Source organism: Passer domesticus, chromosome 3 (assembly GCF_036417665.1).
Source record: "Passer domesticus isolate bPasDom1 chromosome 3, bPasDom1.hap1, whole genome shotgun sequence".
Classification (NCBI taxonomy): Eukaryota; Metazoa; Chordata; class Aves; order Passeriformes; family Passeridae; genus Passer; species Passer domesticus.
This window is the reverse complement of record NC_087476.1, coordinates 14,399,028-14,471,116: the sequence shown is the minus strand read 5'-3', so window position 1 is coordinate 14,471,116 and position 72,089 is coordinate 14,399,028. Positions and strand designations below refer to the sequence as shown.

Genomic DNA, 72,089 nt, shown 5'->3' with positions numbered 1-72,089 from the left:
AAACTCTTTCTAATTTTTAACCTATGAGAGAAAATGTTATAAAATGATTTACATTGAGCAATTTTCCAACACAGGAATGATCAAAGGAGTTCATGACTGGAGATTGGGAAGTAAACAAATGCACAAAGAGGCGCTTGCAGAGCCTTTGAGATTTCTGGTATAGGTCCAGGCTCAAATTAGTCATTTAGAGACCCCAAATTAATTTGTCCAAATTTGGATTAATATAAAAGTTTGCAAAAGACTAAACACCAAAGCTGGTTATATAGGAAGAGCCCTGTTCTCTGAAAGATGATGAAAAGTACATTTGGCCCCAGCTTTCTATTACCATCTTCATTATCTGCAACCTTTGTGCAAACATCTCTGACCTTTTTATCAAATATCATGTTTCTAAGCTACCACCCAGAGAAAGAAATACATTTACTCAGGTGTTCATTTGTCTAGAGGTCCCAGACTTCAGAAAAGGAAGCTATTCATAAACTTGTTATGTTAATCACACCAGTAGGAAGGTGAAAAGAAAATGGGGAAATAGGAAGAAGGAACTACTCTTTTTTTCCCACATCTCTAGCTCCTCTTTGAGCCACTCCAAGAAACAAAGCACTTGGAGTGGGTGGCCTCTTTTTATTTTAAACAGTAGATTTCATTGTCCAGCTTTTAAGCATCAGCTTTTAAGAATAAGATAGAGGTTGTTCAGCAGGGAGGAACACTGAACCTGTGTATAGCCGTGCCTTGGGAGGCTGCCCACTGCCCCATTTTGGGTATCAAGGACAGTCATCCTCTCTATGACTATACAGGGAAGAGGTTTTTCAGAAAAAATATCCTTGTAAAGATAAAATTACCTTGTAAGGAAGAACTTGGTGTTACTTAAAGCATTTGAAAACCCAAATCCTTTGCTAAAATAAGAGGCATATTGATGTGTACCAATTTCAAAGTGTGCAAGGAGATCCTTGGATTGCCTAATGCAAGAAGTTTCACTTTGTGGATGTCTCTTGCAACAGCTTTTCTTCAAAAGTCATCTTTCTGAAATTTGTGTCAGATCAAAAGAACTATTCATTCATGTAGCCAGATTCAAGGATAGGGTTTTTGAGCTGGCTCTTACAAAAATATCCAAATGTCTAAAATTTTGTGACTCCACTGTTCCTGCTCAGTACTGTTCACCTAGTGAATTTAGTGGGTCATCCCACTAAAACTAAGGGAATACTTTCAAATTAAGTGTGAATAAGATTCTAATAGGTTGCCAAGAACACAGAAGGAGTCTGTGACCCAGCCCAGGTTTCTCAGAGGATAACAGGGTAAACTGGCTGAGCAGTGAACGTCTTGCAAGAAGACAAGCCATGGAGAAAGACTGCAGGGAGAGCCACTGTTACAACATACCAAGCTTGCAAGTCTGCAAACACAATTTTTAGAAAAGCTGGCTGTACCAATTAAAATAACCCTGGGACAGGTCTGTGTTTCAAGACCAGCACTGGTGCAATTGGTAGCGTGAGCCAACACTGATTTTGGTGACCAGGATAATACTTGGGTAAGAATGGATGATTCATGAATGGTCCCTCTACTCTGTCATGGATGTGCATGCTTCTTTCTAACATCAGCCACAACAACTCCTCTCTTTTTTAAAATAAACATATTTATTCTGACCAATAAAAGGAAATTTACATCCCCTTTCAGGAGCTATTTCAAATCTCTGAAAAGATAAATGGTGAGCAGCAAAGGCAAGACTTTTTCCAGAAAAAGAATAAATGAATGGTGCTAATCCTTGGATTTTATCTGTGTAATGAAAAGAATTGGAATTTGAGCAATGTCCCATATTTTTATGGGACTGGTATATGCAGTCCATGAAAATACCTTAAATTGCTCCCTTTTCTGCTGCTGTAGCTCATTCTAGGTATAAATCACAATCAAGTTGGGATGGGAGATTTCTTTGCAGCCTCTCTGAGAGGTGACAAACAACATCAAAATTCTCAAGGCTCTGAAGAGTGCATCCCTATAGTCTGAACTTCCTCTGGACACATGGTGACCTGAACTATGTATTCACATAAAATGTGAAAGAGTTCTGGACTGTGAATTGGGATGTGTGAAGATGATCAGCTCAAAGGGAAAATAGAAATCTTGCAATTCACTGCTCATAACAGCCTGATGCACAATGGCAGTCCCAATAAGAACCATGTCAGAAAAAGCAATTCTGTTTTGTGAAAGAATTAATGACAGAAATGAGGAATGTTTCTTCTAATGTAAACATAGGTTTTTACAAGGGCAATCCTTTTAATAAGCTGACCCAGGGTCACCAGCCATGGTGACTTGTGCAATAAGCTGAAGCTATGAGTGCTGGTAGCCTGGGATTTCAGGTGCCGAGGAGCAATGAGCTTGAAAGTTATATTCTTGTCCCCTTGTAACTGGGAACCTCTAAGGTGTAGGAGCCTACAAAATGTCTGAAAGGCTATCTCTGCAGCACTTGGGACCTGATGAGGTGAAATCCAGGATTCCCACAATCTCACTTGTCTACCAGTCCCTCATGTGCATTGTTGAGGGAGTAGGCGTGGTGGCCAGAAGCTGCATGGGTTTCAAGCCCATCTGGCAGGCTTGATCCTGAGGGAACCTTTGCTCCTTGCTGTTTTGAAAGATCTCTTTTTCAAAAGGAGATTGAACATTTTTATTTCTGTGAAAGGATATTCCTTGGCATAAAAGTATTCTGCTGGAGATTTTCTGACAAGTTCAAATGCCTTTCAGCTGATGCAATTCATACATCTTTCATTTTTGAAGGAGCTTTAAAAGTAAAAACTTTATTTTAATGCTTCTGTAAATGAAGGGTAATTCCAATGAAGTCAGCAGACTTGCACTAATGGGAACCTGTTACAGTAAGAATCACATTCTGTGATTTCAAAACTGCTGCAACCCTCAGAGTGACTTTCAGTGGGACAGCTGTCACTATGTAGAAGACAAAGAGGGCTATCAGGTTATGGGACTGCCATTGAATGGTCCAATCCCCACTGAAAGTTACAGGCTGTAACATCTTTCCAGGTAATATATGGTGACATACTCATGTATGTCATGATGAAAATCTATTGTTTAAATGAAGGAGAAGATATTGCTGTGAAACATTGGAAGACTTATTTCTGACACTTTATCAAAGCTAAATGACATAAGGAATAAGAGAAGTAAAGGACATGGTGATAATTAGAAATTAAGAAATGATTTATTGCTGAAAACTGAAAATATGTTAACTACAGTTTGTAATAATTAGCCAAATTACTGGGTTTGATAGTAATAAATGCAAATAATTATAATTATTTATAGATGGACAGAAATATAATCATTAAACATGCCATAGATATTGGACACTGAGGAGTAATTTAACTGGATACATCCTGCTTTATACTTGCTCTTCATTATATTTATTAGTCATTTGAACAGTGTTTAAAATTATTTATGAAAGCATTTTAGTCCTATAATTAGGATTAATATTGAAAGTTACAATAATTGCTCAAGCAAAGTTAGAATGAGAGTGCTGTGTAACCGTATATGCAGGACTCAACCAAACAACCACTTAAGATATTGCTCTGCCAAATTAAAATATGAAAATTATGGCTTTAGGCATGACTGATTTTTTGTTATTTTCTTTGTTTCTCTGGTCAAAGTGGAGGTGAGGATGGTCAATTTGGGCTGGAGGTTCCAAAAAGTAAATCTACTTTGGATTTTCACCTAAGATTCCTCAATAAATTGCTTTTGCCTTGCCACAAAGTACTACATGCAAATGAAAAATAAGAGTTTTGATGGCTTGCAAGAAATGCAGAGGAAATAATGGAAACACTTGTAAAGCTGCTAGAACCTGCTGATGCTTTCCCCTGTTCCTGCATATTTAGTTCTTGGGTAGCTGGGGTAGACGAGGTCCAGTGGCAAGTTTGCAGGCAACACCAAGTTGTAGGTATGAAAGGAAAGGCTCAGCTGAATTTTGCTGGTAGCTGTTCATTTATTCAATAGGAATAAAGACCTTCTAAAGCAGGATGGAGGGAATTGTTCCTCAAGGTACATCCAGGCTGCTGGCTGTATAAATCATTTGAGAATCATGCTTGCTGGTAACTTATCTGTCTGATTTTGGGTAAGGAACTGAAATCAAGTGAGTGGTGTAATGATCAGGCAACAGCATCTTCTGCTTGACTGTGGCATAACCTGGCTCTAAGGAAAGACAAAAATATCTCTAACCTAATGATGAGGACACTTGCCAAGCAGTTGCATAATCTGGGAACCTGTTCCCATCCCGAGGAAAGTTTAGCAATGTATAATGTAAAGTAACCTCGACCAGTAATATCGGGAGTGTCCCCTCTTTTCTCACCCTCTGCATGAGGGAGATGCAGGTGGTTTGTGAATACAAGAGCAGGGAAAGCCACATTCCCAGCTACCTCCATTAGGCTTTGGCTATAAGGTAATGGGGACACTGACTTGAATGTCACTACAGCCTTGTGAGTAAACTGTTTTGAAGTTGCAACTGTTAATGCTTATTCAGTTCAAATATAAAATAATTTTGAGTTTACCTGATCTTTATTTATGGTGAAGGTGCCATTTCTCAAAGGTAAATACAGTGTCCAGATGCAGATGAAATATTTTAGCAATTATGTATTTATATGCATAATAATTTTTAGTTTAATATCACTAAGTAAAACTATTTCAGCAGGCAATGTCTTCCTGATATTTAAAAACCTTCCATCCATTTTTTAACCTTTCTATTTGTATTACATTTATTATGTGAGATGCATAATAATTTGAGCATTCCTGATTTCTTTGCCCTGGACACAGATTAATTTTTGTACCTGCTTGTAAAATCCCGCAGAAGTTAACAGCATCCCACTTGCACTGTATTGTTTGCAAAACCTTTAGTTCCAAATTCCATTGTGTTTTACTTGATCATAAACAGCTTTGGGGGTTTTTTGGAACGGACCAGCATTTTTTCATAGACTGTATGTTTTCTATTGTGGCTTGACTGTTCTTTATGTAGTTTTTCTATTTCTTTCCCCATGTGAAGTATATTTATTTTTAAACTGAAATTTTAGCTACCACAGTGAATTTGAGTTAGAAAAAGTAGATGAAGTAAAAATGATAAAGCTACCACAACAGAAATTGAAACATATTTTTTGTTTTAACAGTTAATTCCTCTTTTTCTTGTACTCTTATGTGTTTATATCATTTAAGCAATAAAGGCAGTGTGATAGAGATGGCTGAGTTCTCATAAAGAAAAACAGGCACAATTATTGACTTTGATTCTTGGGCAGGTGGTTGTTGGCACCTTGCCTTGAAGAGGCATTTCTGTGTGCATGGTTCCCATTGAACCTGGTGAATATGTTAGCCATGCTCTAATCACCAGCTTGTGCAAGTACATCCTTTTATGTAGCCGTACCCTGCCACTGGCCATATACCCTGGTGATCAGTTTTTGATTTTATTTTGTGCAGCGTGGGGGTGATTTGCAACATTCACAGTTTTAGACGCTTCAGCTTCAGCTGAGGTGAGCCAGCTATCAGTAAATCCCTTCCTCAGGAAAGCGTCTAACATAAGGCCTGGTGCCTTTTGTGAAGTTATAATAGGCAGCAGCTGGCGGCCTGGATCTCAGCATCTAGACCTTGCCATGGTGTAACTGCTGGTGTAAGCACCACTGGTTGTGTCCAGATGTGAACACCAGCTCACAGCAGCCTGGCTCTACCAGGCCATTCCTGGAGAGCAGAAGGAAAGAGCCAGTGGTACGATGTCACCACAGGTAGCCCTCATCCTCCCACAGAAGCTGTCCTTTGCCACACTTCTCTCCTCAGCTTTACATTGGTGGCATGTTAAATAGACACATCTTTTGCACAGGCACATTCAATCTATTGGGGGCAGCTATTTATTCTAATAGCATTTTGCTCTTCAGTTACTCTTGGTTTGGCTCAGACTTTTTTTCCCCTTTCCTATTTAACTTGGGTGTCAGTCATTAAGACTTATGTTGTTGATGTGGTTTACATTCAGCCATTAATTTTTCAAAGAACTTGAATCCATTTTCACTTCCCATCCTCATCGTGGAAAGATCAACGTACCCCCACAGGGGATTTTCTGCTCCTCACCATGTGTACAATCTTTTTTTTTCTTTTTGGAAAAACCACCACACAAAACAGGATGTGGAAATGGTTCTGTAAAAAGAAACCAACAAAATAAGTAGTTCCTTCTACTTTATTGCTGTAATTATAGACTGTGCATGCAGTCTTTCCTACATTTGCAGATTATTTTTCAAGACAGATCTCAAATCACACATACTATATTGGAAGTAGAAGTGAATATAAAATGTAAAGCTAGACTTTTTCAAGTCCAACGTTATTTTTCAATCAGTGTTCTTAGCAGCAATGATTCTGAAGAGCTGATCTCAACCTCTGGCTTCAAAAATTTCTAAGTGAAATACTTTGAATCAGAATCTTTTATATATTCCACATGTTATATAGGCTATGAATGTTTGGAGGGCTGGAGTTTCTGAGTGTATCTGATAACCACAGATTATATCAAATTCAGGACAGTTGTATCAGCTCTATGTGCTACCCAAAAGTACATTTGATTTGTAGGAGACCTCTCCACCAAAACATGCTGAGGCCTGATATAAGCTGAGTCTTAAATACTCAATAAGGCATCATCTAAAAATGTTGCAGACTCAGATATTTATATAGAGAGAATATTTCTTTAAGGCTGGGCTTAAGAGCAAGGAAGAAAAAGCAGAATGTCTCAGATCAGAGGCCAGGGCATTCCAGAGAGCAGCAAAAACAATGGCAACACCTGTTGTGTGGAACCCCCTCCAGCACAGCCTTCCCCTTGGCTGTGGGATCAGAGTCCCTGGGAGATCTGTGGGCTCTAAGCCATGAAGTTCAGAGATATAGCACAAGAAGTTGTCAATAAACTAACTTGTCAGCCATTCTGATTGCAATAACTTTCCAAAAGCTTTTCCTGGCTTCCTTAGACTTGTTTTTATTTGCTTAGTAGATATACAGTGCTAACCCAAGTAAAGTAAATATTGATTCCAATCACTGAAATATTAATCAGAGCTTCCTATGTAGACTCTTTCCTCCACACATCATTCTTTCTCATTATTCCAACTTAATATTGACATTTCTTAGTTGTATTTGAATGAGTGTCTTTGAAAATTGACATTTCATCTAAGTCTCTAAGACACTATAATTTCTTTTATTTTAGTCTGGTACTATAAGCTTGAAAAGGATTCTTTCTGGCATGAGATAAAAAACAAAATTACTCAAACAGGATATCACATCTCATAAAGAAACTATGCATATTACACAAGGTTTCGTATGTAGAAACAGATACTTACCACTTGTGTCTCAAAATGTAACAGAAGCATTTCAAAACAGCAGCAGCTACATGCACCCAATTTCTGTTTCCTCACTATCATCCAGAGGCAGATTTTTACAGAACAGGCTATAGTGTGCAACAAATATGGCATTTGCTCCTGGTCAGGACACATTGCTGTTATGTACTAGAAAGCTATGTAATTGCTTCCTACTCAAAAGACGAGACCTTCACACAACCTTCAGGTGCTATAGTCATAATTTTTTACATGCCCAGTTCATTTAAGCAAAATCTGCTACAGTGCTGGAAATCACAAGATGGTGCTGTTAAAGATAGGCATGCAAGTTCTGCTCAAAGGAATATGTAGTCAATTACATCTTGGAAGAAATACTGCAGGAGGAACGGAGAGGGGTTTTAAATAATTTTACTTCTCCATCAATTCACCTCTTTCCTGATTTCTATCTGATTTCTTTGATCTCTAGCTGAGTGCATGACAACAGCAAACATGTCCTAGTTCTGTGCTGTGAAATGCTCTGCAGAACACATTTGCAGGAGTGTTTATAGAGTGGGAGTATTCAGTGGCCTGTGCCACTGCTGAGAAGGCCATTGAGGACATTGGTCAGCTGGTCCCGATGCTTATGGACCAGATCCACAGGAAGGAAGCTGACAATGTTTGCTCTATCATGTGCTATCTCTAGCACTGCAAACAAAGGGGTTCCGTTTGTTCTAGTAGCACTGGTGTTAATTTTTTTGTGATGTGAAATTACCTAATCCTACAAGACCTTTTTATTTAGACCACTGTACTGCCTCCAGTGGTGAAGACTTTTAGACCACAGGACTGGATCATATTTAAACCATTGCCCTATGGCAGAAATTCTTCCCAGTTCATGACTGGCTCTTTGAGCTACTCTTCCTTTAAACCTCTTAAAAAAATTGTTAAAGGGAGTTCACAGTTTATTACTGCTGTGGAACACTTATATCAACTTCTGAACTTCCGTTTTTCTGGACTGAGAAAAATGGGTGCACTGTTTCTTCTCATAAACAAGTTGTTCCCATGATCTGTGGGAATGTTTATATCTCAGAATGCTCCATGTGCAGGTGGTGACCTGCAGGAGTGAAGTACTTCCCACTGCACCGAAACTGACCCTTCACATGCTGGCCACATACATCGTCAAACTGGGAGTTTTGTGTCTTTAATTGAACGATATTTCTATTGGCCCAAAGACCGAATCCTTAGCATCTGAAACCAGGCTATCTTGTCCTTGGTCTACTTCAACACTGGCAATATTAAATACTCAGAAACTCCATTTACAGACCTTTTGTGTTCTGTGTTCTTTTGTGTTTGTGCTCTGACTTGGCTTATTTTAGCAGATATGTCTTGAAGTCCTGTGGTCTTCTAGGAAAAACATGATGTACCTAATTAAGTTCTCTAATTTAAGAAATTCAGAGTGTTTAATAAAGAAATCAGCAAACTGAAAAGTTGTCATATGTTATGAAATAAAGTTTTGTTGCAGTCTTCAGTTGAGCAATGTGTAAACTGAGGACAAACCATGTTAAGCATCATGAAGAGACATGAGAATTCTCAGTAACTTACACAGTTTTGATTTTCAAGTATTTTCTCTAACTAATACATTTACTGGAATCAGACTCCCTGTAGAATTCTGATTTTTGCAGGAAAACAATTTATTTTTAGCAGAAAACAAACTATTAAACATTTTCTTTATCCTGTTCATTGCAAGAAGCAGTGAACAGACTTTATATCTTTGTTAATGAATTTTCCTAAGTGCTTTGCAAATGAATGTTCACAAAGAGGGATGTGGAACACACAGAACCAATAATAACTCTTGTATTCCCAGAAGTGAAATGCTGAAGAAATTAAGCCTTGTTCCCCATGTGTGTCAGGTAAAAATGAGTCAAGTCCCAGCTCAACACAGCAGAAATTCTAGATGATCTTTAAAGATCTGGTGTTTTCCCAGAAAAGAGGATTGATATTTTGCTATAAAATTGAATTTTGTAGTCTGTGTCAAAAGGAAGGAAACTGAGCACCAGTTATTGATGATGGGGAGGATAGCTGATTGAATATGCTTATTCCAGGATACAAATGCTGTGCTATAAGTAGATTTTATCTAGAGTGGATAAAACTCATTTGCAAAAGAAAGGTAGCTTTATCCTTGAATATGAGCAGGCATGTAGAATATTTGCTATAAATAGTTAAAGAGCTATTAAAGAGCCATAGTTAAAAAGTGTGCAAACTATCCCCGTAGGTAACAAATAATAATCAACTATCTTTTGAAAATTTACAAGATTTCTTCTGGATATTTAATTTTCCCCCAGAAGAAAAGATGGGTAACCATTTTTTGAATGTTTTTTGTCTTCTCCAAATCAGGGTCTAAGAAGGATGGAATTAACCTTCACCTGTCTCATTCCACTGAGTATTGAAGCAGCCAAAGAGACAGCCATGATGAGACAAATCCCACTCTAGATGAAGTCCCAATGTTATTCTGTTGATCATTGTGCTCAAAAATCTTACATTAGGACTTGTTTATCTTATTTGATACTTGAATTTATATATACAAGTGAGGAAGTCAAATTCTGTAATTTCAAGAACACTTAATTTCTGTGTGATATCAAGGTGAAGTAAAGAATTGTCACACATTACCACAGATCTGGGGGGCAGCCCAGGGTCTATGTATCCATTCCTTTTTCCTAGATGTATGAATGTCACAAACGTACTAATACAGTTGTTCCTTTATTTTTAGCTACTGTTCCCTATTCATGTGAACTTCTTCTCTCAAAACCTTGCTTAGACAAATATCTGTAGGAGATTCATCTTGATTTCACAATATGATATTTTCCTTCTAAGAAAAATGCATTTTAGTCCAAAGCAAGTGAGACATTCATATGGAAACTCAACTTCATTTCAGAGTCCAAGCAACAGCACCAGAAAAGAGAAATAGTATTCCAGAAAAGAGACATAATATTCTGATTATTTTCTGCTTAAGTTAAACAAATAATTTATCCTAAACAATGTACATTTTGGGATTGGGTCTTAAAGAAAACATAGCTATTGGGGGATCAAGAGAGTTATTTGTTAGCAGGGGACTTCTTCAGTCTAGGCTAGGACAGGACAGTTTGAATCATGAGCCTTCTAGGTTCTGTCTATAATTCCGTAGTGACTTAAGGATTATCATAAATGGTGGAAGACAAGTAGCATGGCAAGACTTTCATTAGTTTAAGCCATCTTTCTAAATGAAATCAGAATCATCCATACTGGGGATAGTCCCTGGCTTGTGCTGAACCCTCAGTCTGGGTGTTGTGTGCAATTTGGAGGAAATTGCACTGGGAGTGCAGCAGGGGAGCAGCAGGATCAGGCACGAGTGCTCAATTCGAGTCCCAGCCAGGTTTGGTTTACTAATACAGACACAGCCAAACTTGCCAGGTCCATAATGAGAGGAGGCTCACTTATTGAGTGATGAGGGGTTATGAGCAACTTCTCAGTTTGTAGGCTCAGACTCAGGTGGACTAACAAGGAAGAAAAATAGAGACATTAAGAATTTGAATAGAGTAGAATAGTTGACTTACAAGGGATCTATGATGATCATTTAGTCTGACTGCCTGCTTGTAACACAGGAAGTCTTAAAAATTTCTTTCCTCATCAGATGAAAATAATCTTCCCAGAGTTTGTTTTTTCCACAATGTCTTCCCTTGATTCCCAAGCTGTGAAGAAGTATTTAATATGTCACCTGGGGATTGTTTCCTTGTTTGCACAGTTGGTTAAGGACTTTACAGTGGAGTTTGAAATTTATATTTTTGCCATTTTCTGTGCCAGAAATAGTACAAGTAAAACTAGCTGCATTCAAGGCTGTATACTGAATTACTACTACACATTTTCTTTTTCACTAGAAAACAGAAGTGTAAGATCTGTAGCATCGAGTATCACTTGAGGGCTGGATAGTGCTGATATTGAAGGAAACAGTGGTATTGGAAGGCAGGAGATGATTCATCATCATCTGCTTGAAATAGTAGTGATATAATTTTATAACATTTGTGGGGACTCAATACACAGGATATTGTGAGAACAGGGCCCCTGGAGCTGTGCAGAGCAAAGAGAGAATATACAATTCCTCCATGCTGACAGAGATATTCTATCTGGCTTCTTAACATTCAAAAAGTTAAGGACATTTTTCAGAGTCAAGATTTACAGTTAAAGATGTCCTGAAGGAAAAATAAGAATGCAATGGTGAATTAGCCACCACATTGACCATTACTAAAATCACTGCAAGGAAGTTTACAAACTGGAGGGCAAATTCACATTTACACCAACAGATTTGGAACGGCTCTGACAGTATAGTGTCAAGCTCATTTTGGGATCACCGTAATCAGTTCCAGTGATTTAAGCCAAGAATTGACATCCATGATTGTGGATGTCAATTCTTGGCTTAAAAACTTACATAGAAATAGCAATGTCAATGGATGTTTTCATCAAACCCCAAATTAAAGTTCCAGGTTATCTAGTAGATCTGTCATAGCCTCTGCAAACTGAAGGTAAGGTACAGCACACAAAGGAATGTCTATTTCTGCTCTTACACTTCTTTAATGACATGGTGAGGGAAGGTGCCTTCCATGGGGCTGTATGAACATGTAATAGACAATGTTCAATAGGAAGTATGACTTTATTCATGTGCAATAAGAGAGGGTGAGCCAGAACATTGTATAGGTGATCTGCTGTGCCCAAACTTTCTACAAACACTGAATACACATTTTGAAATGTGCATCCACCCAGTTGAATGCTTTTGATCTGCACACAGAGGATGTTCAGACCATAATATTTTTTTTTTGTTTTAAACGTTTTTGCACAAGTGTAATTCTTGAAGACCTGGTGGATTCATGCATACAAAGTCAGGCATGGGCATGATTTATGAGGTTTCTTGAAATTACTGACACAGGTTCTTTTATTGCTTCTGTATCAACCATGCCATTTAAATTATTGCCTTGCGGGGGTAAGTACTTTGTATTTAAATGAATATATATAAACCTCTAATACTAAGGAGAACGAAGCTCACTCTCATCTAAATTCTTTGGACAAGACCAGGATGCATATTAAAAAACAAAGAAGCCATCCCAAGCTCATCACTCCTGAGAATGTTATAATGCAATGTGGCCAAACCGTTGCAGCTGTAGAGAAGGAACTCTAGTACTGGGTGCTGCATAGCATAACAAAAAAAAGTGGGTGTTGCCTCAAAAAGCAAAGGAACATCTTTGACAGTTTCTTCTCAATTCTGCCTTATGCAAATAAATTGGATCTTTCATACAAAGACTGATCATTGACTGATCTATAGTGAGGGAAGAGATTGCCCATCTTGTGTGAATGTGAGAGTATGCAATGATCCAACTTTATTTTCTGTCCTGTATAACAGAAAGCTCAGCCTTAACTAGGTCAAGTACAGTCATCCCTGCATATTGGTTCACAATCTTGGTTTAGAGGGACAACATCCTATGACAAGGGATTATTTGAAGCATAAAATTTAAAGGTACATTAAATCAATAATAAATCACTGGAAGAGATTTGAAGTTCAGAGCCCTAAAAACAAAATAAAAAGAAAAGTAAAAAATAAAGAATGAAAGAAGGATGAAAATAAGGCTAACTAAATGAAGACAGATCACTTTCACTTCTTTTTTTCCTATCCGTGAACTATTTTTGACCTGGAGGATTTGTAACATAAAACTAAAGTCCCCTTTAGGCAATGATTTACACCTTGCATACCGATAACTTGCTTACAGTTTACAGTGTTGACACGCAATATGTTCTGTCCTTATCCCTGGCATGAGATGATTTACTGAAATGTGACATGCAGGCTCTGAAAGTTAGCTGGAAGCTATGATTCCCATCAAGCAGAGAAGTTATAGGAGGAAACCAGATGGAAGTTCTGCAGGTTAACCACAGGCATAACTGAATTAAAACTCTCATCAGCAGTGATGGTCCATTTCGGTACCGCACTTTTTAGAAAACAGGCATGACAAGAGTAGGACTGATGCTTGTGCTTTTGTCACTGTCCTTTAATACCTCATCCACAGGGATTTCTAGGCACTAACTGTGCTCAGTATTTTTTTCAGTGCTGTGACACAGCTGAGAACATTGCCCAAAGGATCTCAGAATCTGAGAATACATTAGTACAGTGCAGGTGGGAGAGATGAGAGCCCTATGTTGCAGACTATTGAGACCAAGGAATTTTTGCTGCCTATTGCAGAGTGAACTTCAGCCCTCTGAGCTTTCATGTTCAAGCATTTAATGGATTCAGTGGACGTGGGCTGTAGTTTATTACCCTTGAGTATTACTAGAGAAACTGCACATGGTTTCCTCAGATTGCTGTACAGTTGCATTGACCAGGAGCCTCAGTACCATAATGCCAGAGATCTAAGTTTAAAATTAAAATAGAAAAAGTATCCTGACTGAAGCTGTAAACATTAAGATATATGGATGGAATGTGACCAGTTCTATAAATGTAAGTAGGACTGGAACAGATTGAAGACACAGAAAAATAAGGACCTTTTTTGTAAGCCCATAGTCAAAGGCAGTGTTAGCAGCTGCTATCTCCTAAAGAATGGGTAAAGAAAGCCCTGTGGAATTCTGTCTAGTGCTGGGAATTTGATGCTGATGGACATCCAGGGCACACAGCCACAACAGGCCCCTGAAAAACATCGGAAAAGTGTTAATGTCTGCCTCAAAAATAGGACATTCTTATTGTTTTCCCAACTACTTGTATAATTCCTTTCTCTCAGGAACAGCCTTTAGCTTCAAAAGGTATGAAAGGAAAATGAGAAGATGGCCCTAAGGTGGTGATAAATTATTATGATGATAAATTAGAGCACAGTTCACAATGCCATTCCAATGAACTTTCCCAGACATGAATGCTTGGCTGAATCATTACAGTCACATCATCTACATTTTGGACACTTAAACATTTACATTTGGACTACTTTGTGAGTCTTTAAGTATTTTTTTTTCCTGGATACTTGTTGTCTACAAAGGCACTAAGTACTACTGGTAAGAATTTATGTTCAAGAGAATTTCAGCAGTCATGGTTTATGGTGACTCTGATAAAATTTCTAGGTGCCTGAATTGCCATTGATCAGGTACATGACTCCATTCCAGTAAATGGTGGAAGACTGGAAGTTCTTCTGAAAATTACAGAGCTCCTCCTGAGCTCTCTCCAATTTTAATGTGTGACTTCTACAGACAACCAGCTCTATCTTTTCAGTTTCTTAGATGAGTTCCTCTGTAATATTTCATTGCAACATGCTTCCTTAAGAAGCTCCCAGCCCTAAAAGAAAACCACTCACTGATTTTTTAATTTGCTGATAGAATTTGATCCTTTTTCTAGGAAGAAGAGACTGTTAGCTATGAGCAAATACTGAATATCTTACATATTTTTGTTGCTGATCTATAGTGAAAGCATGATTTAATTGATTACTTTATGATGTTCCAGTGTGTTTCCATTTAGTTTAACTGTCACACAAGATGAAGGAACAATTAGATTTGCAGTAAAGGGCTTCTGAGCAGTCTCTTTTTCAGCTGTATTCTCTTGCATAAAATCAGCTTTGAAGATTTTAAACCAGTGGTCTCATCTTGAAGGGCTCAGTAAAACAGTAATCTGGATATTCTGTGCAAACCATTTAGGTATCTCACTTACTGAATGTAAAGGGTCCTGCTGATTTAAACTACTCTACTGTATCCAGTCCCTGAAGATTTCAACCCCAAATACCTGGACTCTAGAAGTTAGTGTAGACTGTAGTCATGATGGAAAGGCTGGGTTTTACACAACAAAAGTTGCACAAAGCACAAATGTCTTTTATGTCACAGACTTCCACAAACGTGTTTGCTGAAGCCTTTCTGAATAGCTCCACCAGTAACAAAAATATTTCAATCAAGATATATTGCTGGTTGAAATAATTTTTTTTTTATTTGAGAATGGTTTTCAATTTTTTTAAGGAAAATTTTAAAATTACAATAAATCCTTAAATTCTTAAATAACTTTTCCTAGTCATTTTGGTTTTGGGAATGACAAAAATAATTTTCAACCAGAAAAGAGGGGAAAAAAAGATTAAATGTCAACTTAATATAAAAATTTCCAAATGAATATCCAAACTACTCTGAACAGTCACAGTCCTGGGTTTTGTAGAGAAAGAGGTCTCCATATTCTTATGTCTTCTTTGCTTTATGGAACTGCAAGGCCAGGTGAGGACAGGTGAATTTTGAGCCTATGGAGTCTTAGATCTGAAGTGTTGAAGGGTTGGAGGCAGTGCTCAAGCATGAGATTTGAGGCAGTCTCCCCAGATTCTGCAAGATGCAGAAGGAAAACTGGTGTGAAAGATGACTTATGCACCCTTCTTCCATCCATCATTTACTAATGGTCAGAAAAAGATGTTTTGAATGGAAAATTTTATCCAGGTCTTATATTATGCTTACCTCATTTCACAGCATTCTCACAGCATTCACAGGAAGACTATAACAAAAAACCAGCATTTGAATCCGGATAGAATTTTGTTTGGAATAGAGATATGAGCCTCTAATATAAATTCTAATCATGTCAAACCTACCCTTCTACCTATGTTTGAGTATTTTAGGTGACTGCACAGTGATATTGCAAATGTTTTTATTATGTAGCACTGCAAAAATAGTTACAGAACCAAAAGGAATACACAGCCTCAAAGGACAAGAAGAGGACAGCACAGCATGTGCACGTCTCACAGAATGACAATCCTTATGATTTTAGTAAATGTCTCAATGCAGAAGTGAAAGATAGTCATCATTCAAATACAGAAAGAGAACCTGACAGAAATATAACTGCCCTGACCACAAAGCAGTTGCTTTGTTACAGTTGTTTCACTAAATACAAGGCCCCCACCACTGAAGCCCATAGGGTGATTTGGTTGAAGCCATGAGGTTGACAAGTTGTCTATAATACACACTTCAAATTGATTAAGAGCAGAAATTGAATGTTTCCAACACATTTACTTAAACCAAAATCCAGGAGAAAACTACTCCAAAATAATAGAATTGTTTTTGCTTGGTGGCAAACTACTTTGCCCTTCAGAAATTGTATATGCTTTTACCAAACTGCTGTGCCCTGGAGATGCTGTAGTGGGCAATGAAACAATGCACTGATTTATAAAAAATGATGTTTCAGGGCCTGAATTTTTGGACCTGAAAGGAAAGAGAAAAAAAATTTGCTTCCCATCACATCAGATCAGAATCTGCTGTCTGGAGTTGGATAATTTTCTTTTCTTTTTTTTTTAAAGCATCCTATTAACATTTTGTAAATATACCTTGAAAAATTAAAGTAGATGTTGAGCCTGGCTCACATGTTGAACATTACAGTCTTCAATATCTGTTGAGAAAATCTGCCTGGAGAAGGATTGTTGCTCTTCCAAGAAGTCCAAGCCCAAAGTGATGGTAAGGATTTGTGAAAGTGCACTGGTATTTTCAGCAACAAAACAGGTCCTTATTTGAACAGTCAGTTTATTTATATTTTGCTTGGACTTAGCACAAAAGTTGAAGGCTAGTAGTAATTTAGGCGTTGGAACCAGAATATTAAAAAAAACATTTATTAATTTATTTTATTCTTTATCATTACTATTTTTTGAAAAATTCCAGCTATGACAGATTTTCTCCAGGATCCCCTTTGTGTCGTTGTTCTAATGCATTGAACATTCAAGGTAAATTTCTATAAAAATCTAACATGAGAGCAGTAGTTTTTGCTATAATCTTCCATCTTCTTTCAAGTGTGAATGCAATCTAAGGAAATTTTTGGTGACTTTGTTCTCTTCTCATACCAAATTCTGCCAGCTCTCTTGGCTTGTGCATGGGACTTGCTCAGTTGCTTCACTATCATTATCAATGATTTTCATGCGCCTTCACTTGAGGCATTATGGAGAGAATTTTCTTGGTCCCACATGCCATATAATACCTCTTTTGACTTGTGGCATCACAGCAGCAAGGGAGAAGCCATTCACATTTCCTGGAATACCAGCTCAGTGCATTACTGGTAAAATGCATGTTCCCAGCTGGGAATTACTTTTTGTGGCACATTCCTGGACCCTTGCCCGAGTCCCAGAGTTCTCCTGCCATCAAAGACCCTACATGGCAGTCTCTCATGTGTCAGGGATGGAGGTCCAAAGAAGGTCTGTGATAAGACAGGGGTCTTGACATCACCCTTTCCCTTTGATGGAGAGATGACGCTAGTGCTATGAGTAGAAGTGGCTGGGTTTGAAGAGCAAGATGAATATAACATTTTAAAAAGTTTTCAAAAGGGTTTAGACCTGGGTAGATATCAGTCCATTTTAATAAGCCACTGAACAATCCAACATGAGGACATTTTTTGTGTGGAAGAGGTAGAAAATCAGAAGACTGGGAGGGGTGAAGCTATGAAGTGACACTGAAATCAAAACTCTGAAGACCAGTTTGTGTTATCAGTAATTTTACAATGAGTTGTCAGTTTCTCCTCTTAATGAGAACTCAGTTACCAAGACTTAAAAAGAAAATAGAGCCTTTATTCAGTGAGTCAAGCACCCTTTTCTGCTATTCCTGACCACCACCTATGGGGGTTAGACCACATAGCTCATGAGCATCTCTGAATAGAAACAGCAGATGTGCTCCCACCCATCAGTGAGACAATGAACAACTGTAAATCCAGGAACAGCACTCACAAGCTGTTTATTTTTTTTTTCTCATTTAGTTTATACACTGTTAGATAAACTGTATTTTATATAATTTTAAAAATATGCTCTGTAATGAGGTATACATGATGATATGAACATGTATGTGTGTATCTGAGTATTGCTACACACAACATGGCCACACATACAGGCATAAATATATATAGAGTCCCTTTTGACTGAAAATCACATGAACATGGTTTTTTTTTTTTTTAATTTGACTGTATAGCCTCTACTCAATTCTTCAACAGAAGAGAAAAGTGAGAGTTTGAAGATCCAGTAAAGTACTGCCTGACTAATAAGGTGTCACCATGTGTGAGTTTGGAATAACATAACTTAATGCAGTGCATGGACTATCATATCAGATGATGTGACTCCATCCTTGACCTTTTGTTTATCTTTGTAGCCTCACAAAGAAGTATAATTATGATTTTGTGGACAATGTCTAAGAGAAACCTCTTGTGTCTTTTAAAAAAGTCAGACCATTTTAATAATGCAGGTGCTGTCAGGAACATGGCTAGACCAAATGCAATTAATAACTTTTGCTGAAAGGTCATCCACTCTCCAGGCTGTTTCAAGACTACCAAAATGACTGCTAGGGCCATCTATGGCGCTCAAGGATATAAGTGATGGTACAATTCCTTACATCTCTCAAGATTATTTGAGATGTCTGGCTGAAGAATGTGTATGCTTATATTGACCACAAACTGAGCTCACTGTGGTTTGCACTAAACTCTATTTCTGCTCTGGGCATCCTGTGCTATTCTTGCAAGTTACTGCTACGTATTCTTGCTTGCAGTACTGTTCTGGCTAATTGTGTACCATGCTGCTTTTCCTAATAATTGCCTGTTTTAAGTGGCACCTTCTTATTCAAACTCCTAAACTTTTACAAGTAAGCACTGCAGATTGCTGAATGAGTGAAAGGTTGCAGATTTGCCTATCTCTGAGATAATGAAACCTCAAAATAGAGCTTGTAAAGCAACAGCTCGCTAGCTGTTTATGAGATGCATAAATTACCACTCATGGTACATTCTGCAGATTAGCACATTCTGAACGTTTATTCATTTCAGTTTCTGCTAGGACTCCTGTAAGAATTCAGTGGTTTAGAGGTACAATAAATATATTTACTGCATCACTAATTTGAAGATTCTGTTTTCAAACCCTCCTTACTGTGCAAAGACCAAATTTTGAGGAAGCCCTGCAACTGCTGAAACAGGAGCAGTGAGATCCTGACTTTCAGTATGCCTATGTGTGAAGAGCCATATTTGCACAACCCTACAGACAGATTTTGGTGCCAATCATTTATCATCTTTTTGAGTAAGCATTATGAATAGGTCATCCAGGTAGGAAATCAGCTAATTTAAAATTTAGATTTTCTAGAGCAAGGTTATGCCACGTGTCTGCTGAGAATGATCTCTCTGGGAGTACCAAAACCAGCAGGCGGGGAAGAGCTAAGAATAGACATTAATGCCTCTTACAATTTTGTTCATTTACAAGAGAGCGAGCTGTGCTCTTTTTAGAAGCCCACTTTTTTTTCCAATTGTAATGCCTGTATAAGAATTATCTAGAACAGTTCTAACATCCTGCTAGCTCCTTTCCTTTATTATTTTTTCTCTAAAAGAGGTTAGCAATTGTCAGAGTTCTTATCTGCATGCAAATGACTTGCTCTTCATCTCAGAGCCAGAAGAGTTTCAGGGAATGGCGAATGCTCATGATGGTGAAGGCACAATTCAGTTCCCTAAATACACATCTTGAAAGCATCTCAGACAACCACATGAGATTTGTAGGTAAAAAAAGAGTTTCTACAGAAAGCCTGTGACATTCTGGAGCACAGAAGGTTCTAGAGGGTTGGAACCAGATGATTTTTTACATCCCTTCCAACCCAAACCATTTTATGATTCAAACTGTTTACAACAACCCAAGGCCTGTGTTTAACATTGCACAGCCACTGCTCTGATGGCAGGATACTGAGCACGCTTGAAAAAGAAACAATTGAAGATTAATCAAATTAATGACTTCTCTAAGTGTTCTATTGTAGAATGCCTTGACAATTAAGGGAAATTCAAGCACTATTGTATTCTGAAAGTAATTCCCACTAGCTAAATGTCAATTGTCTGATTGTTAATCCCAAAAGCTTTGCCTCTCATTTTTATATTCAGAGGGATGAACTCTACTTGCTATATACCTTTAATATTTCTTCAGAACATGCTTAAACCTGAAACATTTCTAAAGCACCTGAAAGAAACAGGAATTGCTGAACACAGTGGTAATACATTTTTTTCTTATTGCTATGTGGACTATGATTTCCTTTCCTAAATTTCCAGCCACTTTGTTCTGAGTTGCAGCTGATGGATAATAGCTATATTCCTGTCTGCAGACATGATAGCCTCTAAGTGGTTTTTATCTTGAGAAAAACTCTTACCTCTTCTAGGCCTAAAAATTTGCAACTCTCCAAATCCCAGTTGTTTTTCCCCACACTATGCTGACAACAAGAAGTAAAAGAGAATTTTGATGATGTGTTCACTATGCTTATTTTTTCTTCTGGACTGAGATCAAGAAAAAAAAAACACAGGGAGGAGATAGCAGGACATAAATGATGATGTTTTTATTGTTTTGTCAAATTTGAGCCAGGTTTTCAAAGGGACGGTTTTACTAGCATTTGGCTATTTTACTTGAAGTAGCACAAGTAAATTAATTCTTGCATCTGGTGAGCATTTACAAAGCTGCGCACAACAGATTCAGCTGTCTATCAATAGCATGGGTCCTCAGCCCCTGGCCCAGCAAAGCTGCTGCTCTCCAAACCCACCCTGCCTGGCCATGGGCCTGTCCCCACCCAGGGACGTGCCAGGTAGCCAGGCTGGGCTGTCCCTGTGCCTCCAGCTGGTTGTCCCCAGCTGTGGCTGGAACTGGCCTGACAGCAGCTGTGAGCGTTTAGCAAAGCCCCATGTCAACCAGGAGTCCTCATAAGCAAAAACTGTCCTGGCTTATGGGCTCGTTCCTGGGGCAGTGTGAGGGTCAGGATCAGGGTTACTTCTCCCTACTGGTATCAGCAAAAGCATTTTGTGGGATGGGCAGGACAACCGCTGTAACTCAATACTCTTGAAACTTGAGAAAAATGCAGGAAAGTTAAGGGCACAAGTGAGCTTGTACAGTAGTTCTGTTTATTTTACAAATGCTGCAGACTTTAAAATCCCAGATCATCTTCCCTGGAGTGGTCTGTGTCTGGCTGCCAGATCTGGGAGGCAGATCTCTGTTTATGAGCAGATGACACCAACAGGAAGCCAGCAATGCTCTCATCTCTCCTGACACCACAGTGGGAGCTTATGCTCCCTTTAAACCACTCTTCTGAGGAAATGTGGTAACTGACCGGAGGTTTTTACTTATTTAGTGTGCTAATGAGGCAAGGCTTTGGACATGCACAGCTGGGTTTGGAGCCCAGCAGCTTGGAGAACTGCATGCTCTTCTGTAGGATAACTTTTAACCCCAACATCTGGAAGTTTACTGTAAGCAGCAGTTCCTGCTAAAACCATTTGTCAGATGATAATGACAGTGTCAGTCCCTTTTGGGCTACAGCTGACTCCTGGGTCTGATGGATATGGTCCTCCCTGTTACAGCTCTTCTACTTTGCATGGCACAGGAATGCAGAGTACAGGTAAAGAGTGTCTCTCTGCTCTCCTATGCCCATGCCCTATGTCTCTGTATTCTGAACAAATGAAATTACATAGAGCTGTGTCTGAATCCACTCATTTCATGCTCTGTTTAGCCATAATGAGAAAAAAAGCATTACACTGTAATCTGGTATTGAGTGCATTGCACCTTGGAGCCCTTGGTTCAAAATAGGTAATTACAGTCTTCCTTTTAAAAGTCATAGTGGAACTGCTCTTCTCTTTGAAAGGTGAGAAAAACAAAACAGCATCCTCAGGTCTCCATCTGTGTGAGAACTTGGATTGAAAGACAGATCATTGAGAAGCACAGGATGTGCTGTCTTTTCTCTTTGGGGCAATTCAGAAAAGGAGCCTGCCCTAATTAATCTGTGGTGTGGGAGCTGAAATGGGGAGTGAGGGAAGACTGTACACCTCTATGTGAAATATCATTCACAGTTCTTTAGCTGCCCCTCTTATGCCCCCACCCAAGAGACAGAAAGAGAGATGGATGGTGACCTTGTAGCTTAGAGATTATGGCACTCATCCATATGGAGGAATACTGGGTCTCATGGCCTTGGTTTAAAGGCTGCACATGGATTTCTTGCTTCATTCAGTATTTCTAGGCATTGCCCATACTTGGAGCAAATATTGACAAATTCTTTCTAGCTAGTTTACTGTAGCTCTCTAATGCATGTTGAAAATCATTAAGCATTGCAACCTTCTTCGGAGAGGTGAAAGATTTTTTTTTTTTTTTGCATTTCCACTATTCTGAGAAATGAAATAATTTCATCAAAGTCTTCCTAGGATTAATAGTTTAGTTGCAGGCATTTCAATTTGCAAAATAAATAACACCCCCATCAATGGAAATGAGCAAAGCACCAAAAGGACTGGATAAAAAAAATCTTAAACAGAACTCTGGAAGCTGATATTAATAGGAACAAAGAAAGAGAAGTAATGAATAATTCATGCAATTGTTTTGGAAAATATTTTTAAAAAGAAATATAATATGTGAGGAAAAGATTTATTCCTCAGTCTTTTCCTTTTTGACTGCTTAGAGGTAGAGGTGCAGGGAAGACAAGCAAAGAAAGGAAAAACTCATAGAAGTGCATGAGTTTGTCCAGAGGGAATATTTTCATAGTTACTATAATATGTATCTAGCCAAATTGTGACACAGCATTCATCTCTGTCATGTTTGAATCCCTCACATTTATTACAGTCTTTATAAGTCAGAAAACAATTAGGAGATGGAAATGCTCAGATGTAGGATCCAAGTCCTTTGGTGCAGGACTAACAGTTCTCACACGCTGAAAAGTAGCAGGAGGAAAGCAATATGGTAGACAAAAAGAAAACTTCTGACCCCATTGTCCTCCTCTAAGAGTTCCTGGTTTAGGTGGGATCCTGACATCACATCTCATTTCAGAAATTTACTTTCATTGGCCAAATTATTTTCTTTGAAACATACCATTCCATTATAGGTGATTTGTATGAATTTTGATTTTCCTGACATACCTAGAAAAAAGGGCAAGAAGAGAGAAGGTTGCTCATCTGTGGTGTCCAGAAGTAGTGCACTTCATAAAAGCAACCTCTATAGCCACTGCAAACAAAGAGATTTTTCAGAGGGATATTGGTTTTTGGGCTTTGTTTCTTTCTCTGCTAATTACACATGAAGCTTAGATAACCACCTTATACTGGATGCATAGAATATAATTAATGAATCCAGGGCTTCGTCAACACCAGACTGCAAGTTAGAAAACAAAAGTGTTGCACTTTGTGAGACTGTGGTTTAGTGTCATTTAAAATCTAATTGATTTTCAGTTGAACCAAGATGCCTAGACCAGTTTGTTCTGTCTTTGCAGGATCCCCATTAACTGATAGTTTCAATGGAAGAAGTTTGCTGCTCAGTGATTTATAACCTGGGATTGTTCAGATATATATTTCTGAGAGAATTCCCCCACAGCCTGTAGCCACGTTTGTTGCTAATGCATCAGGCATCACTGACATGCTCTCAGGCTTTTTAGTCAAATACTGCAGGATCAGAAAGTGGCTCTGTATCTCTAATGGATAATTGTTAATTTCTATGCTGAAGGTAGGACAAAGACACACAACATGGAGTCCTCTAGCTCTGACATAAATATTGATTAACCTTCCCTGATTTTGTATTATTGCACAGGATATGATGTGTCATATTAAATCGCACTGTGAATCTGTCACATTCTGTACTCTGAATTTTTCAGTAGTTAGATGATTCAGAAAATCTCCAAGATAAAGGCAAACCCTTCCAGGCAATATGAGCATTGGAGGGAAGAGCCCAGGCTGCAGGAAGAGACAAGGAGGCATCAGGAAGTCTCTCATGCATGGCTGGGTGCTTCAAAGCCTGTTCATAATTAAGAACTACTGAACTTCCAAAACACAGAGTTCTTTCATATTACTGATCAGCACGTAATAAATTAACAGCCTGAGTTTGAAAGAATCCTTCATAAAAATTGGTCTTCAAAGTAATTCAACCGATAAAATTGACTGCAGCTTTTAAAAGTGAGCTTTAGAGCCAGCACATAGAGCTTGCTTTAGAAAACGTGTCTTCAAAAGTCTGCATGGTTACCTCAAAGCAAAATAGCTCCAAAGTAGCATGTGTACTTAGGTAAATAGTGGGTTTAGGAGCAATTTCTGCAGGCAGTTGATGATTAGTAGAGAAATCACAGCATCTGATTTGTGCAAAGTAATTAAACTGTGTATTTCAGCAATCTAATAATCTCCACAGATCTTCTGGGTAGTCAGTAGAAGGAGAGATGTTCTCCCAAGTGGCATCTTGGAGATGTGGAGCTCCTCCCTTGTCTGCTGTCTTCAGTCACTTTCTCTGTTGCTTAGAAAAAGATGAAGAAACAAGACATCACATAACTTAATTCAGCTCTTAACGATGACATCTATGCATGAACTTTTAGTACTTATTTTAGACAAAGTGTTCATGTTGTATTCTCTACTTTTATGTGGTTCTTTGTATTTCCCAAACTACTTAGCCCAAGACTGATTACTCCATTACAGATGGCATTACATTCCAGTTTCAGACTGTCTTTTTATATCAGTTTGTACAACTGATTATTATTTAATGAGTTTATTGTACTTTAAAAGATGCTATGTTACCATGTGAATTCATATATTAATCAGGCATGTGTGTACTTTTAATGAAATCTACATTACAAAATTTGTTATAACAGCTAGCTGTGACATTGCTTGTTAATGATTCATTCTTAATGTTTTTTTTTTGTAAAATATGTTCTAAAATAAGTTATCAATTAATTTAGCTGAATCTAGTAATTATTTAATAAGTATTAATAAAGATCTTGCACACATAAATGCATGCACACTTTTAATATAAAATTCTATTTTGTACTTAATAGTGCCTTATCAGGTTATCATCAGTTAAATTTATGCTCATTATGCTTTCTTGCTTGGTGAGAATATAAACCAAAAACTGTCTTAGAAAATTTTTGTTCACTGAAATTGGCATAGAAATCCATCAAATTTTTCACATAAAATGTATAAATCTCTCTAATTTACATCAGGGAGTGAAAAAGATCAAATAACAAATAATGCAGACTACAAAGAAAAATGACAGCAGTAATCTTGTTCAGCTTCTTTGGAAAACTCCTGGTAATCCAGTTAGGTCAGGGGCACTGTAGCTCCTACTGTTGTGTTGAAGAACTTGTGATCAAAAAACATCAGTTTATGAAGGTCTGTAAGTTATCTGCAGTGCAGTGCAGTACCAAACTCCAGGGACTACCATCTTGATGGGCTGAACTGCAGCCAGATGTCATCTGCACGTCCCTTCACACCAGAGGTACAGCTGGCACCACAAGGATATCAGCTGGAACATGCAATGGACTCATCCCTGCCTGGGAGGATGTGTTTCTACCATCTGGTCTAGTGGAAGGTGTCCCTGCCCATGGAAAAAGGGCTGGACCTAAGTGATTTCGAGTTCCCATCCAACCCTAACCATTCCATGGTTCTATTTCCTCTCCCTAAGAACCACAGCAAGCAGTGGCTGGGGCAAGAGAGGAGAAAGTGCCAACCCACACCTTATCCAGGGACTGGCCGTGGTTTTGATGTAAACTTTGCAAGGTAAATAGAAGGAATATATAAATTAAGAGATGAAACATCTGTGTGAAGGAGGTAGGTGACTTGTCTGATGGCAGGTAGGATGTTAATTGAGCTGTGAATTCTGAACCCAAGACCCAGACCTGTGTCTCATCTCCTGAGCCATGTGGAATTGCTGGCATTACATGTCTGTGCACAGTATAACAAGTCATACAAGGATGTATGGCCAAAGGTTGAATGCTGGGTGATTCACTGGCAAAAATTTTTTCTGTCAAACTCAACATCAGGTTGATCAATATTTTCTAGGGTGATTTTTGTAGCAGTGTCTGGGTTTGCAACCACCAAAAGGGACAGAGTAGACAACACTAGAAGAACAAAAAAAAAAAAAAAGGTTATTTTTAAATTTTAGGTAGAAAATATAGAATAGTAGTTAAACTTTTTGTTCTGCATGCAGGGTGCAGATCCCCAAATCCTGCTCAGTCCTAAAGCCCTGAAAAATTTGATTCCATATAATGGGGAATGGACAACAGGAAGGATTAGAAGTTTCTTTCTGTTTTGTATAATGTGAAGTGAGATTAGACTCAAGTACCTAAATTTTGAACAATCTTGCTGTTTCTGTTTTTATTAGAGTAACATTTTAACACTGGTCACACAAAAATAGTTCATAGCTTGATACATTATAATTTTGTTTGACAATCAGATATTCTATTACATTTTATACAACCATATTGCATGTATTGGCAACATTCTAAAAGAGCAAGGCATCTATTATCAGATCACAGAAAAAAATACCCAAGCAAGAGAATGAAAAATGCCACAGCAATTATGAATAGCGTTAGTAATAGCCAGGTCCTTGTCACAAGACATAATGACATTTTCTTTGGAGACATTACAATGTATCATGGGGAATGGACAAGATGACCTAATAGATCTTTTCTATCTTTTCTCTCACATAATTATGTCAATCAGCACTATAGAGTCAAAGTGATTTATATCTCTTATTGGTTCCAGACTGCATTATTGTAACCCAATTCTGCTCCACAGATCTAAAAACTGCAACTGCAACATCACAGGGTTTGTTTTGTCAGGATGCAATTTCAGCAAGGTTGTAATAAAGGTGGGACCTGCTATATGAAATAATAATGGCAGAAATTGTTGGACTAACCTTGTGTTAAGTGTTCAGGTGACATAAACTTCTATGTTCAGTGGAATTTTCAATTTTCTTCTCTATGTGTGGGACTGAAGATCCCAGAAGATACCACTTCTCAAGTGTTTTTCTTCAGATTTCATAGGTTTGTCATCTTTCCTGGCTGGAAAACATGAATACAAACACAGATGAGAAGACACAGTCAACATTTTACCTTAATAGTAATAATTTGGAAATGTATTTCTTTCTCTATATATGGTGATTGCAGTGGATAATTTGGTTATTGTAAGTTTTGCTATTGTTTAAATATTTCCTAACAATCATAAGTTTCATTGCATTTCAATTGGAGTATGTTAAAAAACCTCAGCCATAAAGCTCTTTACTCATTCATTTGCAATAAATTTGAAAGGAATTTCCATCAGGATCTGTATTAGTTAATTCCTGCAGTCTTTCCAATGTTTTTTTAAATTATGTAATTTATTCTTCCATTTCCAGTGTTTCAATTAGGAATGGATATAAACTTTTTTAGACTTTTAATGGCTGGAGAAAATTATGGCATGGGGAGTCCTTAATGCCTTTTATTGCACCCATTGCAGCTTTTAGTACACTATATTTTTGTGCAGATAAACTATATCAAGCCTCTTGCAAAGTTTCACCATTTTAGTGATGTTTAGGATTCTGAAATGTCAACATTTTGCAGAGAAAATAGCTGAATCAGGCCAGAATAACTATGTTAACTAAAGTACACAGCAAGCAAAATAGGAAGTAAGGTATTTGAGGGCAAACTATTTCTATGTAGGGAGACTTCAATTCCCGTGAATGTAACAATGACAAAACAAATCCCTCATAATTCCAAAATTTTCCTAAAAGTGACAAAGTATCTGAAAATCTATTATGGAAAGTGAAAGAGTTAATGACAATGCATGTATAAAGTACTTTCCCCCAGTAAGCAATATTTGACCCAACAGAGAAAATAGAGAATCTTTGACCCAACAGAGAAAAAATATTCCAATTTTCAATTCGTTTGTGGACAGAATTGTGTCTTCCAATGTTACCATTAGCGGCTGTAAATTATGATATACTGCTAAAATTCTAACTATTTAATTGCATCAGATATTGTAACTTTTCTAATACATTTTATTATGTAGGAAAGGGCTTTGTCATCACTACTGACTTTGTAGTAAAAAAAAAAAAAACAGTCAGAAAAATGTTCATTCCATGGTTTAAGGCATGTGTAATGACAGAGAAAAAAATGTGCCCTTTTAAAAACAAACAACATGTTTTCTCAGTTAAAAAAGGAGGAAATATCTTGTTTGCAATAAACAGAGTTTTTCTTCTACAAAACTGAATAATTTCAAGCATGAATGAGTCCTGAAAAGCATTTCCTGTCAGAATTAAATTATGACTATATCTGAATAGGTGTTTTTTTGGGGTAGAGTTTTGCTAGGACATCAAAATCACTATGCAGTTTTCTGTATTTTCACATTTTTAGCAACAGGAGAATTAAAGAGTTTTATTTTTCAGAGCCACACTAAAATAGTTTTTTACATTTTCTGTTTGCATGCAGCCTTACATATGACAGTCTACCAAGAAACACTACAAAATACAAGTGGCCGTTATGACAACAGCTTTCTTAGTCGGTGTTGGAGTGGGAGCTTTCAATAATTGAAAATACAGAAATCCTTCTTAGACCAAACCCTACAGCAAGGTCACAATGTCCCTTCTGAAATACTTGGTCCTGACATAATAGAACTAGAGAAGCCAAAGGATAATGCTGGAGGACAACCAAATGTAGGCGTACAAGCCAGGAATACAGATTTCTGGCTATCACAGCAAAGATAAGAGTTACATTACAAATGGCTGCATTACAGCCAGACCCTAAACTCTAGTGCTGAAAATGGAGTTCCCTGAAAACTACATGTCTAAGCAAAAAGAGGGGTTGCAGCTGTTCATATTCCAGCAAGTGCCCTGCTCAGAGATGAGTAAATTCAGTCAGCACCACAAAGGCTTGTCCTTGCCTAAGCTTAAATATGTAGTAGTATGTATGGAGAAGTTCCAGTTTAAGGAACTAAGAACGAAAATGCTGCTTTTGCTCTGCTGCAGTTCAGCAAGCCCTCAGTAGGATATCGAAACCCTTGGTCATGGGAAGCTCTCCTGCACCCAGAAATGCTCTGAGTAGACACAGGACAGTGAGTACAGAGGAAAGAGCAGAAGGAGTGTCAGGCAGTGGTCACAGGAAGAAGTGAGAGGTGAGAAATTTGAGCCTTGAAGATTTCTACTATTGGGGGTGATTGAAATATAAATCAGCTTCCCTCCTCCATCCAGTGATCCCATACCTTGCTTGATGAGTTGGGGCTTGCTCATGTTTGCAGTGATGATGAGAACAACAGGTAGCAAAAGGGACAGTGCAGCGAGCACACAATTCTCTACTGGTTATAGCACATTTCTTAAAGCAGAGAGAACTGGATGCCAATCACATTTTGCTGGACTACTAATACGGTTTGCACTGGTTATAAATGAATTTCAGATAGGAGGAGTAGAAAAAAAACAGCAAACCAGTGGTTTCTAATCTCACTGTGACAATCCTATCACTCATGAGTTTTGCCCAGCACCTTGCAGTACCCGGGACACTTCTGTGGCACCCTGTACCTAAAGCTCATGCCCATGGTACTCACCTCATGCAGTGGTGTGACTGTGTTCAAAATGCCTAAAGGAAATAGTCTGTGGTCTGAAATCAGGTTTAGTCTCTGTGGAAAGGAAAGCCATATCATGCCTGGGGATGGTCTGACATCTGAGAACTGCAGGTGACTGAATTCCAGCATGCAGAGTGCTCCCTTCCACTGTTTAACTTCTTGCACGCATAGAGCCAGGAATTGAGCTTTGCTGGTTGCAAGAATATATGCCTCATCCATGGATAAACCAAAAGCCAAGGTCAAAGTAGTGAGTGCATATGCAATGCACTGTATGAATTAAGCTGGCTAGGTGCTCCATTTTACAAAAAAAAAAAAGCTCCATTAAAAAAAAGAAAAACCAACAAACTGAAGACCAGTGTGGCTCTGTTTCTAACAGACAAGGTAGTAAAGGTCTTTGGGTAAAAAAAAAAAAAAAAACCAAAAAACAAACAAACAAAAAATGCCAGTCAAAACCATGACATTTTCAGAGGGATTCTTGGTACTTAACTTTCTTTCATTTCAGAGTTGAGAAAGGTATCATCATTTTGATATTTAGATCTAAATATTTTTACAAATCTGATCCTTTGACACTTACAAATGTTTTTAATGTTGCATATAACACTCAAAACTACAAACATCTTTTGCATTTATGTCTTACTTGACATAATTTTTTCATCAATAAATCAACCCTGAAATGTGATGAGTGTTAAAGTCAAACTTCTGGTTCATTTAATGTCATGGACTCTGTTGAAAATATTGGTCATCTTTCAATAGTCCTAAAGTTTTCTTTAGATTCTCATTGTCTCTATATTTCTATTTAACATTTTGTATGGTGTCTATTTGCTTGTATCTTTGAGAAAACAAAAAGTTTAATCCTTGCTGTACAAAATTTATTATACTTGAAATATATTTAAAGCTGTAGTTTATTAATCTAGGGGAAATAAATTTGTAAACTTGTCATATACTGAGTCTGGCACTTCTAAGTCAAATTTCTGTACTGCTTCATTGGTTTTAGGCAATTCTTCACTTGCCAGGTTTGGTATCAGGCATAGAAGGCTGTATTGAGTCACTGCTCATTTGAGTGTTAAAATTCAATTTACAGTTACACAGATGTTCTGAGATCCTTTGAATTTAATGAGGATGACTCATACAGATGAGTAAAGAGGATGGACTTTGAGTTCTCTAATGCTTTCTGAGATCAATGCATTCCAGCTGAAAATCATTCAGCTCAATCCATGCCATCATATTGAACTGCCCATTATCTTTGTCCTCTTGCCTTGTCTTGCTGCTTAAAATAGGTGTATTTGGGAATGAAATGATTTTAGTGACCAATACCTGACTTGCAATAATGACATGATATTTCCTGCCTTATTTTTTCATTCCGCTACTAATGGCCTGTATCAGTCCTTGAAAAATTTTGTTTTAAGAAGTTATTCTTTTTATAGAGAGGACAGCATATTGTGCCTGTAATGTTACTTTGTTAGTAAAATCAGATTTTTTTCAAATGAGTTTATTATTTAGAAAATAAAAATTAAAAGTAGCTTAAGTAAATCCTATTTTTGCATATGAATTTGAAACACTGTAAAATATAAGGGCAAACACAGAGCATTCACATCAGTGGTGTTGTCTGACATGGTCTGTGACTATCTGTGAAGTATCACTAGACAATCAAGAATGCTACTGCTGAATACGAGTTGTGGGAAGGAGTTGAGAAATTGCATGACAATGATTTACATGAGCAGAGATTAAAAATAGTGTAATTATTTGGAAAGCAGAACAATAAAACAAAAAAAAAACCCCTAAAGTATATAAAATGAAATGAAATGATAAATCTTGAAAGAATTCAGATCAGGACTTTCTGTCTCCCCATCAAATTATGAAGAGACAAAACAAGGATTTAATGAAAACTGAAGAGAAGTTAGAATTAGAAAGGATGCAATTAGGACATAAAATAACAATACTCCTGGAACTCATTGTCTCAGGATGTTTTTGAGACCAAGAATTTCACAAGCAGTGAAGAAGAACCAAGTATCACAAGAATTTTTAGAGCTCTGAAAATTAATACTACAAAGTTTTGGAAAAGAAATTAATGCTTCAGGGTTTAATTCAAATCTTAACTATCATGAAGAAGAAGTGCAAGGATTAGTGTGTACTTTAATTACCCCATGTTAGTCTTGTTCCTCTGGACATCTGGTACTGGTTATTGTCAGAGAGAGCATTTTGGACAAGCTGGACCTTCATGTTTGAAAAAAATAGTAAATCAAATGCCCAGTTTCATAACAGCAGTTTCTGGATGCTGTGAGCTGCCTCAGAGCACCTCCCTCTTCCATGATAAATCCCTCTGCCATGTCCCTCCCCAGGAGGGGACCACTCTGGAGCTGCAAAGGTGCCTTGATAGCAAAGCTGTGTAGTCCTGCTGCCAGGAAAGGCAAATACAGCCAAGGACATGTAGAGAAACACCAACCTGTGTCTAGAAACACCAAGCTGGACCGTACAAGTAGGAAAAGGGAAAGCAGGGCCAGGTGGATCTCTTTTCCTTCCTTTTGTAAGTGGGCTTCTTATTTCAAACATGTTGGTGTATGTGTCTGTAGGTCCATGTTTGGTGCAGCATCAGGGGCTCTGGTATTGGGAACTGGATACAGCCTTGGGAAACGCTTTTATTATAATCAGGCTCTCGAAAAGCAGCTTATATTCCATTGTAATTTTGGCAGGGGGTGTCCTTGGCTCCATAAAGGTATTTCTTGCCTAGCAACTTCAAAGCAATATAAGGTGGGCTGAAAACCATCAACCAAGGCTAAGTCTAAACAAGACAATACCAATGACAAGAATGCAGATGACTCCATAATTAAAATATTCTCCAAATGGATTCACTAAGGGGCACCTTCATGTCATATGAATTCAGGTGCTCTTTTCCTGTCTACAGCTTTACATTACCAGCATTTATTGCAGTCTTATTCTTGCTGGTTTCATTCTGGCTGGTGTCCAAGATAGGCTAAAAATAGGTTTTATCTGGGTGTATTTCAACCTCAGGTTGATGAAGGATATATTGATATACCAGTTTGTGCCACAACTTATTGTTCCTGTGATGTGATGTGAGAGAGAGAGAGGTGGGGAAAAGTGAGAGTTTTTTTCGCCATCTTAAATGCACTGAGAAAACCTTGCTGCTTTTTGTTCTGCCTGGGAGTCCCTCATAACCTGGCTTCCTTGTTATGGTTTCACTGCAAGTGAGGAGAGAGTAATTTCTGCCATCCAATTGAATTTGTGCTTAGATTTTGAGAAATCTTTGCCAAAAAAAGTATATAAAACAAGTTCAAAGAATGCAGAAGAAAGCACAGAATATGCCCACCAAGGATGTCATGAGTTTAGATCATTTTACATCATCTTATAGTTGTACCATCGAGTCTGAACTGAGGGAGAAGCAAAATTGGCTCCAACATGATCAAAGCTCTTGTGAAGGACATTTGCATTGATGCAGAGGCTCCATTTGTTGTCCAGAAGCCCAGAATTCCTTTTGCTCTTTGAGGAATGGGAGCTTGGAGTTCCCAGCAGTGCTCCTCCTCTTTTCCCTGTGGCAAACAAGTGCTGCAATGCCACATCAGTGTTCCTATGCTGCTCCTGTGAGATTCCTCTGGTCTTTTTTGCTCTCTCTTCTGTACAATACAAAATACACATGGCTGCTCAGAAAAGGTTTTATTAATCAGGTGCACTAGAATACTGCAGATTGAGTCTCCTTAAAAACTGATATTAAATATGCTTATGCTTTAAAGTCCATGGCATTCTAGATCATGGAGTTAAATAAAAGCCTTAGTTATGGTGGTTTAAGTTAGGATTTCTTAGGCCACTGGAGAGAAAAAGAATACAAAAAAGATAGCTCTGTTATACTAAGTAGGTTGGTAGAGAATTTAGATCTAGTTCATAATCCTGTTTATGAATTTCATATAGAGTCTGAAGAAAAATGAATTGCAGGTCTATTAGTGGTTGTGTTTATATTTGCTATAAAGAAAAATGCTGCATTGAACAAGAGAAAAAAAATTCACTTGGGAGACAAAGTAAATTTTGTGTTTAATTTTTTTTTCGGTGCTACAGAATTTTTATGGTGTAAGCAACCTCTTTTTTTTTTTCCCCTTGTGACCAAAAGTGATAGTGTTCCAAACTCAGTTTGTTGTTATATTCTCCTGTGTTCTCCTTTTTTTCTAGGTCCTTGACAGTGTGAATCATTCTTGGCTCATATATTCTCAATATCTCAAGCCTGAAAAGTAATGAGTTCAAAAGAACATCAGACGCACTTGGCACATTTCAGAAAGCATTGAGTCTAGCTCAGGGTAGGAACTCACGGTTTTATATTTGCTCTTTTGTGTCTGGATTTCCCTGGGTTTTGTGGCAATTACTGTGAACATATTGGTCTTGGTTCTTACCATACAGAAGCTGGACAGTCACTCTTCAAATACATTGAATGTTTTCAGCCATTTTTCAATGCAGCACCTATGCTAACAACTTAACCAGTTCCAGGGCTCAGACACCAGCTGCATACTCATAGCATATTTCCCAGCATGACTTTGACCTGAGTCAACAAGTGTCCTCTGAACAATTCCCTGGAGGAAGCACAGACTGGCGACTATTTCCAGTAGGCTGCCTGAAGGCAGCTACACTTTGGAAGCATAGCATGGACGCATCTGGGCCAAGCTGCTGGTCTCAGAGCCAAAGAAAGGGTCCTAACACTGCTAAATTTAGCAGTATAGATGTAACGGGTATGACCAAGAGCATAAAAAGCACTTGGCACACTAATCCTAAGCTAATAGCTTGGACAACCTCTTGGGAAGATTCCAGGAGAAGTACATGCACAGTTTCCTTCAGATTAAAAAAATAATAATTGCATAATATTTGATAAATTTCCCCCTTCCCATTTATGTGCCTGACCCACTAGCCTGTAAGGTCGGGTTATCTCTTGCTGCTCTCTGTCTGTCCCCATGACTACAGTATTTGAATTTCAGCAGCATGTGCTTTGTGCCTCGCAGAGATGTTAGCTGGGGTCCTGGAGACAGGAGAGCTGCGTCAGCAGGGCACAGTGCCCAGACTGATTAGTTCTGCCATGTTGATGCAGCTATGCTGCTTCCTGTTCCACAGCGAGGACATTTGGAGACATCTGAGATATCTTGCCTTGCATAGACATAAGGACAAACAGGCTGCTACTAAAAAATGCAAATGTGCACAGCGCGGAAAATAAAGTTATACATATCCCAGCTTTACATTTGCACGCACGCTGCTTCTGTTTCAGAGGAGAAAGGGAGAAATGGCTGTTGCACACAGTTCAGCTTGCCTACATCACTGAAATTAATAGCAAAAAATATGGTTTTTATGTACCGTAACGTGGCCATTTGCTTTATCTTACAGTTTCTCACATTGATGCTTGTTAGAGCTCACCTTCCTACCTAGATTTTAGATTACAAGGAAATGGAGGCTCGTGTCTGAAGAAAGCAGCTCATTTTTCATTCTGCAGTGCTTTAAGGTACCCTTAAGTACAGATACTATAATTCTGGTTGAAGATTCTGAGAACTCTGTCTGGAATTTGTGCCCATCAAGCCAGGAGATAAGAACCAGCTTATCTGACCCAGATGAAGCCAATGCACCAGTGGATTTAAATGCTTAGTGTGCAGGTTTGCTACAGCTGTGCTCAAGTCCAGTCATGGCTGGACTACAGGACACTTCTTCGTAGTACTAGAACTCTGAGCTTTCAGTGTATGCCTTGGACCTTTTCTGTGGCTGTTGTTTGACAGAGATGTAATCAATCAGCAGATGTAATCTGAAGAAAGGGAAAAGTGTTTAAACTCCTGTTGTCTCTGGTGTCAAACCTTTAGTGCATTACTTCAAATCCATTGTGGCATCCACAAAATACTTATTTTTACCTTAAAGTACTTAATTTACCTTATCTGTTTTTTATAATTTAAGGTGGTGACTGGCTGATTTCTTGTGGTCATTTCACTGTAATTTAAAAGGTTTCTGTAGAACTTGAGAGTATTTTTCTCCCCTCTTTTATCTAGAATTCAGACACAATTCTTGGGCATTTGTCACAAGTAAGGGCACTGAAACCATGTGCACTGGGTATTAGGAGAAGGAGGGGTACAAAAAAGGAGGACATCAGATACCAATCATGTGGAAACTACCTTTGTTGGCAGTTGATCCATGTTAGAAGATTTTCTTCTTCTTCAGACACTTATTCTCACCTTCACAGGATATTTCTTGCCAAACCAGATCCTATTCTAATTATAACAATTTTTTACTGTTTTTTCTTCGCACTAAAAGTATGTATCTAGTATGTATTACTAGATACATTTACTACGAAAACCTGGTAACCTTGCTTCAAGTTTCGTGTTTTTAAACTAAAATAATTGATTTTTCTTTCCAGCCCATTTCTAGCCACAGGTTTCTGTCTGCCTGTTTATTCCTAAAGTGTGTCCAGCTTAACTGATCCTTCAAGTTATAACAGGCTCAGATATCCCAAGATGGACACTCTACTGCCATGCTTGAAGAAAATTTTGACTTGACTCTTTTTCCCAAAGCCATGAGGTAGTCAGAGGATGACCTGCAACCAGGATTATTAGGCTGTGCTTCTGAGCTGCTCTCGCTTTACTTTTGAATCTTGCTTGTTTTTCTCATCTGTTATCATCTGCTCCTTAAAATAAACTCAGGACCATCAGACCATGTAGTGACTCAGATTTATGATACACGATGAGTTCCATTCCACTCGGATAGCTGAGCACAGCTGGAACTATGCAATGGGACTAGACATGTTTGTGAGTGTTTGCGGAAGGAGAATTGTTTCTAAAATGGAGGAAGAAGCTATATTATACTGCAGATGGCTTGTCAGAATTAATTTTAGAGTATCTGTCAAAAGTCTCACATTATTTCATATAACCTAGGGAAATAGCAAGAGTAGGAGAGGCGTAAAAAATACTTCAAATTGGCTAGTCCTAGTATTGCAGATCCAGCATAAAGTTATATTGTAGTCCCTCATCCTGAGACTTCAGATAATCCCATTAACCTCCAAACTGTTTCTGTCTCTGGAATTTTCATTTGAGATAACCTGCACTGAGATTTTACAGTTCACTGATTATTAGAAGTCAGGGCTGTTACAATATTACATTTGAGTGAGATAACTTGATTTGCAGCATATGCTAGGTATACCCCCAAAGCATTGTCCTGATTCCAGGAGTGAGATTAAGGTACTAAGGGCTGCTGAAGCTTTTATTAAATGAACAGGGCCGGAAATGAATTCATCTGTTTGCTGTATGTAGGCACAGTTTAGCTATTAAAAAATCTAAACCAACAGAGTAAGATTCTGATCTTAATTAAAATGGAGTAAATCCAAAGCAGCTTCAGCACACAAATAAACAGTATGAATGTACATTTCTATTAACTGAGATGAGAATCTGACTTAGTAATTATGAATTTACTTCAACATTTGCTCTAATATTTGCTGTTGTCTGTAGCTTTTTTTTTCAAGAATGTACTCTGTTGTGAATCACTCACCAAGAGATCTCACTCCTTAGAGACATTTTCCCAGAGAGCTTTTTCTTTATTCTTGCAATGAGTAAGTGGGAAACCCCAAGGTGAGCGTACTGAGCATATGTTTCCCCCCCAGGGAAATGTGTAACCATCAGAATGGCTGAGATCTGAATATCTGAACCATTAGATAAAATCATTTAAAGAAGAACAAAAATCTTAAAAAATCTTTGTCCATCCTCACACTTAACGTATTTTTGCTTCCTTTAGTTAGGGGTCATTATATTCCTTCAGCACTTTTAGGCTGGCAGCAGGCTATGTTATAAAGGTAATGTGACTATGCTGCACAGTGGAGCTGGATGGATTGGCATGAAACATAAACCTATCAAAAGAGAAAATCAAGCAGCCTGATAGCTCTGCTGTCAAGGCACATTTATCTTTCATTGCAGCATTGGCGGTCCCACTGCCTGGGATTAAAAAGCTAAAATTCTGTTATGATTATTGCAATAATCTTGAGTTAGTGTGAAAATTTTCCATTAAAATTTCTTTTCAATAAAAACTGCATTTTGAAAACTCACATATGTGTCTCTTTACACCATGCCCAGGTGTTTGAGAAATATCTTCAGTGTTTCTCAAATACCCCTATCATGATTTCCAAAACTCCTCATTTACCTTCACATTAGTGTATCAACAGTGGTTTTACTTGTCTTGACTTGCACACCACAATGACATAGACATTGCTCTCCAAATTTGTCCTAAGGAACCTTCCCTCTGGCTTCCTCATTTTACACACAAACTCTGGGCTTTTCACTTTGCTAGAATATCTAGATGACATGTTTTCCATCAGCATATAAGGATTTTCTAAAGGAATTGGATCAAGCTCTTTTTATATGGATAGCTTAAATTTCTCTCAACCCTCAAGAAATGCTTTTAAATAACCAACAAACACCCATCACTTCCCTAGAACTGACATGACAACACTGGGCTAGGGCTCAAGAACAAAGTCATGGCTCTTCTAATAATGCTGCAGATTTGCAAAAATATGTCAAGCCCATGAATAAAAATCAGATCCAAATGTCAAATATCTTTAAAGAAATATCCTTTCTTCCATCTCTTCAGGCTTATATATTACTTAAACTCCCAGTATAAGTTCTAGTGTGATAAAAGTGGGGATTGAGGACCAAAGCAACCAAAGTGATTTTAGAGGACACGTGGGAACACTCCAGATGCGTATAAACCATTGGTGTGACACTGATACACTGGTACCATCTAGCTGTTGGTTTGTTGTTGTGGACACCACACGTTCTCCTATTCTGCAGAAGTCAAAGTCACTAGCAGGGACACCTGGTCAGTGGAAAGGCTGTTTATATTACCTGTAGAACAAACCTGAAGGAAACAAAGTAGATCAGCAATTCGTTACTATTATTCCATTTTTCCTCAAGTGTTAAGAATTGAGGCGTAAGAGAAGAGCGTTTTCTTCTGCAACATATTGCCTCACCTTGAGTTCAGTACCGGGCAGGCCGTTAGAGTATCTATAAGTAAGAATTTTGCGTTGATAAAATAAAGTTTCCACAAATATTTTTTCTAAATATTTTCTAACCAGCAACTCTCTTTTCCTAAAGTGCTGAATATTTTAAAGCATTCTGTGCATATTTAATTTCCTCTCCTGGAACACATGCTGGCAGTCCATTGTGGTGTCCTAGGAGGATATAATTGAACATTAAAATACGGACTGCTTTCTAGGCAAGCTTAATGTACAGTGAAATGTACAGTGGATCATAATGTTTTGTACTTAACCCCATGCCAGGACAAATTTCAAGATCCATCACTTAAAGGCATGCTTATGTAGACCTGCCTACTAACACAGAAGTTGTAATGCAGTTTGGTCAGTTAATGACATAGGAGATTATGAATTTTGAGTTGGTGTCATACATCCTGTTTCATAACTGGTGTATTTCTAAACTGAAAAAACCAAAAAACCAAGAAAAGGAAAATCAATAGATTATTGTAATAAAAAAAAACCAAACAAAAACAAAAACAAAAACAAAAAACAACACAAAACCAAAAACCAAACAAACAAACAAAAAAACCCCCAAAACAAAAACAAACAAAAAAACCCAACCAAACCCAAAACCAAAAAACCCAGCCATTTTTCCTCAACATTCCTTGGCAACTCTGTGATATATCAAGGCTAATAAAGGAGACAGAAGACCTGGTGCAGACAGAAAAGCGTGGGTTTGGGAGATGGAGCTAGAAATTTCTCTTTAATTTATCAAATCTCAGTTTACTCTTTTCAGAGTCTCATTTTAAAAGCCAAAGATCATATCTGCTTTTCATCCACAGCAGGATTTCAATTGCTTCTGTTGCCTTCTGAACCTAACAGAAAGCTTGAGTTTGAGTCCTGGAAATAAGCACTAGATAACAATTCTGAGCAGTTTTTTCTAAACGTACTCACATCTGTGTATTTGTTATATGTCATTAAGAACCTAGTTAGGTGAGAGATATACTATTCCCCTGCAGTGTCTGCTATCCACATTAATAAATGTATGGTTAGGCATGACCAATGTCTCAGATTTTCAGCTGGTATATACACAGTGGTGTAGCCGCATGGATTCCAGTGAAATTGTTAAAATTTATATCAGCTGACAAACCAAACATAACATTCCATGCTTTATAAACACCTCCACATATCTTGATTTTGGATGGGCCCTTTAAAATAAAGTGCATACTGATGAAAGTGTACAAACCTTATCAGCCTTAGTATTTCTGTTTCTATGACCCTCATATTTTTATTATTACCTGCAAATAATTTTGGGTGTGAATATTTTAAGTTGTTATCAAAGTAATGAAGAAAAGTGACCTAAAATCTATATCTACCTACTGTCCAGTCTTCTTGGTGATAAGCTACAACAAGACAGGTGGCAATTTCAAGAAAAAGAAGTGGCGAAGACCAAGAACAGTAGTTGAATTTAAATTTTGCCACCTAATCATAAGGCCTCTATTATTATCCCTTAAACATATCTCGGTGTAAAAAAAAAAACAAACAAAAAACCCAACAACTTGGTTGGCCTCTACCTTTCTAGAGTTAGGATAGATTTCTTCTATATTGCCCTTTTTTGCACAATAGATGGAGACGATACTAAATTAGGAAGAGCTGTTGAGCCCATTCAAGGCAGAGGGGCCTCACAAAGAGACCTTTTCAATCCAGACAATGGGCAATGACTATATGAAGTTTAGGATTCTGTATCTGCAGTGGGGTGACCCTGGATGTATGGACAGACTGGGGAATGAGATGCTGGAGAGCAGTTCTGGGAAAAAGGACTGGTCAGCAGAAAGTTGAACACAAGGCAGCAGTGCCCCGGCAGCCAGGAGGGCCAACCCTGTCCTGGCGACATCAGACACAGCATGGCCAGCTGGGCAAGGGAGGGGATTGAGGGGATTGTCCTGCTCTGCTCTGCACTGGGGTGGCCTCACCTCCAGTGCTGGGGCAGTTTCGGGTGCCACAATACACAAAATACATTTAGCTATTAGAGAGAATCCAAAGGAGGGCTACGAAGATGGTGAAGAGACCTGAGGGGAAGCTGTGTGAGGTGTGACTGAGGCCATTGGCCTGTTCAGCCTGGAGAGAAGGAGGCTGAGGGGAGGCCTCACAGCTTCCTCATGAGGGGAGGAGGAGGGGCAGACACTGATCTCTGCTCCATGGTGACAGTGACAGGACCTGAGAGAATGGCCTGAATTTGTGTCAGGAGAGGTTTAGGTTGGATATCAGCAAAAGGCTCTTTACCCAGAGGGTGGTTGCATAATGGAGCAGGTTTTCCCAGAGAACTGGCCACAGCAGCAAGCCTGGGAGAGTTTAGGAAGCATTTGGAAAATTCTCTCAAGCACATGGTGTAGTTCTAGGGTCTGCCCTGTGCCAGGTCAGGAGCTGAACTTGGATATCTTTGTGGGTCCCTTCAAACTCAGGATATTCTCTGACTCTATGATTCTGGTTTTCTATACTCTCACTCCTGGAAGCACTTCAGAATTGTACTGACTTTTCTTCCCCTGACAGATTTGTTACAACTGACCTTTCCATTATTCCTTTGTAGCTTTTATCTGATCTCAGTTTGCATGAATGGCCACTGAGGCTACTCAAAGAAGGCAGTCCATCATATGTATAAACAATCCACCTGGTCCTTGAAGAGAAACAGTTGTGAACTCTGAGACAGCCTTGGGAGCAGTTGCAGTTCCAAAGCTGTGATCACTCTGTGCTAAATGTTATCATACATACTTGCAACAATTATCTTATGCTGGGAATAGACATTATCAAGGATGGATTCTGAATAATGCATATGAGATAGGTTTTGGGGAGCACTGCTGGTAGAACCTTTGTCCTCTGACTTAAGTCACATAACAGCTTTCCTTTTAACTGTTAAATTTCATATAATACCCTCCAGAATAGATGCTCTGCGCAGTATTGTAAGATAATTCCTTATTTGCAGCAGAGACAGCCTTCTCTAGCAATTTCTAGTTGATGTATCCATTATATAGTTGAGTGCAGTTTTTCTTTTAAGAGTCAACACATTTCTTATGCAGCATTCAAGCCTCTCTCTGGATGTTGAGTTCATGTTTTCCAGGGAATCTCCTTTCTGAATGACTGTATATAAGCTTTATAGTAACTGCATGAGAATATAATCTAGACTCTTATTCTCTTCTTCAGACCACCTTCTTCACGGGAAGAGTTTTTCAGGGATTGATTTTAAGATGTTGATATACTGAACTATTATTAATATTCTATTAGTAGTTAACATATCTTTGTACCCGATTATATAGTTTGTCTCAATTTTCATGCTATTACTGTGACAAGTTCTGATTTTCATTTCTCACTCAAGACTTAATTCTACAAGAACCTGATTGCTTTGATCTGAGACACTGAGGCATGTAAATAGCAGCACAGCTTAGGTATGTAAGTGTATCATTAAAAAATACTGGATACTTGCATATTTAAGCTGAAAGAAAACTCTAGTTAATCAGCTTGGAACATCCAAGTCTGAGTTCTGCCACACTTGAGAGATGTTCATAGAATCATAACATCAGCAGAAAAGTAGAAAATGTGATGTTCAAAGAAGTGAAGAAATGTCTGCTCAAAAAGATATCTCTGCTTCAAAGACATGAGACTGATACAAAAAATAGGACAATAAAGTGTTCTCCATTTCCATAGGGGAGGAAAGAAAAGGGTTAAAATTTTACAAAGATTTCATTCAGAAAATCTTTTTACATGAGAGATAGTGATGCACTAGAATTGTCTTGGCAGCCTGTGGAATTTCAGTTAAAGAAGGATTTTAAGATACAAGTTATAGAATTATCAGATAAAAATGACTGAGGTATGACTGATGCTGGGCTGGGACAGCATGATAAATTAGGTAATCTCAGAAATCTTTTCAGAACTTATTTTTCATATTTTTCTCTGAGACAATTTGAAGAAACAAAGTTAGATGCCTGCATTGTTTAGTCCATCTGCCTTCTTCCTCCTCTGTAATAGAGGATACAAGCATTTGCCCAGCCACTGAGGCATGCTGTGGGGGAAAAGGCAAGGACTTTTAGCCAGTCAGATGCAATGGCACTAAGTAGGGAGCTGGAAAAGATAGATAGCACAGGCTAAAAAACTTCAGTAGATTTGGCCAGAGTGCTTGGTCTGGAACTGTGTTATCAGCATCCCTTGGGCTGCCAAGTTTTCAGTGACAGCAGAATTTAAACACTAATTTCATTGACTGCTGATTCAGTTCTATGTGAATTGAATAGGCAGTTTCTAGATCAAGAAGCAAACCTGCAAGGTCCTAATTCTACAATTGCCTACACATGAAGCTTAATCTACTTGACTAGGACTGTTAAATGTGCCTATTCTGACATACAAAGAAAATTATGGATGCAATCAAAAGCTTCTCTGGATTGTACACAAAGCTTCCTGTAATTAAGTAAGTGATGGTTTTTGATCCACAAAAACTGGTTTACTTGCCTTGTTAATAAAAATAGGAAAAAACCTACAAATGCCCTCCAAACTCACAGAAAACCATAGCAGTATACTTGAAGGAGCAGACAGGTATGGATGTATTTTGGAGTAAGTTACTTTCACATACACTGCACCACTGGACGTTTCAAATAATTGCTTTATATAATGATATCTGTTAAAGCTCCACTTTCTCATATCTTTCGGTAGTTGGCATGTAAAATAAGACACCTGTTTCTTCACTCACAACATTAACTTGTCAAAGCTCAGAGGTTTTTCTCTGTTAAAATACTTGCAGCTGATAAACTGTGTAGACTCCATGTTGTTTGATAATGGGCTTATTTGGTCAGGCATTTGAATACATCTGTTTGCATTAAATAGATGAACTGTGGAATTTATCTGTCCTTTACGGGACATCTAAAATTTAGACAGCTATGTTTGAATGAGTCACTGATAGCCAAGGGAGAAAAATTAGGGCGGTCAATGCAGTGTTCAACTCATCCTAAAACAGGTCAAATGATATTATCTGTCTCATTGAAAAGCTCATATTGTATTTTTGAAGAAGTACAGCCATGAAGTTGTGTATATGTTTCACAAATTGTCATCAAAAGGCATAATATGTAAATAAAAAATGTTTTGTATAAGAAGTTGCCAGATTTTAACTGTCTTTTGAAGTATTTGGATAGGGTATATTGTGTAAAAGCAGCACACTGATGTTTCTGAACTTAGACCATTAAGGTAAAAAAAAACCTTGCAATTTTTACGCACAGATGGCCTGAATCCAAAATTCAGGACAGGTAGTTGTTAATGGGCACATTTAAAAACAAGTCAATTTTGGTCCCAGTGCTTAATGTAAGTATTTAGAGATGGGAGAGATGAAAGAGAGTTTGCTTTAATGAGGGTCTTGTCTGGGAAACATCAACTACAGAAACATACTACTGGGAAACATCAACTAGCAGAAATGCTTCCAGGTTCTGAAAGGGTTAAAACATTATTCCTTCAATTCCCAGCTCATCACAAGGCAGTCCCTATCAATTGTATCCTTGCATGTACCAATTTCTGACAGCTATTCCAGAGTTTCTGAAAGCCAAAGAGAAGAAGGTCTGAGTAAAAGGGTTGATCACTTTTCTATAACATCTGTAGGATGTTGATATTTTTTGCTACAGAATAATTTTTTTCTTGTGAAATAAGACAAAATGAACTCATAGCATTTATAGAATAAAACACTAAAAACTAAGATGGGTGCTTCAAGCAAGACTGGGGAAATAATGGTACAGACATTCAAATTCAGTTTGATAAATTTAGAATATAGATGATATCAACAATGTTGACCTTAGGATCTCAATTTTATGCTTTACTTAACATTTATAACACATTGACAGTTAATCTATATTGTAACTTTTTTTTTTTGTACAATAAAAACCCTTTATATTTTGTAGGTTGCCTTGCTTGATGAAGTAAGAAAGAGCAGCTGTTTTTTGATATCTTTTAAGATTAGGCCAGTATTTAAGTGAATAGATAAAATTTGAATTATGTAATAATCCAAACGTAAAAACCCAGTTTAGAAAATTAGGAATTCCCTATTTACTTTTGCCTTTTTTAAGATACACACATTAGGTTTTGAGGTCTGCAGCTCTTATGTGAAAAATTCAATTCTATATTTAAAACATTTTAATTATGGAATTTGTAATAGGTACATGTCATTACTAAGTATATAATATTAGGGTCATTATGATATATAATTATGATATTGGTAGTGTATCTAGATTCTAAAAATATACATTCTAGAAACAAGATTGAGATTGAGTAATTACACAGGAAGTTAATATACTGTCTATATTAATAAGTGGTATTTACTTGTAAAAAATAAGAGTCGGTTTCAGTAAATGGTAGTTTAAATATAAAAGTATGTGTACTTGAATTGTCATTATTATTGTTGTTAATAATAAGTTGCTTGAAGACATTCTATCTAGCCTAGTGATGGTCATTGTGCCATGACTCAACATCTCTTTTTCAACATCTCTTTTCCTTCTTTTTTCCAGTGTAATAATTTCAGCTTAGATCCACTGCCTAGTCTCAGCCTCTTAAACTTAACTAGTCTCAGTTTTGACAATGAAAAATTTCAAAGACTAGGTAAGTAATCCCATTTACAGTTATTTTAAATTTAATTTTTTTCGTGTTATGAGAAATTGTGAAGATTTTTTTGCTCTCTCCTGGGGCATGAAGCCATAGGCAATATCCAAACTACCATGTCTCTGCTGATAGTGCGAAGACCATTTGCTGCCAAAGGTATCTTGTGCTGCCAACACTAACTTCAAATGTCTGTAGTAGAGGGTGTAGTCAACACTCAGCTGCTCTTCTATGCTCAGTCAGAACACGTAAATGTATTGCTTTGCTCTGAACCCAGCTCTGTGTAATTAGTTTTTGCACCCTTTACTTATGGATCCCTAAATCACATGGAAATTTCAAACAAAAGTATGGCAGTGTATGTGCAGTGAATCCAGTCTAATCTCCATGTGTGGCAAAAGAAGGCTGTACTGTGTGCAGATCAGGACTCTTTCAGCTTCATCATTCCAAGCTCTGGCATGTCAATTAGGTCTAGTGTGGAACAAACCTCACAGAGCTTTTTCCAAATAGGCAGTGGTAATTTCCCTCAGTCTTTCAGACATCCAAAAATCTCTGAAAAAATGTGCTGAACCTGTCATTACTAACAGAAGGATGAGAAGGTGTAAAATCTCCTTACTGCTTCTGACTTCCTTCCCCTGAAGCAGGCTGGCAGACACTCACCCTACAAGTAACAGAATTTGCAAAGTGAACCCTTGTTTCTGCTTTCTTCAGCAATAATTTTTCTTCTGTATAACCACAGTTCAGAATCTTATCTGAAAAATACTAAACTTCATGATTTTGTGGTTGAATACAAATTTCAAAATATGAAGTGAATGTAACTAACCTCATGATAGCTGCTAGCATCCTTTGGCAATCTGAGGAAGTATTATGGGGGCTGGCAAAGTGATTTAATAAAACATTGACTAATAAGGTCAATGACATCTAAAATGGTAATATAGATAATTGTAATTTTGTGGCTCTTTTAACGCAAAATATTAAAGTATTTTTTTTTTGATACAGGCAGAAGCAGGTCTTGTCCTTGGAAAAAGACAGCTGGTTGCCACAAATGATTGTTATACTGAAGATGAAAAAGTTCAAACTGCCCTTCTTCCTATGCTTTTAAAACCATGTGTGTTCTTATGTGGTACATAGAGCCTGGTGTAGCAGACACTGAGTCAATGAAATAATTCACATTGATTTCAAGGTGTGTTGGATTGGATTGATGCCAGAAAGAGAGTGGATGCATTTTCTCTAGAAGTGATAGTCTCATCTGCTTTCATATGCACCAAATTCCTAATACCCTCCCCCATTTTTGTGGGGAAACAAAACCAAACCTACCTACCAAAATCTTCCTTTCTTTGTTCACAAATTCTGTCAATTTTAGTGTAAAAAATTAGTGGTTTAGTGTACTTTTGTTCAAAAATCGATGTCTTCCTGCAAAAAGTTTGGTGTAAAAAGTGACATTCTAGCATAATGAGAGGGATACTCTGCTGACCACCATGGACAAGCACACGGGAAGGGCATGGTTCCAGCATTCATGCACCAGTACAAGCTCTGGCACATCTTTTAGAGCTAATGTTTGACAAATGGCATGCAGCTTTGTCCGTTTACTGTCACTTGCAATAAAAATTCATGTTGGATTATATCTCTGTGCTGTAAACAGGATGAAATGTAGCTACTTATAACTTAGCAGCTGGTTTGTGACTTTGTTTCCTTTCTCATAGGAAGTATTCATATTTTCAAAGAAACACTAGTGAGTTGTGGACAAGGATTAAGTATTTTTTTTTGTCCTGTACTGGGAATCACTAAGTAAAGACTTAGGTCACTTTTGTAACTCTACAATTTCATCTGTATTACTCTGTTCTATCTTTCTTCTCGCTTTCATTATATAGAAAACTAACTTGTCACAGCTTGTCCTTTTTAAAGGCTGAGCCTCGTGATACAGTTTTTAATTTTGATAACACTGTGAGATCCTGAGTCTTACCATCAAATAATGAATACAAAAGTGTTTGGGATATTGATAAGCAGAGTCCTATATAGATATAAATAATTTGCTTCATTCAATGTGCCTTTGAAGTCCTTTTTTGTTTGCATTCAAGAAACCCTTTATGGGCTTTAGGACAAATTAGGACCCTGTCTTCATCCCTTCCTTACTGGGTACTTACTTTAAGCCTGTAATTAGCTGCAGATGAAGCTGTATCTATTTAAGTGTTTAAACATTTGCTTGCCCCTAGAAACATGTCTAAATCATGGTCATTTTTCTCTTCTCTCTGCAGGTTTAGTCCCTGGCCCAAAAGTAATTTAGGTCATTCCTGTGTCACCAAAAGCAGAAGGAGATGCCTATTCACTGCATTTTTCACAATAGGGCAGGGGTGGTACAGTCCTCTTCTTGTAACTGTAGACATTTTTATGGCATAGCATTACTCAGTGTTTGTATACTTTTTAAGCCCAGAGGAGACAAGTAGTTTTGCAAGCTTATAACTGGATTTACTGTAACATCAAGACATGCAAGACAGAGGGGAAATCTGTACTAAGACTGCAGCTATGGATTTTCTCAAGAAAAGGAAAAAAAAACCTAAACATCTAGAATGTTTGTTTCAAAGGGCATCAACTGTGAAAAGCAGGATTCTCCCCACAGTGTTAGAAAGGGTGGGCAGTGAAGGAAGACCAAGGTGGTTGCTACTGTTGAGGGATTCTCAGATGTAAGGATCCAGGTGTTATTCAAATAAAATCAACTGCTGGCAGAGCTGCAAAATCACTCACTAATAAGAATGGATTGAGCACTGCCTGGGGGTGCTGACAGAAGCTCAAAGGAGATCCTCTCCTACACACTACATTTGTCTTACATAAAGGCTGGATTTTTGATTCACTGAGGTTGAATTTGGATGATCTGCTTCCATTATCACTTATCATACTAACACAGCCCATTGATTTTACTACCACCTCTGCTCTCTCTCATCCTCCTGCATCTGTGTTCCAGGAAACCAGTCTTACAGCTGCTGACTCCAGAAGCGCTGGCCAGCCACAACCCACGCTCCTCTCACACAGCCTCACACCCCAGCAGCACTTACCTGCTGCAGCAGCATGGTTCTGAGCCTGCTAAAATCCTTTACAGCCAGCCAGGACACTACGCATCTATGTTGTCCAGCTGTCAAAGGCCTCTGGCAGGATAAAGTACCCCAACAGTTATTACTGTGATAAACACAACTACTTAGAATATGCACCAAAATGCCAACCAAAATGTTTTGCAGTATGTCAAAAAGATAAATGACAGGTTTTTCTTTCATATGGTCTATCCCTAATATATAGAAGCTTCTATATGAACATTGCATATATTCACAGTATACACATAAAACATACATATATCTACTCAGATATTTGTTCCCAACACCAAATCCAGATACATGTTCTGGCAACATGCAGCGCCAGAAAGATTGCCTGCCTGACTGCTCTTTAACAGGAATCCTTCCTATATTAATTGTAGATGGATTAATTGTACATGGATTTCCCTCCCTGGTGTGTCTATGCACTTTTATACATATAACATATATATATGTATCTTACAGTCTGGAGTTCACCGTGACCCCTTCATTCAGCTTGGCCTGAGGGCTTTTGGTTTCCTGCCGTCAGGATGACCCCAAGAGTCCTTTTTGTCCAGCCCAATGGTTGAAGAAAGAGTTGGAGTTCCTTGGCTCTGGTTTTCAAGGTTGTTTATTATCTAAATAATAAACTTATAATAATAAATAAATAATAAACTTATCTCTTATCTAAAACATTCTTTTTCTGACCCGAAAAGGTCTGTTCAGCAGGTCTGTCCGAGGCACACTGCACTGCCCTGAGGCAGTGCTCTTTATACTAAAAACTACTTGTACTTTGTTTACCATTATTTTCCAATACCTATCACCTATGTTAAACCGTCTGCTTCTATTCTAAACCAATCCAAGAGTGCCAACATCACACAGAAGATGGAGACTAGGAAAAAGAAGGAAGAAGGACAAGACAATACCCAAATCCCTCCATCTTGCCTCCTACACCCCTATAGTAAAATCCCCAAAATTCCACTTTTCACTCTGTGATAAATTCATTATCAGTCTACTTAAACTTTTGTGACTTGTAATTCTTCATACAAAGTTGGTAATTTGCTCCATGGGTTAAAATCAAAATCCCAAGTGTCTTTGGCTTCCTGCCAGGATTCCCCAGCCCCCTGCCAGGGACTCAAGCCATCCAGGGCACCCAGAGGGATGTTCTGGGTTCTGACAAGAGGGAGCTGGTGAAATAAGGGACAGAAATGATGGTTCTACCCAGAGAATAAAAACTTTAATAACAAAATGTGGAAACCCTAGGGTACACTGGGCAAGATTCAAAGACCCGTGGGCGTGGCAAATGCAGCCAGGTGTGGGGGTCTTTGAGGGCAAAGGTCCAATCACAAACATGAGCTCAGAACACGACCTTATATGTACCAGGTACCAAACCAACTGAGAACAAGAACCAGAAACCTGACCAAATATAGGATATTTCTATCAGCATACTACTAATTCCCATGACTCCACTCTTCTCACCATGGCCTGGTTAGGTGTCTCCCTTGAGTATGCTGTTTCCATGGCCTGAGGCCAGTGCTTTCTGTAAATGCTACTGAGGCTAAAGTCCCAGCTGGATGTGATTCCATAGATATATATATATATGTGTACATGTATGCATGTATATATATATATATATATATATGTGTGTGTGTGTGTATAAATAAATAAATTAGTGTCTCTCTGTGCATTTTACATATAATTTATTAAAAAGCCAGTATAATTTTATAGTATAAAATTGAATCTGAATAAATACAAAGCTTCTTTCTCAAATAGAGAGCAGCAACCTGCCTTTGAAATGGGAATATCCTTTCCATGCAATTTCTCTGCCCATGTGAAACAACAAATCAAGAGTTATGATCTACCACACTCTTATGTGCCCAGAGAGGGAAGAGAAACACTGCTTTGCAACACTAGACAAAGCATCAATTGACTGTCCCCCTTTCACTGACCAAAGCAAAAGGAAATTTTCTACAGTTATATTCAAAGCAGAATTGCCTGTAAGTATGTGGAAGAAAGGCCACATTTTGAAACTTTTATCCACTGTAGCAGCTCCATGCTGAGCATCAGAATTCCTTCCTCCCTGCCTCCTTCTGCTTTAGGCTTTTTCTGAATGAACATGATGCTGGTTACTCTCTGACTTCACTGGAAAATCTGGAATCTCTTAAGGTCCTCAAAGATACAGCAGAGAAGTCTCTAGACCAAGAAGTAAAGGAATTTCAAACAAGTCATAGCCTACCAGTCTGTGTTGGCTAGTGTTCATTATTTTCCCCCAAATTCCAAATTACCCCAAGTGGTTTAGTCTGATTTAGCCTCAGCTGAAAGTGATGAGGATTTTTCCATTCATTTTAGAAAATGCTGGATCAAACTTTACTCATTTTGTTCCTGAACCAAACCTTAAAGATGTCAATAAAGTGCCTTTTATGCAGTTTAATGGGATTGTAGTAATTCCAGGAGATCCATATTAAAAAAAAAAAAAGAAAAAAAAAAAAGAAAAAAAAAGTAGAAATGCTTATTTCCTTAATCTTATTCCAACTAGTGTGGTTTTGGCCTCTTTTTCTTCGTTGCTGCCCCTCCCAGTTGGTTCAAATTAGCTTGCTCATAGTAAATGTCAGCAGCGAGACAAAGACTCAAATAAACACAGAGACTCAGCAATTCTCTGAGGTCTGCTCCTCTCAGGATGCACAAGAGGGAAGACAGCAGAGAAACCTTGTTCTCTTTCATACCTACATAAAAGGCATCATTCCCCAAGGCTGTTTTGCGCCGTGTTCAGACTGCGGTGCCGGCTCCGAGCAGCCGGGATGTGTCACTGCCGGAGCCGCAGCGCCGCGGCCGCGGAGCGCGGGCTGCGCGGGCGCTGCAATGGCACTGCCATCAGTCTGAGCTGGCCGCATGGCAGCCAGCCTGACACATCTCTGTGTGCCGTGCCCACCCTCCCACTCCAGCCTAAGTGCCACTTTCAGCCCAGAATTTTTACTTTTTGACGTGCAGGGCATTGAAGCCAATGGAGAGATTCCCATTTTGCAAGCACCTTCCTGTGCTTGGCTCACAGCTCATCAGCCTGCTGAAGTGATTACCTCCCCTAAAGCACCCAAGCGTCACGGGTAAGGTGGAAATGGATTACTTAAGCACTCTTTTAGATTTGCTTTAGCAAAACAGCCTTAAAAATCTCGAAATTTAAATAAAATATTGATTACTACAATAAAATTCAGACGTAGCTGCTGTCTGAGGTAACGTATTAGTACCTGCACCACACTGACTTCTGAATACTTGATAAAATATTGTGGGTTGTGAGAATGTCATTATTACAACCACAGTGGTCTCTCCTTTCTATAGTAAAGAGACTTCAAAAATATTGCACAGTATTAGAGCTTATGAACACCACTTAATAAATTATGTTGAAGATTCAGGGAAAAAAAAAATAAAAAAAGAACTTTTTAAAGCAACAAACTAAATTTTGCTCACTTTACAGCCAGAAGCTGCATTGCTCTTTGGATCAGGCAGAGGGCTTGGCTAGCATGACCCCTAGCCACAGCACTTTGTTCCCTGCATATTGAATTATGCACCAAAATTGGTGTGCATTCTATTACTAAGATACACAAAAGAATAATTCCCTAGCAATTGGAAATTTTGTGATGCTCAGTGCTCTTTAAACTATTTCAGGATAAATTCACCATGATGAACTTCCTGCTCTGGTGTGTTCGGCTGTTTGGGTTTGTTGTTGGCTGTGTTTCAAAACAAAGCTTTCATAAATGTGCCATTGGTTTCCAATAGGCAGGTTTTCATGCCGGGAGCGTGCTGTCGATGGCTGTTCTTGTTTGCAGCCCTTGCACTCTGCACAGCTCTCTGCAGCTGACTGCACTGACGTCATCTCCAGCACTATCGACACATTCTTTTGTGTGGTGTGAATGAAAAAGTAAATTGATCCCAGTGGGGACTGTGCTCACAGTGAACAGAGCAAAGCTGCCACTCTGCCAGCTATAGATGGCATCAGATGTCTGTTAGTACAGTCCTTGCTTTGCTACTCAGATTAGACAGGACATCAGTTAGGGGGGTGATTTGTGCTCCTCAAAAAAATAATAGGTTTTTTTCGGGGGGGGCTAAATGTGACACATAAAAATTAATAATAATTTAAATGGCAAAGGATGTAAAAAAGAGCACCTTGTATCTAGCAGGCAATTTTAGAGAAGACAAATATTATTATGCTAAATTTATGGATGAGAGACATGTAATCTCCCTAGAGCTATAGAACAAAGGCAAGGAATAAAGGGGAATTTAAAAACAGCCACCAAATCTTTAACTTGTGAAAAAAATATCCATTTTGGAATGTTTGAATAATCTGCTAAATGAATTATCCCTACTAGGATTCTGGCCTCACATATTCTGAATTCTAGTCCTGAAACCCAAGTGTTTATTACAGAGCAGTGCTTCTTAGCATGCAAATGAAGTAGTAAAAATTTGACACTGAAGTTTTGTTTTAGTTTTGGTTTTAGCTATTGTTTTATATGGGTATTTGTATCAAAAAGAAAAGAAAAAAGATTTATTTTCTAAGCTTTTCCCACATTTTCTACATTTACCCTCCACCAATATCAGCTCCTATATTTATAATGTCTAACACTTTTATCCTTTTGGAATCCCTGAGAGTCATGTCCTTCATTTAAGAGTGGTGTACATACATGTGTGTGAGAGAAGGATTAGAGGAACAAATGGTGGCATGACTCAAGTTCCCTAGAAAACCTGTGAGAAGGCAGGAAAAGAAACTAAAAGCCAAAATGGCATCCTAGAAATGAACTTTTGTGTCTCCTCTCCCATCAGACAACAGCTGTCACAGGGTCTCTATTCCGTATCCTCACACCCAAGTGGGCTCTCCTTATGCTGCAGTAAAATGCTGTCAATAGTTGCACATGATCAGGCAAGTGTCTGGTGAGGTTTGTCCTCTTGATTTCAGGCTATTTCCTGTTTATCATAATTTTTCCTTATTATTATCCAACAGAGTTTGAATGTTATGAATGACTTGAACTGGCAGACTTGGTGCACCTCCTTACAAGGTAGAGCTGTCAACATCTGACCTTTTTTATCTACAATCTGAGACAGTGGGAATGATGACCTGTATGGTTTCTGGAGTGCTAACACTGCACTTAGAGCCGTGACATTCACATCCTTGGATCAGAGAAGCCACATGCCATCACAGCAATGGGTGGCTACACCCAGGCATAGTCTTTTAGAAAGGTGACCTCTCATGCAGAAAGACATCACAAATTTGGCTGCCCCCTGTGAAAGTACATATTTTTCTCAAGTCCCACTGTATGGAAGTGTTTGTAGAAAAATTGGTTTCTATCAATTTTCCAGGATGGTTGGGGTTTATAGAAAGATGTACTGTAGGTAATATCAGCCAAATCCCAATAACCTGGGCTTAATTATGAATGGAACTCATAATTTGCCTCTGGTAGAGGAAGGATAATTGGTTTGCTAAGTCAGACAGGCTTTGGCTGACTTAATTTCCTTCAGGAGCATATACAGTTTCACTGTGGGGCAGAATTACCCACATGATTTCTCTGTGCACTTTTGGGTCTATACATAATTGCCTTATCCCAAAAATAAAGAGAAAAAGAAAAGTTGCAATGTCAATGTTAGCTAAGAAAACATGGATTTATTTCAAAAGCATAACAGCAGAGTAGAGTCTGTGGGCTGCTGCAGAGTTACCAGACCAAGATGCTGCTGCTCTTTCCTTTAATGGAGCTTGACTCGGTGGAAATTGTTTGATTTCAGTGTTCATGAACTTGAGACCATTTTCATCTTCTACAGCAGAGATTCCAGTGAAAAAGGGAAGAGCAATTTTTATTATCCTATTTTAGTATTTGAAGGGTCATTTTTAATTTTTATTATCCTATTTTAGTATTTGAAGTGGTATAAAAATATGTTGATGCCATAGGCAGAAAATCAGCACTGCCATTTTGCTACTTTTAAAAAATATATATGCATTACAGACTTTTTTCTATAGACTTTCCATATAGGTTATATGACAAGGTGACCTAGTCCACATGAGAACTTCTGAATGCTACCTACATAAAACTCAGGGGTAAATAAAGCAATTTTGATGGTCAACCAAAAACTTTGTGGGGTTTGTTCCTTTTTATTACTCTGTTGAGTGTTGCTATAAATCTTAGTGCAAAAGAAGAAATATTTTTTTTCTCTGAATTTTCATCTGACATGGATTTTTTAGGCCCCACATTAAAAGAGGTGCTTTAGGGGCCACAGAAAAACTATTTTATTTTGACGCACTTGGAATTACATTTTATTATGTTAATTACAAAATTCCTTTTGGAAATCAAATTAATTATTTTGTACTAAAATGTTCTTAACATTTAAAAAGACTGAAATTCAAGTGAAATGTCACAATTTTTCAATCAAAGCAGTTGAAGTGATTTAAATGTCTAATTTCTTAATTTTCCCTTTTTTCCCCACAGCTTGTTTTTTGCTTTTGTTTCTTTTGATGGGGAAAAAAGAAAAAAAAAAGGCAGGGGGGAATCATTCTGTTTCCATTAAATAGACAATCTGGTGTCTGTCCTGCTTTACTCCCATGGGAAGAGCATAACAGATGTACAAGAAGGACTAACATTATATATTTGATAAGTTTAATAGATGTTAGACTGCTCAACTGTTCAGTAAGATCTCTCCTCTTGCTCACCATCCCCCGCCCGTCCAGTTGCAGCAAGAGTTGAGGTGTGTGTTGTCAGTGGAGGGACCCTTGAGCAGGGAGTTCCAGAGCACTGAAGCACCATCTGGCAGTGACACACATCTGTTGAAACAGGGAAGCTGGTCACCCTTTGAGCCCTTATGGATTGATGCATGAAAGTATGTTTTTTTGATGGAAACACAATCTTAGGGAAGATTGCCTGGGTGTCCATATACATTAATATACAAAAATGTATGCAAAAAGGCTAAGGTGATGTAAACACAATGGACTTGTGTTTTCATGGGAACAAAGCTGTGAATTGCCTGAGTGCAGCGCACTCTAATCCCACTGAGTGTGCAGCTCATGTGTAGCCATCAGGCTTGGTGACCAGAGGGAAAAGAAGCAGCAGCTTAGACTTAGGACTGTTTTTTCCATCCCCCATAACTCAAATTCACTGCTGTCCTGGAGTAGGGTGGCAGAAGAGGAGACACTAAGTTTTGACAGACAAGGGTTTCATAAATTTGGAAACATGCTTGGCATTTATGGATCAGGGGGATTTCTCTGTACAAGTTCTGCTCTTTGTGGCTGTGCTGTTATCTGCAGGAGGTGGTGTCCCTCCCCTTCTCTCACAGGCTGGATATCCTTCAACCCTGGTCAGCCCAGAGAAGAAATGATTCCTGTGGTCTGGAGAGGCTCTGAAGAGCAGACAGATTTCTTAGGGCGAAGGGGGCAGAAGTTGTTAAGTCTACTGTTGATCACAGTTGTGTTATTGACTAACTTGACAAATGTGATTCACCCCTTATTTAGTGAATCAGCATGACAGGAATATTGTAGAATTCCCTGCTTTGACTTTGACATTAAGTTATAGAAGATTATTTTCTCTCCTCACCTAGTAAACTTTTCCTGTCTCCTTGGTGAGTTGAGAAGACCACCTGTGAACACCATGTGTGTTTTGGAAAGAAGTGACTTGGGAATATTAACTCTTTAAGTAAAGTTTTAAGTATTTTAAGACTTTAAGTAAAGTCTTAAGTATTGTTCACCAGCAAGCAACCGTTTGATAAAAGTCCCATATTTTTCCTTATCCTGATCTGAGGAGTATTCAAAATAGCTGTAGGATGGAAAGATTTGTTACCTATTGCCAGTGACCTAGGCCAACTTCTTCAGCTGGAACTGGCTGTATGATTTCCCTGCGGGAAATATAAGCAGTAGAAGTTTTTAGCTTCCACATCTTCTTTGGAAGCAGATTTCTAGTTCATAAAGGAAACTTCCTTCCCTTAAAGATGCAGAACTCTTCAACCTTGGAGCTGAATAGTCTTTCATAAACAGACAATACATTATTTTCTTAAATATCAGTGGTCAATTTACCAATAAGATCCTATAGCTAGTTTAAATCTCCATCTTGCTTCCTGTAAAGCGAGTTAGGTTAGGTCACTGCCTGAAATCTGTCATGAAAATTGAAGCTGAGCCAAAAAGCAGCCTTCACAGTGTTCCCGTCCTGGGAAAGTAAAACATGTCAGCGGAGGAGTTTAACAGATTTGTTGTCATGAATATAATTTTGAAACAGAAGGCAAGCTTGTCTCATGGTGCAGTTTGGGGACCCCACGATTAATGCTGCTATTCAGCCAACATGGATGCTTTATCCTCATATATCACAGCATCCCACTGCTGGGCTGACACAGGGACACTTGGCCAAAAGAACAGCATGCCTGGCTCGTGCCTGCAGCACACAGACTGGTTACACTGATGTAGATGTGATCTCTGAAAAAGACCAAGAGCAAGAACTTCCTCTCTGCAGGTATCACACTGCAGACTCCATCAAAGTCTATTTATTCACCAACTTTTGCTGCACCAATTTCCCCCAGTACTGTGTTAAGTAGTTTCTCTCTACTGCCAGTGACCTAGGCTGCTCTTTTTGATCCTACATGGGGTATTTCTATATGGCTTGAGTTTTCTGTAGAAACCATTTGCTGTGGTGATGCTGCCTGCTATTTTTAACTTGTTTTCCTTCATTTTCCCTCAAAATAAAAGATCTCTGTGAGGGGCTTATAAAATTAATAATAACTGGAGAGAAGTGAGATCAAAAGGCAGTTTAGTGCACAAAAAATATTTTAATTTAATTGAGTTTTTAGATTACATATACTTCCAGTAGCACAGAAAGAAGTGATGGATGGTAGAAAAAGCATTAATCAGGACAGGGGGGAAACTCCCATGGTTGAAAAACACATTCAGTTGAATGGTACAAGTCAGGCATTGATTCAGAGTAAGGTTGTGGAGGCAAAAAGCTAAAAAATGCTTTATATGATATCACATTGCAACAGAAGATACAAAATTTACTTATATTAGAATGTAAAAAAACCTCAAACTAGCAAGTGAAAGAGGAAATGGAGTGGGATGGACCCTCTGCAGCTAGTGATGTTCCTAGCTATATGTCAATGTCTGGAGGAGATGTCCAGGTCGCTGATGTCTTATCCATCCATACGTGACAATTGTATCATGGACCTCTCTTCCCCACTGCTTTTCCAGTATTTAATTGTGTTTTAGCTCCTCCAGGGCTACTGCTTCACAAGATGAAATTAGAAATCAATTCTTGAGGACACAAACAGTTTCCTCACAAAATAAGTTCTCTTTGAAAAATTGACTTCATCACATGTCTATGTACGGGCCAATAATTATAATAATTATCTTCATTATTCTTGAACAAAAGCTTTCACTATATAGTAAAAATAATTATGGTTGTGACATAAAAAAAGGCAGAATGAGGGAGATATGTACAGGACAGAAACAGGAATACGAAAAAATATAATTAAAAATTAATTGAAATTTAGTAGAGCTTATATCCCTATTCGAAGGAGTCAATTGAACCTAAAATATTAGAAACCTATATACATTAGAAGTCTTTAGTTCTCATATATATGCTCCTACTGCTTTATTAGGAAATCAAATTTTGAAGTCCTTAACTCAATTTTTATTCACTTCTCATTCAGACAAAAGTTTAATCAACTTCAATCAAGACCTTGCCCCAGCATGCTAGATGAGCTGTGTCATGTTTTATGGCCATCAGATGATAATAAAAAGTTACTGCTATAAAATATAATGAGGTAAAGGACATTTGATGCTGAATGACTTAATAACACTTTGTGCTTATACAGCCAGGCAAGAATCTCAAATTGCTGCACAAACACTCATTAATGCATTTTAAGAACAATGTCTGTGATTTCATAACTTAAAGTTTATTTTAACTTTCCTGACAAAAAGGCATTGCTGGGTTAGATGGGTGAAACACAAATTTCCTAAACTGAGGGATTCAAAGCCCAGACATTCCTACATGTGTTGTGGCTCTGCCCCAGTGTGATCACATGTTCGCAGGCTTCCTCAGATTTCCTGATGCTTTGATTGGGAAGCTATTTTGTCTCAGAACCATCTTATAGAGAATTTTTTCTGTACTCAAGATTCCTTCAAAATTCAATTTTACCCTTCTTGGCTCATTTGTTCATTGTCATTGGTATACTTGGAGCAAAATCTCCTTTTTAGAATTGCAGGCTGGCCATCTACTCAGGTTTGGAAGTATTAGCCACTTTTTCGGAACTCCCAAATTACTCTCACTGTATTTCAGTAAGTTAATTTCATGTGAAAATAATGCAGAAGAAAATGTAGCAGAGGTATTGAGTTATTTTTACTATGACTTGCTGCTTCCTTCCTGTTATTTTTTATTGTTCTTTAGGCAGACTTTTGCCCACGGTGGAAATGTTCAAAATGCAATCATAAAATTCTATTAGGCTGTCATTGCCTTTTCAGGCCTTCTAGTCAGAGGAGCTTGCTTACCATCAGAGATCAGAGATCACAGCCTGCTACAGCCACAGACTCACAATGAATGAAAGAACACCTTAGGATTTATGAAGGCTAAAGGCACGGCTCTGCTTTTTATATCCTACAGCTTTAGGTGCACGGCTGTAGCAGTAATAAGCTATCAGAGGTGTGGTATCAGTTCTGAGTATTAGGGAACTACCAGGCCCCAGAGAGTTAGTTTGAGATGGAAAAGATCTACTGTTTCAGAGAACCTATATCCATGCTGTGAGGAGATAATGTATCTTTTTTCCTAATCTTTTGTGGTGTCAACTTTCATTCAGGTGATTGTTAATCTCTTTGACTCCTACTCAGTCATTTTCATAGTTTCATCTGACCTTCAGTCCTATCCAGAACTGATAGATTCCTTATGTCCTTAAAGCCTTTACTGAGAAAGGCCCACAAAGTGCTGACTTTTGTTTGATAATCAAAGCACAGCCTAATATATCACATGAAATTTCATCTGATCCAGCCTGCCCATTTTTCTTTCCCATGGCTTCCAAGCAGGAGACAACTGGGACTTCACTTTGTTGTTTTCCTTTTGGTCCTCTCTTTCTCCCCCACCCCAGGACTTCCAGAGCTAACGTCTCACATCTCCTCCCCTCTTCTTGCTCTTTGCTGAATTTAATGCAGCATTCTTTCTTGTTTACCCCAGGATCTGCCACAGCCCAAACTTCACTTCTTCTCTTATCTGATTCTCCAACTCCAGTGAAAATGTATTTAGTCTGTCTTCTTCCAGCACCACTGACTCTTGAACAAAGCAGTTTAACTTCTTCCTCACAATGTCCAAGTCCGCATCCTATCCAAGTATCTGATTGTCTCTACATTTTGATGCCATCAGCTATACGGAAAATCATGTTGATGTCAGAATATATTATAAAATTCAGAATCTGAAAGGTGTTTGGGTATATTTTGCAGTTGAGTAGTGAGATGATAAATTTCATAACAGATCTACTTCTACATTAAAGATTGTCCTTTGTGAATAGAGGCAAAATCTAAGATCTCAGTTCTCCTTTTCCTAGCACTTGTGTGCCAGCGTGCTGGTTTTAACAGGTATAGAGTTAATTTTCTTCATGGTAGCTGGTAAGGGGCTGTATTGTATTGTTTTGTGTTTGCCCTGACAACAGGGTTGATAATATAGAGGTATTTTGTTACTGCTGCTGAGCAGTGCTCACACAGCATCAAGGTTTTCTCTGTTTTTGTGCTGCCCCATCAAGGTGGAGTCTGGGGATGCACAAGGGGTTGCCAGAACTCTGGATCCCAGCTGACACCAAGGATATCCTGGACCATATGGCATCATGGTCAGCATACAGAGCTGGGGGAAGGACAAGGGAGGTGTGTGGGGAGACATTTGGAGTGATGGTGTTTGTCTTCCCAAGTCAATGTCACGTGTGATGGAGCCCTGCTGTCCTGGGGATGGCTGAGCACCTGCCTGCCCATGGGAAGTGGTGAATTAATTCCTTGTTCCACTTTGCTTTGCTTGTGTGCATGTGGAGCTTTTGCTTTACCTATTAAACTCTCTTTTTCTCAACCCTCATGTTGTTTTTACTTTTACCTTTCCAATTCTATCACTCATCCCACAATGAAAGTGTAACACCAGAGGGAGGTGAGCAAATGAGTCTCTGGGGCTGAAGCTGCTGGCTGGGGTTAAACCACAACAGTTTGGTTAAAAGTATTTTTGTGTTTATGTGTGTGCTGTTTTTGTTTTATAACAACATAATTTTAATTTTATGCAAAAATTATATTTGAAAATCCCTTTTATAATTTCAGAGTATTTTGTTGTCAAGCAGGAACTGATACAGATTTCTATTCTCTCTGCTTCCTGAAAGGAACCTTACAGTCCCAGAGTGACCCTTTGGTAGCTATTCTCAGCACTGGTGAGTCATTCATTAGAGCTTTTGAGTCATAGACAGTATCAGTTTCACATAGGCATCAGAATCACAACTGCACTTGCTCTGTAAGAAAAGAAAGCAACAGTAGGAGACTAAATAATTTGGCAAAACTTCTGTTTTCTTGCTTCTCCACATCCTAATTTCACATCTTCTGAAGCCTGTAGACATTAATTATTGAAGTGTATTTTGTCACCTGCAAACTTTATCAGCTTGAAAAGACAAAAATCAAATTTATTGGGCTTTGCTGTGCTGTAGTTAGAACAGTTTTCTCCAGGCAAAAGATGTTTTGCAATGACATTCTATGTGGATTTATTCATTTGAGAGATTATAGTGAGTTGTCTAAGGGGTAAAAGAACTGTACTTTTTGGAACTAATTCTAGGACAGAGTTCTAAACTAGAGTCATAAAACAGGTTAAAGAAAGGCTATTTGACAGGAGCATCTTAGACCAATGAATGAATGATATTTGATTCTTTTCAGTTCATTTACTGATTTACCTGCAAGTGACAGCCTTCTCAATTTTTATTTAGTAAATGAAAAAAAAAATTAAATTCATTACAACAGAAATTAAATGCAAAACTCCTTTGAAGACAAATTTTATGATTCTGCTATGCCATCCTCATTTAATATCCAGAAACTCCTACCATTAATGTTGTCAAAATTTGCTTTTAAAAGATGAAAAACTTCTTCCACTCCTCTCTCCTGTCCTGATTTCTCTAGTTAACAGATGAATATCTACACCAGCTAAGGAATTTCCTACACGCTCTCTCTAGGCTTTAACTTCAGTTTTCTCAAGCAGACACTCTTGTTTTAGAAAGAATAATTTTCACTTTGAAAAGACTGTTGAGAGGTAGGGAGATAACAGAGGGGTTGAAGTCTGAGCTTCCTGCAGACGGGCAGCGGCCGGGCGGCTGCTCCGGCAGTTCCTGGGACCCAGTCACACTTGGTGCTGCCTGTGCTGGGTTGCAGGTGGTTGTAGTTTCAAAGGGCTGTGGGAACAGAGCTGAAATAAGTTGTTCGTTTAGTGGAGAGTACACTCTGTAGCCTGCTTGCAGCACGATACTTGCAACCGGGTCCAGATAGAACCTATATGTGAAGTCTTTCCTCAAAGTTATCTTCTGTAAGAAAAAATGCCTTTTCTAAAAAAATCAAAATAAGCTAGAAAATCTTGCATGTATCCCAAATATATATATATATTTTTTTTTTTACTTTTTCATGAAGGAAGATTTCTATTAATTATTCTGTTACTTTTTCAAGGTAAACCAGAATTCCTTAATTGTCCAAATTAGTTCAGCAAAACACCAAGCTAAATTTTCCTATTGTAATACATTCCTAGCAGTAGTAAGGGTTCTAAACTCCATTTTTCCTGATTACTATTCTTGCCAGGAAATTTAATATTCCAGAAGTATTTGCAACAATTTTCACTCTGAGATACATGGTCAATAGGAAACACATGTTGCTTGCACAAGGGAAGAATAGCTGAGCTAAAGAGACTGTAGTCGTTGGCTCTCTAGGCTATAAGGAAAGGCAGATTAATGTTAAAATTGCTTAAGAAAGATTTTTGAGTTATTTAACAAATAAAAACTTGTAAAAAGATTTTTTTAATCAGAAATGTTCAAATATATTCTTGAAACCTCAAATGGGACCATTTTATTTGTGTTTATCTTTATATATGTATGTATTCCCATTGCACAGAAATTTGGAAATATAAATGACTTTGCCCTAGTGTAATGTGGTGAAAACAGTGAAATGTCAGGATTATGGGTGGGGTAGAAATTCAAAATTTTTTCACCCAAACAAAAATTTGTCAGAATTTTTTATTTTTTGAACTGTTTACTGATTTTGTTACTTAGGACACTTCTTTAATAACACCAGCTGGAACAGTAAAAATTATTAAAGTGCTTAATATGCTCTTCATTCAGGTGACAGAGTCTGGGGACATTGATTTTTGTCTTCATTTTGGTTCCCACCTGAATTTATTTACAAGCTCAAAGAAAATTTCATATAGTTGAGTACTTGAGAACCCTCTTTGCTCAGAGGGCCTCCTTTACTTGCTGAACACCTTTGCAGTAGTTATGAAACTTAAAGGATTTTAAAAATATTTACAATCTTATTTCAATGCTGGCAATAGTAGTCCTGTATTTCAAATGGGAAAAAAAAAGAAACAATTGAAGGACTGTAAAGAAAGTACTACGAAAGTCGAGCTATGTCTGGATATTTATGTCTGTAATTTCACCTTCACAGTCCTGCTTTTAGTTATAAAATAGCAGCAGCACTCCGTAGAAAATAAAGCACCCATTTTAAAATATATTAATCTTTAACTTCTATATTGTTTTAAGGAGCATCTGCTTTGCTGTTTTGAAAATGAAGATAAGAAATTAATTTAAATATTGGACCCTTGTACTGTAAGCTTATTTTTCTTATTATGCCTTCACAATGTTTTTTCCCAGACTAAAGCTCTTATGTCAGAAAACATAAGCAACATCATCTAACAAGTTCACAACTGGGACACTGCATTGACTGGATCAAGGCTGGGTTGAAAAGAAACAAAGAATGAACCCCTGATAGGAACTATACTTTTAAAAAGCAGGGAGTTTTTTTCCTTGAAAACAGGGAGCAGTAGGTTGTTTGTATGACAGATTTAATTTCTTGGTGTGCTTTGGCAGGAGCTACACTCAGTAGCATGTAAGCACAACCAAAGGGTGATGCTCAAAAGAGATTTAGATTAGTTTTTGAAAACTGGAAGCTGAAGAAGAAGCTGGGTTTACACAATATATGAAAAATTTTTCCTTAACCAGCTTATGTAGAAATTTTTTGGAGGTTGGAAAGCTCCTTGTTCAAGCCATGTCTGATTAAAATGGATGCAGAACTTCCCTGTGCTAGAGGAAACTATTGACTTTCATGGAAAAAATTCACATTTTCTAGCTGTTCCGAAACCCACTTATGGATGAGAACTTTATCATTGGTTACAAAGAATTTTTCCAGGCTCCATAACAAAATTTCAGACTGGTAAACATTAGTCTTAGTTTTCTGTCCCTAGTAGAGAGGATTATGGTCAACCTTATTTCTACTCTGAAAAAGCATTTCAATTAATTACCTGAAGTTTTAAAATATGACACTAGTGAATAAAGGTTTGTAAAAGCATAACAGTCATCAGACTTAGGATGATGGCAAAAGCAACAAGTGTGTCTCTACCAGGAGAAGGTAGGTGAGAAGAAACAAAGAGAATATAAAATTAGTGCTATGAATACTGAATATGAGTACTTAGTTGTGGTGAGAAAAAAAAATATGAGTAGGTACAAATATGTTTAAGTAAGAGAAGATGCAGAGCTATCTTCTGAGAGATGACAGAGGCAAAAATTACCTCAGATCCAGATTCTCTAAAACATTCATTTGTGTATGTATAGACACACACACACACATACATGCACACAGACACACAGAGTCAGTCTATCTCTTCAGTAGCAGAAATCTCAGGACTCTACTACAAACATATCTACTTTCTGCCAATTTTCTTGTATCCAACCCCTTGCTTAAATATATCTAGAAGTTTAGAATCATCAAGTAATCTTCATCACTCCACCTTTGGCACCTCTAGGTTCAAATCCAAGCAGGGTTTAAAAGACTGTAAAACTGACTCTGAACAAACAGTAGAACTCACTTGATGAGACAATCAGCATAGATTTCTTGTAAAAACGCAAATTTTTAGCCTGTTAGATATTCATTATTATAAGTATATCCAGTGATTCCCATTAATACTATAGCCTGTTTTGCCTTCATTCTACCTAAAAGTCCCATTCTACTTAACAATCAGCATTTGCTTTATGGGATGTCAAAGAAACTCTGAAGCAAAAAGTACACTTTTAAAATTCTTGCAACTCCTAAACTAAAGGAGCAAAAAAGAGGTCAAAAGAAAATAGTACATCCATGAAAGTATGCTTGTATTTGTTAAGAGATAAAAATAAAGCAGTCAAAATGAACTTGTTCTAAAGTACATAATCTCTGTCACCTTGTGTCCTGATGAGAATGATTCTGGCTATAGCAAGTGAGATAATCTGTCCATTGTGAGTAAATTTATCACAGACTATAAGTCACATCACCATGAAGGCACTTGAAATACCTCATGTAAAATTGTTGCAGAAGATTTCAGTTTAACAAGTGTTTCACATGTATTTTTGTTTGCTTGTTTGTTTAAATATAAAAGAAAAAACCCAATTCCCAAACTCTGGAACTTAATATTTCAATATTATTTGTTATTTCTCCTGGTACAACCTATTGAATTTGTCAGCGAACTTGTGCACTATTTTAAGTGCCTAATAAAATGATGGTTGTAAGGGGAATCACATAGTTGCTTATATATGCAAGGAAGAATGTTTAAAGATAGGCAAAATGAATCTGTCTCCTGAGGTACCTGTTTTTCTTTATTAAGCATAAAGAAAATGTAGGCTTCTGCTTGAGGAATACCTTTTCATTAGACATGTAAAATTTAAGACCTCATTAAGGTGCTTAAGAACAGCAAAGCAGATCCAAAGCAGATCTGTCTAGTTTTTGTCATTCCTTTAGAGAATTTACCTTGATATATGTCTCATTTTTTTGCCTTTCTCCAGAAATAGAAATTCTGGAATCTCATTCTTGACCGGCTGCACTTTGCCTGCCCTTTGAGACTCATCAGGTCTTATAAGCAACTTCTATATAATAAGACTTGTTTGCGTAGTAGTTAATTGCTCCTTTCTATGGGAAGGAAATGAAATTTACAAGTCAGTGTAGGACAGAAGGATTCCTTATGTAGTTTGTGGGGAGTCCCTCCTTATCTGAATTTGTTGTGAGGCTCAGGAGGGCTCATTTCCAGTGGGTGGGAAATGCTGAGGGCAGCAGGCACTGCGCTGCTTGCAGAGAGCTGTGTCACTTGGGTGATTTGTTTTGCACTCCCCTGTGTGGGACTGTTAAAATTTTGGGCTTTCACCTGAGCAATATGGTATTTTTTTGGGTAAACCTTTCTTACTGCAGCAGGGAAGAAGAAAGCCAATACTACTTGCTCCTTCCTACTTGATGGGAAATCTTCTTGAGGGCATGGATTTATATTAGTCAGATCTAGTGACCCTGGCTTTTATTTTCATGCACTTATCACTTATACTGAATAAATCCATGCTTGCCTTCTAAGCTGGGGACATTTGAGTATGAACTGCTATCATATTTTATAAATAAGCTAAAAGAAAGGTCATGGATTGCTGCTGGAACAGAACCTAGGACCTCATATAATAAGTTTTAATCTTCACAAATCATCCATATGGCCTCTCAGAGTGAATATGTTTTTCATAGTGAATGTCTAAGTACTAAACCACAATTTTTATTCTTAAGTCAAGGATAACAACCAAGAGAACTGATCTCTTGCATATGACTAGCAATTAGGGAGTAGTTATATGATCTAGATTGAACACGTGTCAAGATCTTTTCTCACAACTCTGATAATATAAAATGTCTCTGTTATTTAAAGGCACTTGGCCTATAGAAAAAAAAAAGTCAGAATTACATAGATATATGAATTCTATTTGTTTTTATTTTAATTTTTTTCTGCTTCATTGGCTATTGGTAATGTCACGAGAAAGTATACCAGAACACACAGTTCAGACATAATAAAAATATTTTGTATATAGTATACAAATCACTAAAAAGCCAATATTTAAGTATTTAATCTCCCTTCTCTGTCTTGGTGATTTACTCACTGAATTAAAATAAATAAATTTCAAAAAAGAAAAAAAAAATCACTGACAGAACATTTACTGACACCACAAGGTACACCAGATACATCCTGTATACTCAAAATCTGAGAAATCAGATGTTGAGAGAGAAGTTTCCTGAACTCTCTATCACTTTTTTTTTGTTTGAAATACTGTCAGCAACATTCCCCCAAATCCCATGAACTTTTTACTTTCATCTACAACGAATATCAAAAAGAAACACGTATTCCAGCTCACAGCCTGGTTTATATATTTCCTCAGGGTCTCAGGCTTGTTAAAGCAGAATGCTTCCCGAGCACATGAACAAGTGTGAGTCAGAGACCCATCTGTTGATACAAAGAGCATGTGAGGTCAGCCTTAGGACTGTGAAGTGTGAGTTTGATGAAGTTCTTGTTTATGCTACTAGAAGGTTTCCAGAAAATGATACAAATCCTATACCTAGCCCATTTGCCAGCACATATTTCATTCCTGCAATGTATCTTCCAGATAAATAACATGAAAGTATTATTTTTCTTTTATTTCTTGCCCTTTTTTTGTCTTTTTCCTTTTAATTCTTTCTTTTCTGCATTCATTATTTCACTTATAAATAGCAGTGTTACCACAGGAAGTGACAGAACCTGATAAGAAACTTTATGGGTTGACAAAATTGGCTGTTCTTATGCATTAGGCAGAGCAGAGATGTAGAGAGGATACACTAATAATAAATATTAGCATAAACACCTACTGCAGATTCCATATTTATACTTAAATTGGGATTAATCAATACACCATCAAAAGGTATTGAAATGTTACTAAAATGAGCACTACATAAAGCTACCTCGAGTTTTAAAACTATTAGATAATTTTCATAATGTGTAAAAAACTTTAAAAGATAGTTATAAGTAAAATATTCAATAAAATACAACTGCAACCACATGAGAGATGAAAGAATGGATTTCTTGTATTGTATGTCATATATAGTTACTGATGATTCAGTCTTAGAGGTAATTAAATGCTTTGGCTGAAGAGAGGCATATTCATATGAAAATACTGGGCTGTGCTAATATAGAAATAGTACACAATTTGTGAGTATTAGCTGTTTTTGTGGGAAAAGAGCCCCATTACAAAATACCATATTGTAACAGTTAAAATAGGACTGAAAGACAATGAGGTAGATAGATATAGAGAATGTTTTCCATATGCAGGGAGAGTAAATTGAATGGACCTCTTCCTCTTGGAAGGAACAAGTTAGAGAAATATGGCAATTGCATAAATTTGTTGTGGAGAACAGGGAATACTTGGATCTCTTGCAGCATGGGAACTCAGGAGGACACATACACAATGAAGTTATCAGGTAGTGAGTTTAAAATAAACAGAAGGAAACACTTTTCCGTGTTGTTGCATAACTGCACTGTGAGGTAATTTTCCACAAGATGTTGCAGATGCCAACAATATAAATGGACATAAACAGACTTTAGAGAAATTCATGGGAATACATCCATAAGTAACCCAGATGCAATGTCTGGCTCAGGAAATATTCAAACTGGTTGCTGCTGTAGCTGAGAGAACAAATCAAGGGTCAGACACTTTACACATGTCTTATTTTTCCATTTCTCTCTATATTCACTAGTAGCCAGAGACTCTCAAGTTCACCCCACCATGGGTCATGACTAAGAAAAATGAAAAACACTGTCTTATATGTGTTGTTTTTTAGATGAACTGTGAATTTCTTATACAATGTGTAGAAAATGCAGTATATACATAGGATAGGCTTTTGAAATTAACTACTTTTTTTTTTAAAACTTATTTTATTTTTCCCAGTTCTGCTTCATAATTTTCTCTTAGCACTACAGTGGGAGTAGACTTGCTCCCCTCCATAGCCTGATGGCCAAGATGTTTGGGGTCCCTCAAGGCAAGGGCAAACTGTGGTTCAGTGTCCTCCAATGGACAATTACAGCATTCTGTGAAGACAAATGAGAGCAAAGGCCATTTGATAAAAAATGTTATTTCATGAAAATAAGGATTTATAGCAATTTCTCCTAATACTAGCTATAGAAATGTGACTCATCCAAACCCTTAGACTACCTACAGTGAATTATCATTTAGGTTTCTTCTGTAGTTAATAAAACAATATGTGTTAAGGATAAAAAGACTGGTTCAATATTTCTTTCTTTCTTTCTTTCTTTCTTTCTTTCTTTCTTTCTTTCTTTCTTTCTTTCTTTCTTTCTTTCTTTCTTTCTTTCTTTCTTTCTTTCTTTCTTTCTTTCTTTCTTTCTTTCTTTTCTTTCCTTTCTTTCCTTTCTTTTTCTTTTCTCTGTTGAGTTCACAAATAATTTGTTTGCAGCTAATTACCAAGTTTTTATATAGCTAAAAGGTAAATGTGACCCAAAATATCTAATTTCCCAAATGAATTTCCTCATCCATACAGGGGGATTTTTCTCATTCAATTCTGTGACATATCCCAGAGCTGAATCTCCCTAAATGCTTTGATGTCTCCTTTTGTTTTCTCCTAAATGTGATTTCCTTTCTGAAGCAAATTATCCTTTAGTCAAAGAGAGTGGATTTCCAGCCCTAAGAAGCCTTTTATTAATTCATGAACCAGATATAAAATAAACAGTAGCAATTTAATTCTCCTCTGCTTATTGCTTTTTCAGAGCCTCTTTGTGTACACACCATCATCATCCTAATAGCTGCTTGGTCAGTCTCTGCATCCCTGCATTTGCATACAAGCTGAGGCTGACAATAAAGTTTCCAGCAAGTGCCAAGTGAGGTGGTGTTCTTGTAATGTGAAACACTTCTCTAGCAGTCTGAGACCACACATCTCATTTCATGTGGGATATTGAACAATTAACATCTTTCAGTCACTTGACCATCTGGACAAAATATGAAGTGACAACTTAGTCTCACCATGAGCAAGTAATGATCTCCTCAGCTTTCCTGTAGATGTAGTTTTAACACAATTTAATGTAATTACAACAGAAGATTTTGCATGAGAAGAAACAATTTAGTGTTCTAAGGCATGGCATGCCTCAGCTGTGGATTGATGGAAGTGAGATGAGCCTTTCTCTCAATATATATTGTAGTACTAGAAAGCATTATGGCAGGGATTTTAAAGCAATAAATTGAAGATGCTACTGAAAAGTATCGTTTAGCATTAGAACAGATAACAGACCAAATCTTAATTTACATCCTACTCACTACAGGAATTTATCACATAAATTCATTTACCAGAAGAAGGATAATATAGTCTCTGAACTTTCAGTTTCTACCTGTATATTTTCTGTACAATAATGCTAGCATAAACCTGGAAGGCTTTCCAGAAATCTGGAGATTGTATTACAAAAATCTCAAAAAGTACCTATTGCCACTTTATGAACTCCAGAAGGTAAACAAAATCATATCTATCTATGGAAAAATCTAAATAAGCTAGTTTAATAACTAATAATCTATATTTTCCTTTATAAAGTCTGTCTCCCTTTGCTACCTCATCATGTCCACTGATTGAAAGATATCACTGAAGTGCAGACCACTGACATTTTTAATTATCTCTTGATTTGGTCTCACAATAAAAAAGAAATGAGAAGGGAGAATGCTTACCCATTGAGTAAATGAGTCTTTCAGGCTCAAATGCAACATATCCTGGAAAAATATTGCTGGTTCTCACATTTCCATATTTAATAGCCGATGCACTTAGGGAATAATATATATTTTGCACATTATACAATTCTTTTATGTAAGTTTATTGTCATTAGCTTTTAGAATACAATGAAGAACTGAGGCAATCCTCTGGCATGTGGCTTTTCCAAGATCCCACAGTGGTCTTTTGTCTGAACCAAAGCTGGAATTCCCCCTGTCCTCCTGCAGTTCTGTCCTCTCTTGACTCCCATCTTCTTTTTCTTGTCTTCAAACTATTGTTTCTTATTCTAAGACATATGTATAGCACACTTATTTGTTCTTTATCTTTTGAATTCTCATTTGGAATTCTCTGTCTCACAAAGCAGACACTGGTAATTTTCGTCATGTTATTTCAAAAGCAAAGAAATACTATACTCTGTTTTCTTTTGTAGCTGGCTGAAGTCTCAGAATCAAACATTGCTTCCTTCAGCTTTTGAAGGAAAATTAAAAGAAGCTCTTGCCCTGCAGTTATTGGCAGCCTCTGCAGTGGTTAATTATTCATATTTCAGGCTCAGATTTACTGAACAGTTCAATCAGCATTTCTCTAGACTCGTGTCATCTAGGAATGATTTTATAAAGCATGGCAAAAGTGTAAATACAAAGTTACACCAAAACAGTGTGGACAAATGTACCATTTTAATGTCACTATTGCTATTCTGATGGGGAAACAGAAATCTCTGTAGTCGGCTGTGGAAAAGATACAGATTCTTCCAAACTTGCTTTTTTAATTTAGCCTGGAATTTGCCTGAGGTGTACTGGCAAACAAGTGGCCTCTTCTATTTGCTCCTGGGAAGAGGTCAGGGCTCTGATGGCAACCTTGGTGAATATATGTTAGTGCACTGCAGTTCTCCTTGGGAGAGAAAGAAAATATTTATTCTGTGATGAATAAATGGAGGCCACATGGATTCGGTGATAGTTTTGTCCAGAGATTTTTTCTGTTGGGTAGATCATACCACCAACCAGGTTTGCCTGTTCATATGTTGTCACCTCAGCTCCAGCACATCAGTATTTCTGCAGGACAAGAACATACCTGTGGCCACCCTCTCAAGTTCTCTAGCCTCATCCCAAGATGTGTGAGAAGTTATTAGATTATATAGAAAACATTCTAGCTAGTAATAACAGACCTGCCTTACTGCAAGCATTACTGCAGTCATTTTGAAATCAAATGTAAAAAACCTAATTGTTAATTTTGTCTCAGAGCATCTCTTAAACTAAATTAGTTTAAGGGAGAAGTCCAGGTATTGCACCAAATGTGAAGGGATTAGACCAGGTTTTGCATCCTCATCACTGAGTGTTAAAGTAGTTGAAGAGTCACCTACACAATTTTTGTTTAGACCATCCAATGCTGACAGAAATTACTATTAATCAAAGTTCAGAAACACATCTGGGCTCTGTTTCCAGTAGCCTGGATGCTACCACACTCTATAAAAAGGTTAGAAAATTAAGAATTAAGCCAGTTCTCAGGGTCAGGAAACAAGTTTTGTGACAAGGTAGTTTGGTAGATATACACTTGACTCAAGAGGTACGATGTGAGATGTATGGAACACTCAGGTCAAATGTCCAGTCTGATTCAGAGAGGCTGAACACAAGCCATCCTGAGCCACCAGGCTTTGCTGCCAGGCATCACTGTGTGCATCAGAAGGCTTTACCAATGTAGCTGTAACCTAAGGTTTCTGAGGTGCTTAGTCATATTGTAAAAACAGTCTGGATGTGGTTTTCAAGGACAAATCTTGGATGTGTCCTATGCATTATTGTGAATTAGGTGCTTCACACACTTTCTCTGAGGTCTGGCTTGGCGGTTTGTGCAGCCTCTGTTTACCTTTTCCAGGCTCTGGCAGGTTCCAGCTGGAGTTGTTGATGTTGCCTGCAGCAGGGGAAGGTGAGGTGTGCAGGCAGCCAGAAAGGAAGGCTGTGGTGAGACCTGCTGCAGCTGTGAGGGGCACAGCAACAGCTACAACAGTGGGATTCAAGGAGGTATCATATGGTTGTGAGTCTGGAGCGAGAGACCCTCTCCAGACCCCCTGGAAAATGCTAGTATCTCTTTA

General features: G+C 37.8%; 3 long non-coding RNA genes across 4 annotated transcripts; 1 reads left to right on the top strand and 2 right to left on the bottom strand.

Annotated features, from left to right (window-relative positions):
• Nucleotides 1–22,342: 22,342 nt before the first annotated feature.
• On the bottom strand, nt 22,343–40,726 carry LOC135296028 (uncharacterized). The gene is made up of 3 exons (XR_010358085.1): nt 40,549–40,726; nt 26,921–27,061; nt 22,343–24,523 (listed from the first exon to the last, which is right to left on the bottom strand). It is a non-coding gene; the product is annotated as an uncharacterized LOC135296028 (long non-coding RNA).
• LOC135296029 (uncharacterized) lies at nt 37,552–40,087 on the bottom strand. The gene is made up of 3 exons (XR_010358086.1): nt 39,952–40,087; nt 38,573–38,773; nt 37,552–38,460 (listed from the first exon to the last, which is right to left on the bottom strand). It is a non-coding gene; the product is annotated as an uncharacterized LOC135296029 (long non-coding RNA).
• Nucleotides 40,261–48,857, top strand: LOC135296027 (uncharacterized). 2 transcript variants are annotated; one of them, XR_010358084.1, is made up of 3 exons: nt 40,261–43,028; nt 45,103–45,193; nt 48,733–48,857. It is a non-coding gene; the product is annotated as an uncharacterized LOC135296027 (long non-coding RNA). The 2 variants fall into 2 exon arrangements; XR_010358083.1 differs by lacking the exon at nt 48,733–48,857 and adding an exon at nt 46,187–48,258.
• Nucleotides 48,858–72,089: the final 23,232 nt, after the last annotated feature.